The sequence below is a fragment of the Helianthus annuus genome, chromosome 14 (assembly GCF_002127325.2).
Source record: "Helianthus annuus cultivar XRQ/B chromosome 14, HanXRQr2.0-SUNRISE, whole genome shotgun sequence".
Lineage (NCBI taxonomy): Eukaryota > Viridiplantae > Streptophyta > Magnoliopsida > Asterales > Asteraceae > Helianthus > Helianthus annuus.
Genome location: NC_035446.2, coordinates 18,979,768 through 19,051,856, shown reverse-complemented (window position 1 = coordinate 19,051,856; position 72,089 = coordinate 18,979,768). Strand labels below are relative to the sequence as shown.

The following is a 72,089-nucleotide window of genomic DNA, read 5'->3' as shown; positions in this document are numbered from 1 at the left end:
GATGCAATCTTTTACTTTATATAGACAGTAAAGTAACTTCAAGACACCACGAAAAAATGATAGGAAGAATTCACCTTCAACATAAGAAACTAGTTATTAAAGTCATTAATACAAAACCAAATAAAAAGTGCTGAAAGATTAAAAATCAAAAGTAATACATAAAAGACTTGTCTCCACTAATTGATGTAAGAGGCTTAACCAAACATGGCTTTTGATTGGTAAGAACCCTTACAATCAATCTTGGATCCCGAGACTACTACACACTCTAAAGATGGATGATGGTGGTGGGTATTGGTGTTGTAGTGGTGGTGGAGTGGTGGCAAAGTGGGAGAGTAGTGGTTTGCCAAGGGATGCCTTTGAAGTGAACCAAGCACCCCTATCTATATCCTGCACAGAGCTCTGGCCACGGCCCCGTGTCCAGCGGGCACGCCCCCGTGGCCAGCCTTTTCTCTTCCTTCATTAAATGCAATTGTCAGCATTGGGCCCCACACGGCCCCGTGTCTCCTGGGCACGGCCCCGTGGTCAACTTCGTATCTGTACTATCAAGATTTGGAAAGATTCTGCGTACTTTTTCGTTGACCACGCCCAATGCCGAGCTGGGCACGCCCCCATGGTGGGCGTGGAAGCTTCTATAGGTTTGTCTTTTGTGCAGATCCCTGACCATGCCTACGTGTTCAGTTGGGCACGGCCCCGTGGTCAGTCATCTGTTTCTTTGTTTTTACTTTGGGGATGCTGCCGAGGGGTCGGGTATGTCATGTTTATTCCTTTTCTTTGTATTTATGTTGGTTTTGGCTGCTTATTTTCTCCTTTTGTTCGTTTAAGCTCTTTTGGTCCTGTAAATTCAAAACGAAGACAAAAACATGTTTTTTCCAACATTAGTACTAAAAAAGGGTTAGTTTATGCCTCATTTGATGTAATTTATATAGTACATTTTGCACGCATCAATATCAGGATATATTATTCTTATATTTTTTTAGAGAATAATATATTTTGAGCTTTTACTTGTTTTTGATAGAAAAAGCTCAATGCCTGACAGGATGTAGATCCCTTCTATTTTTATGTTAAGGGAGATATATTCCTTGATGATGAATCAAAAGGAGATGGTGTTAGGTGTCACGACCCCCGACCCCATCTAGCCGGAATCGGTGCCGTGAGCAGTCCAGTGGTACCGGTGATTATTTTTTTAAAACATTGCAGCGGAAATTTCATCAGGACCGTGAGTTAGGAAAAATATCAGAGTTTAGAAACACCGGATTTTATTTAAAAAGATGGAATAAATTCCATGTTTTACAAAGGTAGCTTTTAATAAAAACAATATTTCTTAATTTGAAAATAAGCCACTTCTTGAAGTCCTTCAGTGTCGGATCCAATCCTTACTCCAATCTATTGTAATTACCTGAAACGCGTTTTAAAAAGATTTTGTCAGCGGGAAATACTGAGTGAATTATTCTAGTTACTGGAAAATGACGCATTTATTATAATTCACAGTGGTAAGATCTTTTACAATGTCTCTGATATCAACCAACTACCCACAGTACTTTACCACTCGATCCATTGGCCCATACGTCCAATGGTATCTGTGATTATGGTCATATCACCCAATGGCTGCCCCAATGGTGAAGATTATCAAGTAATGTGCACAATACCCCACATACCGGCTGTAATTTGGTGATTCACATAAACTTAATCACTGTAAGTTATAATTCTGAAAATAATTTGGGAGTATTGTAAAACAGTTAACAACTCACAAACTGTGAGAAAAGAGTTTATAAAAGAAGAATAACTCACTAATCATCATGCAGGATTGAGTTAACAAACTTCTTGATTCTACTTTTCCCGATAATTAAGTATGTACTTTATTATTCTGGATCTTCTGATGATTTAATAGTTTGTTTGATTGTAAGGGTGTAGTTGGGAGTGTTTTTGGTGGTTTAACAGAATAGAATACGTATTGGTGTAAAACCCAAATCAAACCTTAACGGTAGTCATGAGATTCGAACCTTAACGAATTTCACAAAAACCGGGTTAATGATCAATACAGCAGTTACGATAATTTCCCGAGATCAAATTCTCACAATGAATGACCAAGTGCAATACTTCAACTCATTTATCAAAATGACAAACGACAAAGTATAGTACTTCAACTCATTATCGAATTATCGACAACGACAAAGTACAATGCTTCAACTCATTTATCGGATTACCGACAAACGACAAAGCATAACCCAATGTGGGCGGCACTTAGGCATTCCTTGGATATATTGATCACTCGGAAAATGAATCGTAATAGCGATTGAGTGATTATTGGTTAGAACACCAACGTATAGAGAGAAGAAGAAGAGAAATGAGCAAAGAAAAATGAATCCTAAGCTTTTTATTTATAGCAAGCAAGCAGGCAGCTCAATTCCTTTTCTGTTCGATGTGGGATTCAAGTGACGTGCTTGCTAGCTAGCTTGACGTGCTAGCTAGCTAGCTTAGTTATTTTATTTCAGCTGCTTAACTCGTTTTTCTTGTATAACTTTTAAAATATAACGTTTTATAAAACGACGAATATGTCTTTAGAACGAGCATATTTTTATCTACGTTTTAACCTAAGTTTCATTAAAAACGGAGTAAGGAAAAAAAATAATATATTTTATTATTAATATTAAATGTTCTTATACGACCTCATATATATCTATTTTTAATAGACCTTACTTAGCTTAATTAATCTTGTTAGCTTAGTTAATATTGATTAACTGATTAATTAATCATACTAAACTTAATTAGGGTTTCCTTATTGCATAATTATCATACTAAATATTAATTTTTAGTGAGGGTTGTTACATCCTCCTCACCTTAATAAAAATCTCGTCCTCGAGATTTGAACTATGATATTTTCTTGGGGTTATGTTTTTCTTTTAATTAAGAGGAATAGTGTAGCGTGGAATGGAATCAAAAGATATTTTGAGGGGTATGAACATTTTAAAAATAAAAATGATTTATAGAAACAATTGGATTTAATATTCAAAATGAACTTACTTTAATTAATCGAGGGAGATTCCGATTCGATAAATATCTATTTGTGAATGGGAGTATGGAAAATGATTTGTTAATGATGATCCGAAAATCAGTATTGTTTACTTAAATGGTAATGGACAACAGGATTTAGTGTATTGTAATCTGAGTACATAATTGTACCAAGAATATGACAAATCAAACGAATGACTCATGAATAGGGTTTAACACAGGCTACAGCTCTATTCGGATGCTACAAGGTGTTTGTAATGATTTGAAAGAATTCAATAATGATGACCGAATAAATTCACCGTTTTCGAAATTGTGAGTTTCAAGGAAGCGAATCTAGATATTTCAAAAGATGAGATGTTCAAACGAATGAGATGAAATGGTATAGTTTTTCAAGGTGATTGGGTTCACGCCAAAAGATATATGATCTATAGATTCTTAAAATGAATGTGAAGAACTTTTTGGAATTAGTAAAATTCTTTGTCAGAAGAAAACTTACCTTGATTGGTTACCTAAGGAAGACTTAGAATTGACGGGTTCAAAAGGAAATAAAAGCATAAAAATGATTTGTCAAACAGTAAATTATGATATGAGAAATTCTATGTGTTGAGATGAGTGAATTGCAAAGATACACCAAAGGACAATAGAGTTAGTGTATTAGAGTTCCAAATTGTTTTAAATGGTGAAATAATGTGATAGTACCTACTATTAGTGACTATATTTTTCATGCTATGTCCTAGAGATGGAAATATAATAAAAATAAGTTGTTTTGACATGACTAACCATTATATTATATTTTGTAAAGCCAATGTAATATATATTATTTGTTTCGCATTTTTACTATATGTAAATGGTTACTAATTTCAAATAAATATTATTTTAGTATTTATTATACTATGTAAAATAACTTATATTTATTATGTAATATAGATTACAAAATACTATAGTGAAGTTATTATATTTACAAAATATTTTAGTATTATGATTTTGTAAAAGAATCACTATTATTTATAACTTTTAAATGAAAGTTGTGAATAAAAGGGGTAAAAGTATTTGTAAAATATTTTATATAACACTGGGTCAATTCTATGTGATTACTTATTTTTATTTTGAAACCATATAGCGTTGTAAAATGTAGTTACAAATGTTGTGGTGACGATTCTTTATGTATTACAATGTTCTTCTAACCCAATGTAGTCGCTGACTACTATATTATTCTTACATGGTTATTTTCTTGCTAGAGTGTTATAGTACATAGTTATCACAAAATATGTGATACATAATTATTTGTATAATTTTATTCGTCCCTCTAATTCTGGTATTGTTTTATAAAAATATGTCTTTTCTTTTTAGTACAAAGTAAAATATTTTTATATATAATTAAAATTTATTAAATAAGTATGATGACTTAATTAACTAGTCATTATCACGGCGGATATTGGTTAGTGCTGCCTTGTTTAAGCATAGGTGGCCAGTCCATGCCTAATTAAGGCTAGGCTATTCAATACATGCCCCTGATAATAACTTTAGTATCTGAAAATAATACTAACACTATTATTATTAATATATTATTACTAATAATAAAACTAATATTAATTACCAATAATAAATGCATAAGCTTAAATGAGAATGTACTTTAAACAAAATTTTATACGTAAAAATATAATTTCTTTACCTTAATGGGTTTAGTAAAAATTTTAATTACTATATTGTAAGTTTCTATATATAATCAATTAAGTTTATACAATGTTTTTGATTAATAATGATAAGGTAAGAAATATCACGAAAGGCTCGATTGGTTGTAAGGACTACGGAATTTAGGACATGAAATGGTGGATCATTATCTTAGCACATAATTGTGTTAAGATTGCTTTTATAAAATAAATTAATAAAGCGGATTCCATATAAATAAATAATTAAATCTTAGATTAGCGTAATCTTTAATTTTGTGAAAATGTCATCACAAAGTGATCGTGATCAAAGAGATGATTTGATGAATTCGAAGACTAAACAAGCATATTATGGTTTAAGAGAATTGAAGTGCTTGTTAGGACTATTTTGAATATGATGGTTTCAATCCATCATATGGGACTTTGAATTGAGTACGTATTGCGAGCAAGTTAACTGGGTTTGGATAAAACGAGTTTTAATAAGAAAGTTCAAACATGATCACAAAGAAACCATGTATCCCTTTCAAAAGAAAATCGAGTTTTTCAATAAATTCATTGATTCGATATTAAAGAGTCATTGCTTTGTAAAAACACGGTTTACAATGCAAAGATCAAGTATAGCGGAACGATATTTGAACTTTTGATAAAACAACAAATTGAAATGATGCCTTCCTAGGGTCTTATAACTCAAATGAACCACATGCGCAACAAATAGTGCATGTGTATCGTGTGGATTTACCAAGAAACGAAATGGATTGATATTTGCTATTATGAAAGAATTCTTTATGGTATGATGACCATACGAAAATCAACTTATTATAGGCAGAAGTTAGAATTGCAACGAAAGAAATATAAGAACTTCTTATCTGAAATTTCGTGTGATAACGATTTGTTAAATGACATTATCAGAGAATGTCGAATGAAGTGAAATGAAATCAGGGATTTGCAAAAATATATGACTTCTTTTATAGTGCTAATAATTATGACTCAGGTTAGACTATGCACCGATGTTTATGAAATATTGTTCCAACGTACCTCAGCGACATTTTGATCGTTTGTAAGATCATGTGGCAAAGTGCCGATTTTTGATTTAGGAGTTCTTTTACTGATGGAATTAGTGTAGGTATCATCGTGCCTAATTTATATTTTTCAAAGATCTTGCCTTTGGAAGTCGTGTGTGATAAACTTCGACATCTGTGGATGTATAATTTAAGTTTCATGTGTTTTCTTGTGCATTAACTTTACCAGCTTCTTACTGGCGTTAGTAGTTTATGGTAACGTATTGGAAATTCTTATATTTTTGATGGTGTCCCAACTTAATGGGTTTCCAGTATTATTTTGTTGCACAAGTTACGAGGTAGATGATCAAACAAAATAATGTTTGACATCGAAATTAAAGATATATATACCAGAGATTCCTGATAAAGAAATCTATATACATATGCTTGTGTTTTATTCTTAATTGACTTTTGAATTCCTTATAGATATACATATCTATATTATATATTTCATATGTTGTAATATACATACCTTTCATAGGGTTAAATGTATATAATAGATTCATATTCCCAAAAACCAGTTAGATATTTGGTCATGATACTATTTAGGGAAATCTTGTTACTGGTTTGACATACCATTTATCCCGTCTTATCCGGTTCGCGCCGGAGCGGTAATTTCAGTATATCCGGACAAGCTGGAGAGTCTGCTACTCTATACCCAGTTTTGCCGGAGAAAATTTCCTATTTCCCATAAATAGTATCTTTTTCAAAAAGTGCCTTTTTTTATTAGGGCTTTAATCCCGAATCAAGGAAATTTATATTTTCATAATATATTTTTATTCTTGACCAAGTAATACCAATAAACAAGAATAAATAGCAATTAAATGCTATTGCCTGCTAGTCGTTATTCTTATTGAATACCAATTATACTTATTTATACTCATATAAGTAATTTTATCTTGAAGCTTATATTAAGACAAAATTTTTAAGTTCGAGTCTAAATATCATTCAGAGTGCTATCAGATAATATTAAGTTTCTAACTTTCCGTTTAAGCTTAGGTATTATTATAACACCTATTTGCGTAAACAAGTGGCTTAGCTTATACTAAGGCATCTTTTCTTATGTGCAAGTCTAAATGCTATCAGATGTGCTACCAGTTAAGTTAATAGCAATCTCCTAACTCTTTTATTTAAGCTTAAGTATTGTTATCACAACACTTTATAGGCTTAAAGTAGTGGCTTAGCTCTGATACCACCTTCTGTCACGACCCCCGACCCCATCTAGCCGGAATCGGTGCCGTGAGCAGTCCAGTGGTACCGGTGATTATTTTTTTAAAACATTGCAGCGGAAATTTCATCAGGACCGTGAGTTAGGAAAAATATCAGAGTTTAGAAACACCGGATTTTATTTAAAAAGATGGAATAAATTCCATGTTTTACAAAGGTAGCTTTTAATAAAAAAAATATTTCTTAATTTGAAAATAAGCCACTTCTTGAAGTCCTTCAGTGTCGGATCCAATCCTTACTCCAATCTATTGTAATTACCTGAAACGCGTTTTAAAAAGATTTTGTCAGCGGGAAATACTGAGTGAATTATTCTAGTTACTGGAAAATGACGCATTTATTATAATTCACAGTGGTAAGATCTTTTACAATGTCTCTGATATCAACCAACTACCCACAGTACTTTACCACTCGATCCATTGGCCCATACGTCCAATGGTATCTGTGATTATGGTCATATCACCCAATGGCTGCCCCAATGGTGAAGATTATCAAGTAATGTGCACAATACCCCACATACCGGCTGTAATTTGGTGATTCACATAAACTTAATCACTGTAAGTTATAATTCTGAAAATAATTTGGGAGTATTGTAAAACAGTTAACAACTCACAAACTGTGAGAAAAGAGTTTATAAAAGAAGAATAACTCACTAATCATCATGCAGGATTGAGTTAACAAACTTCTTGATTCTACTTTTCCCGATAATTAAGTATGTACTTTATTATTCTGGATCTTCTGATGATTTAATAGTTTGTTTGATTGTAAGGGTGTAGTTGGGAGTGTTTTTGGTGGTTTAACAGAATAGAATACGTATTGGTGTAAAACCCAAATCAAACCTTAACGGTAGTCATGAGATTCGAACCTTAACGAATTTCACAAAAACCGGGTTAATGATCAATACAGCAGTTACGATAATTTCCCGAGATCAAATTCTCACAATGAATGACCAAGTGCAATACTTCAACTCATTTATCAAAATGACAAACGACAAAGTATAGTACTTCAACTCATTATCGAATTATCGACAACGACAAAGTACAATGCTTCAACTCATTTATCGGATTACCGACAAACGACAAAGCATAACCCAATGTGGGCGGCACTTAGGCATTCCTTGGATATATTGATCACTCGGAAAATGAATCGTAATAGCGATTGAGTGATTATTGGTTAGAACACCAACGTATAGAGAGAAGAAGAAGAGAAATGAGCAAAGAAAAATGAATCCTAAGCTTCTTATTTATAGCAAGCAAGCAGGCAGCTCAATTCCTTTTCTGTTCGATGTGGGATTCAAGTGACGTGCTTGCTAGCTAGCTTGACGTGCTAGCTAGCTAGCTTAGTTATTTTATTTCAGCTGCTTAACTCGTTTTTCTTGTATAACTTTTAAAATATAACGTTTTATAAAACGACGAATATGTCTTTAGAACGAGCATATTTTTATCTACGTTTTAACCTAAGTTTCATTAAAAACGGAGTAAGGAAAAAAAATAATATATTTTATTATTAATATTAAATGTTCTTATACGACCTCATATATATCTATTTTTAATAGACCTTACTTAGCTTAATTAATCTTGTTAGCTTAGTTAATATTGATTAACTGATTAATTAATCATACTAAACTTACTTAGGGTTTCCTTATTGCATAATTATCATACTAAATATTAATTTTTAGTGAGGGTTGTTACATTAGGGTTAGAGTCAATCCATTCAGAAACTCAAGTCTAAACCATTAATCAAAGATGATTGTTAACAAAGTTCAAAATCAAACCACTGATCTCATATTTCAAAATCTTTGGCTGCCCATGTTTCATTTTAAATCTAAAAGACTCAATTTCAAAATTTGCAGCCAAAGTAGATTGTGGTTATCATTTGGGATACTCAACCACTGCCAAGGCCTATAAAGTGTTTAACACAAGGACTAGGTGTGTGGAAGAGACTTTGAATGTAAAGTTCAATGAACTTTCTTCACTGAAAATCCCTGCAAACCCTGCTTAATTGTTTGATCTTGATAAATTTACATTTGAAAATGTGTCTGTCAAGACTAACCCTGCAGGCATTCAACAACATCATCCACAAGATTATGGATATGATGTTGTGATCCCATAATATAAAATCACATCCACCACCAGAGCGGCAGATGTTCAAAATAGATGTCAAAGCTCATCCACTGCTGCATCAACAGTTGTTGACCAAAGTAGCCCTTCAACCTCTATCACCACATCATCCCCAACCACTATTGATAAAAATCCATCAACAGTGGATAAAAACCAACTTTGTGCCACACCCATTCCTCCATTTCAAACAGATGTTGTATCATCAAAGTCACCAACAGATGTTAGCTCAGATGATTCATATCTGCAGCCTTCACCTTTAAATGCCATTGTTCCATACAAGGGAGATCTGATCTTTCTTAAATCTCATCCACCAGACCAAGTGATTGGCAATATTAATGAAGGGGTTCTCACAAGAAGTCAATCCTAAAACATTTGTCTTTTTGCTGGCTTTCTGTCACTCCATCAACTAGTCAAGTACCAAGAGGCATTGAAAGACAACAGTTGGGTAGAAGCTATGCAAGAAGAGCTCCAACAGTTTAAAAAACAAGAAGTATGGGAACTTGTACCACTGCCAAAGGATGTAAGTCCAATTGGCACAAAGTGGGTCTTCAAAAACAAAACTGATGAAAGGGGCATTGCTATCAAGAACAAAGCTAGGCTTGTGGTTCAAGGCTTTAAACAAGAAGAGGGCATTGATTATGATGAAACTTTTGCCCCTATAGCAAGACTTGAAGCTATCGGACTGTTCTTAGCCTTTGCTGTCAACCACAACATCAAGGTGTATCAAATGGATATCAAATGTGCATTCCTCTATGGTAAGATTCAAGAAGAGGTATATGTTTGTCAACCTCTTAGTTTTAAGGATCCATTTTATCCAAATCATGTCTACAAGCTAAACAAAGCTTTGTATGGCTTGAAATAAGCACCTAGAGCCTGGTATGAAACTCTTTCCACTTTTATCATCTCTATTGGTTTCACAAGAGGTAAAATTGATAAAACCTTGTTTTTAAAATGGAGAGGAAAAGATTTGATGATTGTCCAATTTTATGTGGATGACATCATTTTTGGAAGCACTTGCAATGCAATGTGTTAAGAGTTCAGACAACTCATGACAGCTGAGTTTGAGACGAGTGCAATGGGTGAACTACAATGCTTTCTTGGTCCCCAAGTCAAGCAATTGCAAAATGGCACTTTCATTCATCAAAGCAAATATGTAAAAGATCTTTTAAACAAATTTGAGATGAATGATTGTAAATCATGTAGTACACCCATGGCAACACAAAGCTGGTCATGTCTGATGAAAAAGATGATTTGGTTGATCAAACGTTATATAGAAGCATGATTGGGTCTTTAATGTACCTAACTGCATCTAGCTCAGACATCATGTTTGCAACATGTGTTTGTGCAAGATCCCAATCAGCACCTAGGAAGTCTAACCTAATTGCTGTGAAAAGGATATTCAGATACATAAAGGGTGCTCCCACACTTGGTATCTGGTACCCTGCTAATGGGAATGTTAAGCTTTCAGGTTTCTCAGATAGTGATTTTGTTGGATGCAACATAACCAGGAAGTCTACATCAAGTGGGTGTCAATTCCTAGGCAATTGCTTAGTGTCTTGGCAAAGCAAAAAGCAAGCAGCGATTTCCACATCCACTGCTGAAGCAGAATACATTGCTAATGCAAGCTGTACAGCCCAACTGTTGTGGCTTCAAAATCAACTGCTGGATTTTGGTATAACTACTTTAAAGATACCTCTCATGTTGGATAGTCAAGCAGCTGAAAATATCATCAAAAATCCAGTATCTCATTCAACCACCAAGCACATTGACATCAAACATCACTTTGTGAGGGATTGCTATGAAAAACGTTTGATTTCTCTGCATCATGTTCCAACAAATGATCAGCTGGCAGATGTGCTAACAAAAGCATTAGACACATCCACCTTTGAAAGCTTGAGCTCTAGAATTGGCATGCTTAACATGGACTAACAAGCAAAATCTTGTTTGTACATGAGCATTAAAATGTTTTCTAGAAAATCAAAAATCCATCCTTAAAAATAGTTAAAATGAAAATTTTCCATAAATCCATAAAAGTCTGTCCATATCCATTGTCTGTTTCAAACATCTGATTGTTGAAAATTCACCCACTGTTGAAAGACAACATCTGTTTCTCCAAATCACTGTTGTCCACTGTTGACCAAACATCAGTGTTTCAACCACTGCTGTCTATCCATTGATAGTTAAAATCAACCACTATTCTAATCGTTCACTGTTCTCAACCACTGCTATTGTCCATCGGTGGTTTCTAAACAATTGTCTTCCACTATTCCATCAGAGGTTGTCACATGGGCAGATGTTAACCGTCCGATCTTTGAAACCGCTGCCATGTCAGCATTCACTTTTTCCCCTTAATACCAAACAGAGTTTTCACTGCCGTATCGAATTCAAAAAAAAATTCAAAAGCGGTTTCCATCTTACATTCATCTTATTCTTGCCATTCGCGATTTTACACTCTGATCATGGCTCTCATAATCAAACACCCACACAACTATCTCTGTACTCTTGAAAAATCAAGCAAAAATACAGATTTCCATTCCATCATTGACGCCCTATCATCATCAAAGTACAAAACTTTGTTAACTTGCAATGCTCCCATCTATCAGGATACCCTACGAGATTTCTGGGCAAATGCAAAACTTGAAATTCAAGATAAAAAAGGCTTGGGCAATCTCATCAAAAGTAGGAGGAATCTTGGTCCCAATAACACCACAAACCATATTAGAAGTTTTTCAGATGAACAACCTAGCAGGTAAAACCTATTTCCCTAAGGATGAGTATCAAATTTATTTGATCGAAAGAGGGTATGTAGGACAATTGTCTAAAGCTACTAAATAAAAAGGAGAATTTCCACCTCCTATGAAATTCCTGTTTCATATCCTGTTCACATGTGTTTCATATAACACAACTGCTTTTAATGAAATTCCTCTGAAAATCCAATACTTGGGGTATGCTATCATGTCTAAAACTGATTTCAATTACTCCCAAGCAATTTTTAATGATATGGTTAATAATGTGAAAAATATTAAAGAAAAGAAGCCACAGTCCTTCTTGTTGTTCCCTAGATTCCTTAGCTATTAGTTACAACAAAAAATTCCAAAAGAAAATGTTAAAGTTTTGGAACAGGGAACACCTTTTCAAATAAACAGCTTCTCTGTTAAACTTTTACTCGCCTAATGGCCAAAGAGTCAAAAAGTTTAAAAACACAAGCAGGGGAGTGTGAGAAAATTTTGGATGAGTCCACATCTGCTCCTCAGACTTCAGCTGCTGAGCCCACTGCTCATGGTGACTACAGCAGCACAACCACTGCTGTGCAACCCCCACTAAAAACCATTAAAAAGACCAAAAAAAGCCCACCAAACCCACCAAAAAGGATCTTCTAGAAGATGAGATCCTAGAAGTTAATCCAGTGACAACACAAATGTCACCAAAAACCACTGTTGCTACTTCCTCACAACAGTTGTAAAGATCTCCACCCAAAGCCTCAACTCCTCATGCTTCCTCACAAAAGGATCATGTTGTATACACAGGGACACCTCAATATGAAGCATTACCCTCATTTGAGAGTATGCTTAACAGTCCTTCTCCCGTGGCAAATTCTCTTTCTACACCACTCTCCACATCTCAAATACCACCATCAATTAAACCTCTGTTTGATGCCATTAAGATTCAGATACAAAACAGCCCCTCTCACCAACCCATTTCTGAGAGTACAACTTCTACAATGGCTGTATCTGAACCACCTCAATTGGTTATCCCACAAACAGCTGAGGAGGCTACACCACAAGAATTTCATGAAATTCCTTTTGGTAGTTCAAGTGGAGCAGCTACTACAGGTGTTGGATCCACTGATCTACATCTAGGCAGTAGTTACATACTTAAGACTCCCTTGAAGGCAACCATTGATGATGCTATCAAGGTATCCATTGGTGTGTTCAAGCTAACCACTGGTGAGATTTCCAAGGTAACCACTGCAGAGGGAAGTCCCCAGTACCAAGAAAAAGGGGCATCAGTTGATGAAAATTTGGAGAATCCTCCTGTTTCAACAGTTAATACAACCACCACTGGTGGGAAATCAGGTGATCCCATTCATTTGGGAGATGGTTTAAAATATCAAGATTTGACGGAGAGGCTCACAAATATTGAAAACACTGTTGCTACAACGAATGATTCACTCAAGTTTTTAGTAGAAGCTTCCAAAAGTCAACCCACTCCACAACAATACTCCCAAGAGCTCTAGAATGTTGTTCAACCAATTCCATCTCATCAAAGGAAAATGTTTGCTGCTCAACACAAAGTCGAAATGGAATTTGTAAGAATCATGGTTGAGGCAAGATACAAGGATACTCAGGCTGATATCAGGGGCATCAAAGAAGCCCAGATAAAATTGATTAGCACTACCCCTGCACCTGTCTTTGAAAACGAAGAAGATGATGCCAAAAGGGGGGAGAAACACAACATGAAGAACTTTGGTAAAGCTACACCAAGACAAAAGCCAGCAGAGCCTGAAAAGAAGTCTTCTGCAACCTCTGCTGAAACATCTGTCAAAGAAAAGGAAAAGGGAATTGATGAAACCCTGAACATTCAAGCAGATGAAGAGATAGCAAACAAAAAGACTATTCAATATCAGAATGCAACAAAGGAAAGGATTTGGAAAAAGGAACAAAAGGAATTGAAAAATTGGGAGATAAAAACAAAGGATCTTGGCACTTCTGATAGAAGCAAATCCCATAAACACAACAAACCACCTCTTGCCACATATCCAAGATCACCTTCACCACCAAAACAAACATCTGACAAGCCTGAAGAGTAAACCACTGCTGGTATCAAAAAGCTATCCACTGCTACACCCAAACCAACACCACCACCACAAAAATAACCTACCAAAAAGAAGAAAACAAAACCATCTTCACCACTACCATCCTCCACTGCAACAAATGTTAACACTTCAACAGTTGTTAAGACAGCAGCGGTTGAGACACCAGTTGTTTCAACAGTTGTTAGTCAACCAACCACTTCCACCACTTTCCAATTTCCTTCTCAAGCAATTTTCATTCCCATTTCCAACTCGCCAACAAAAACTCCTTCTCCTAAATCTATTTATACGTGGAAAAGAAAGTTCCAAGTGAATGATGATGATATACCTGCACCTACTCCTTTATCATCTTCACCATTTATCCAAACAAACATTGAGACATTTAGTCCTCCACCATCACAAACATCAAATCCACTTGTTCAACCACAACCACTCACGGGTCAAGACCCTTCAAGAGACATACCATTGGAAGTAAGTTATCCTCTGGAATTGCATGCATTGAAAGATGAAATGAGGAAATTCTATACAGAGGAGGATCTATTCAAAAGGACCTTCCCATCTCTTCATGGCTTCAGAACTCCAAGAAAAATGGATGAATATCTGAAACATAAAGCCAAGCAAGCTGAATATATTGCTAAGCAAGAGAGTAAAGGGAAAGGTGACACCAACTTGTCAAGTCGAATGCAACATGGGTTATGTAAAGTCAGGAAACTGGAAGACTTTGCAAGAGACTTGAGCAAGGAGATGTCTAATCCGCCACCAAATGCTGATCTTCAAAGAAGCTGAGAAAAAATCTCTTAGAGCTTATCATGAGTGACAAACCATACCCAGCCATAGAACATCAGTTCAAAGATTAGCTTCTCACACCTCTAAAAGTAGAAACAAACAGAATTGAAAGGATGAAGAATGATCCTCAGATAAAGAAGACTGCACCAGACTGGAACAAGTTCAAGAAATCCAGTGCAGAACTTACTTTAGAATACAAGAGAAAAAGAGCTGAGCTAGTAGCTGCAAAGTATGGGTCTGCAGGGACCATTGCAAGATGGTCCAGGCAGTACATTGATCAAGTGTATAAGCTGGAAAAACTAAGAGAAACTGATCCAACAGCTCCAAAGAAGCCAGTGTATAAAGACTAAACCACTGATAAGCCACAGCAGCAAGCCCTCTCTCTTAAAACACTATTCACATCCTCTGACTTATCCACCCATGTCTTAAATAAAAGAAAAATACAGAAGCAGATGGATGAGGAAGATGAAAAGAGAGAAGCTGAAATCATGAAACAGACTATCAAGAATCAGGTCCTGTATGGCTTGGATAATGCCTCAGTAAAGCTTCAAGCTCAACTTGCTGAAACAGTTCAAAGGCTGACAAGCAGACCTCCATCTCCAAACTCATCACAAATAAAACCTCTCCCAAGAAACCCATTAGACTCAAAAATACTAAAGTGGCAGTCTGATAAAAAGACCCATGTATTGACTCTGCTCAAGTCCAATGGTAGAGTTGAACACATTTCAAGGGAGGATGCATTAGGTCTGGATGCGACTGATCTCCTAGATCTTTTGGAACTTCAACTTCACAGGGATGAGGATGAAGACTCCCTGAACTTTGAATTATAATTCAAAGGTGAAATCAGAGAAAAACTAATGAGAGAATAAAGATCAAGAAAAAGGAAGTGTTTTGGAATCATCTGTTCTAAGGGGAGATTGTTGGCCCATGTACTCAAACCTAGAAGAACAGATGATACTGAAAGCTAAAACTAGTTCTCAACAGTTGATCCACAATAAGCTTGCATGTTCTAAGTTCCCTCCAATGGTAGTGCTTCTATCAGCTGATCATCTTAAAGACTGTTCTCCTTAACACCTGCTCATCAAAGCACTGCTGGGTATAAAGACTGAGAAGACCTAACAAACTGTTGGTTGTCAAAGAACTGATGAAGACTAAGCACTGCTGATTTAAAGGCCTGATCAACCATTGAAGAAAGTACTAATCAGCAACATCAGTGCTTGGGCATCAACGGCGGATAGCAATATCGGTGTTTTACTTATCAGTTGTTTTTTGTAACAGTGTTTTAATTAGATCAATGTTTAGAGGTTGTTAGTCTGTTAGATGTCACTGTCTAGGTGATGTCAGCATTAGATACTCAGTGGTTAGGATTGTACTATAAATAGAACAGTACGTCTACTGTTTATTAGCTCTCTTTCACCATTCATCTTGTACAAACTAATTGTGAGCTCAGGCTGAGGGGGAGTTTAGTAGTGCATGCATGCATAGTTGAATCATTGTAATTCATATGATCATTTGACTAATAAAATCAGGTTTGCTGAAAGCTATTCTTCTTAGATTGTGTTATAAGGTTTATCTTCAATATTCCGCTGCAATTCATCTCTGTTTTACTTTTACATTATTCACTTAATTAAACAATACAATCAAACAAACTCATATCCTAACAGAGATAATAAAAAAACACCTTATAGTTGAAGATGAGAAAGAAAAGGAGGGTGATGATAAGGGAAATAAAAACGCTTAAGCTGAAGAAGATGATGTGGCTGAAGCAGCTGAACCCATTGATCTGCAAAAAGGTAGTGTATCGTTAGTCGGAGATAACACTCTCGCGAACGTGCAAAATAAAGATGGTATAACACAGTACACTTCTCCCTTTTCACCAATGACGTCGTCGTTTGTCACAGAGGTGGATAGAGTTGTTGAAGAGGTATGAAGTGAAAAGACACTAGAGACAAGATTCAACGTTTCAGGAATTGAAGCGGTGAACTTGTCAACAAGGTTGTCCGACGTTGTAACGGATGAAGAACGTAACGACGTAACGCAGCCTGATCAGCGAGGTAAAACACCAAGGCTGAAACGAACAATCATTTTTTCGGATGCACTGCGGTCACCGTACGTCGAGCGCGTTGTCTCGTTGAGAAACGAACGTGATGAGTCTGAAGACACACTGGCTCGATGTATATTTCGTGCCGTAGGAAACGTATAGCATGAATCTGAACTGGGCCTTTATATTGTGTTTATGTAGTGTATTATACGTTACAATTATTTTGAATCTATATTGAATTATACATTCGTGACGATGGTGTTTCGGTTTGTAGTGATATTTTGTTCAGCAACAGTGGTAACGTGTTGGCGATGAGGGGGCCTTTTGAATCCATGATTCCTAGTGTAACTGTACACGTGAATGTCATCAGTGCCTGGGCCGCAGTCTTGAACTATGAAGAAAAAAAAAGAGGAGGACGGGGACAACCCCAAAATTATTCTGCAACGCAGGAATGTTGGTAAGTTATTCTTTTACTTAATATAACACCACCCAGTATTATATGAACTCACTATATAACACCATGGTTTATTCTAAGTTCTGGAGATTAGTAACTGTAAAAATACCATATTATGTGAACATAGTGAATAACACCATAGCTTATTTGGGTTTTCTTGAATAACACCATAGCATATTGTATGTTTACATATGTTGTGTTTACCAAAATTTGGAGATAAGTAACTGAATAACACCGTATATTATTTTTTTTATTTACTTGAATAACACCACCCAATATTATGTGAACTCACTAGATAACACCATGGTTTATTCTAAGTTACCAAATTCTGGAATTAAGTAACTGTAAAAACACCATAATATGTGAACATAGTGAATAACACCATAGCTTATTTGGGTTTAGTTGTATAACACCATATCTTATTGTATGTTTACACATGTTTGTGTTTACTGAATAACACCATAGCTTATTTGTGTGTTCTTAAATAACACCATAGCTTATTGTATGATTACAAATTTTTGGGTTGTTTGACAGTAGACTGTTTGGTTGCTGAATAACACCATACCTTATTTTTGTTTACTTGAATAACACCACAGCTTGAAAAAGATTTCACTAAGTCTGATGATGACCGCGTAACAGAGTTTACAACAAACATGAACGTTGTCCTGGCTGGGACAGAAGCAAAAATGTTTAAAGGTTTCCAGATGGTGTTTATACCTATCTTGACCGGGGAACACTACTATCCCCCGTTTTTCAACTTGAAATCAAAAGAGATCTTTATTATTGACAACAAAGAAGGTGATGCAAGCTTAGAAAGATACCATGAAAATGTGGATAAGATGGTAAGTTTGGTGTAGATTGATATATGTGTGACTGTCGTAACCATATGGTGTAAAAAATATAATTCTTAACATTAAAAATGTGTAATTGCAGATAAGTACATTTTGTCGGTATCTAAGTCAAATACATCCAAAAATCGCTTCAAGACTGAGGAATACAGAACCAGTTCGACTGGTGTTCCCATGGCAAACACGTTACAATGGCATCGACTGTGGTATTTTCCTGATGCGGCATATGGAAACTTACAATGGTAAGCTTGTGTCATTTTTGTTTCTTAATAAAATAACTAAAATACATGTACTTAAACTATACACGAAATATGAACAATGCTAATGATTTGGTATTGAATAGGAACAAACGTGGGACATTGGATGTGTGGTTTCTCGCATGAGAGAGACATCAAAGGAGAAATCTTGCCTGATCAAGCGAAAGAAATCGAGGATCTGCGTAAGAAGTACTTGTCAAAAATGCTTCTAAGCGACGTGAACACGGCACGAGGCGATGTAGAGCGAGAAGTAAAAGAATACGTACGTTTAGACCAGGATCAGGGTGAGTATGGAAGTGAATGCAATCGGTCAGATTGGTGAAAGGTTGGGCAGTGCCGTGTAGTTGGACGGCAAAACAACATCAACTTTTCTGTTAGAAAACAAAACAATTTTGGCAATTTTAGATTATATGATGTGTTAGCATGTTAGCACTCTTGTTATGGGTTTTAAACAATGGTAACAACATTTGGTCGCTCGTTATGATCTTGGTATACATTGTCTATGTAAAGCCTGATTTTGTTTTGTAAACTGTTTGTCTTTTATATGTTTTATTTTGGTGTTTTCATTTAGTTAGACACCGTTTTCGTCTCAAAGAATCTGTAATGACCTTTGTGATCCATCCACGACCAGAGGGATTGTACGTAATAAGTGTTAACATGTTACTGATGTAATGAAGTAAAATACCAACTTATATACACAATAAAAACACTATGAGTAAAGAAATAACACCATTAAGCTTCAACATGCATAATAACATACCATGAACAGATCGAACACATATAAAACACTATGAGTAAAGAAATAACGTTGTGTGCAAATAAATAACACCATTAAACTTCCAACATACATAATAAAACACCCTGAACAAATATAACACCATTAATTAACAAAAAAAATAGATTTAAGTGAAACAAAAACACAAAATATAAAACATTGTCACGGTAATATAAAATTCGACCAGAACCAAACAAATAAAACCACGAGTTTCTACGAATCCGAAAAACCATTGAAAACCTAACAATGTATGAAACAAAAAGAAAATATGTTAAAAATAACCAAATGTTTAGTTATCTCTAAATAACTTCCTAGTCCTCTTCTCCATCCTCCTTGTATGATTCGTCCTCATCTTGTTCATCCAGAGCTTCTTCAACTTCTTCCCAGACATCTTCCTCCTCATCACCTTCATCAGCTTCTTCATCGTCCTCCTCGACACTAGCTTGTTCTTTAGTCCGGGTAGGGTTTTTGCAAGTACGTATGTTGTGCCCGTATCTAAAACAGTTTTGGCACTGACGCCTCTTTTTGCCCAACTGACTTATAGCAATTTCACGTTTGGACTTCATATGTTTAGGCTACCCATACCTTTGTATCTAATTCCAAAGGGAACACGAACGGTTACATTTGATGGTTGTGCATTACCGGTAATTTCAGCAAACCTTTCACGACGGCTCTTACGTGGGGCATTAACCACCGCCTCATCAGCTATTTTGAAATAGTTAAGAACATGATCCCTAAATGAGCAGAATGCATCAAAGTTGGCGACAAGCTTGTTAATAACCGACTCCTTAGAGTATGTCATTGACGTGACCGTGTCGTCCCGATCAGTCAAAAACCCAATTAAACCTAGGTAGCTAGGGTAGGTCGGGTATCGTATCCACGAAGAGCAAGTGGTCAGTATCGCACAACATGTATTAGTTAGATTATTTACAAAAATGTACAAAGTGATTATGAAGCTTGCTAATTTTATTTGGTTGTTTGATTTGAAAAGAAGTCGGCGTGAACCAACAATTTGATGTTATCTAAAACCGCGGTTTATTAACTAAGATTGTAAGACTAAACTACTAAATTGAAAATGAGAATTGGGAAAATGGATCACCCCCGGTTCGATAATTGTAAGACCCAGGGTTCCTACATGTTTTAACTTGATTCAATTGTATATAGTGATTAACGAATTTCTATCACGAAGCTTAGGTGCCAATTGCTATCAACGTCATAGACAACGGACCATAATGCACTTTATTACTTCGGACATGTAAATCCTAACCTAAGATAAGGCATGATTTCACATAACCATTTCGCAAAGTCAAATTTTATCATCACTCGACAATTTACGAATTCGAAACAAATCCAAGACAATTATCAAAGGTTTCAAATACTAAACAATTTATCACAAAATCAAATCAAAATACAAATGCATAAACCCTAAAAAATCTTACAACAATCTTCACCGGGGTGAAACCGAAGAGACTAGCCGCTCATGGTAAAATGGACGCGATCACCGGACGACGAGCGCGAACACCGAGCCATGACCTTTGCATCTTTGAGGAGCGGTGGAGGTTAGGGTTTGAAGGTGAAGGTGGAAGGATGAAGATGATGGTGGAATCGATTAGGGTTAGGGGTGACGGAGAATTGGTTCGGGTTTTAGGTTAGAGGTGAAGGTGGGTGTTAGGGATGATTAGAGATGGATTAGATGTTAAGAGATATGAAAAAGATGATATGGAATGGTCCAAGATCTGTGTTTTATCATCCCCAACTCGTAACCCCCGAAAATTGGTCAAACCTCACCTAAAAACCATCCCCAACTCATTTAACAACAAAATTTGCGACACCCATACAGGGAGGGCGTCGCCGACGGCCATTTAGGGCGTCCCCAACGGCCCCTTGAAGTCTTAGTTTCACCTGACGGCTTAATCTGCTGTTTACGAAGGTTTCTGGCTGATGGAACAAAGCAGAGGGCGTCACCGATTGGGCGTCGCCGACGGTGCCTCTAAATCCCGTTTTTGTTTTCTTCATAACTTCTTCGTTTTAGCTCCGTTTTATTCACCGTTTTCACCCACGTCTTTGTAATTCAGCCTTCTATCATGCCATCTTCCAATATCTTCATTTTTAATCCATTAACATCCCCTACAACACATCCAATCTTCATGGTTAACACCAACTTGTTTTCTGTTTTTCCATTTCTTGATCCCGGTTGACCAGATTCGCGTCCCGGTGCTCCGTTTAGCTCCCGATTAGCTCCTTAAAGTCTTTTAGACCTGTAAAACACAAATCCCATTAAAAGTAGGCTATTCAAGATTAAAAGCTACGTAAAAACATCAACTTAAGCACAAACGATCATCGGTTTTCGACCACATATCACATCCCCACACTTGTCGTTTGCTTGCCCTCAAGCAAATCTGTTTTTCACTTTCACGTGGGTCGAACGAAAAACACACGTCCCATTCCTGAGACTAAGGTTAAGGTCTAAAGTCATACCCGGTTCAAACTTTTTGCAATTAAGAAAATATCTAACTGTAAAGTGAATAATCACATATAAAATGGTTATCCAAGATTAACCCGCCCTTGAAACCAATAAATCATGCACATACCTCACAATGTTCTCTCCACTCGGTTTAAAATTGGCTAATAGTTAATGCATTAGCGCATTTGAAATAATCACTCAAACCGATTAGAACACGTACCCGCATAGGCTTACAACTCAATCATTCTCCACCACCGAACACGAATACTAAGCACAAGTCAAAAGGTCTTTAAAGGGTTGTAACGAGGCTAGGTTAAGGGTATGGAATAAGATGTTTTTAAAGTGGTTAAGGTGATGAAAATTCAGTTTTTATTGCAAAATGACTATTGTAAACACGACTAACTACCAACATCAAATTAGAAGGCAACAATTTTCTCCTTTTATTCCACAAACTAGAATGATATATTTTTGTTCTTTTCTCAATGATTTTCTATTCTTTTTCGCAACATTTTGTGAATTTTTGCTTTTTTTTACGAATATAAATCACAACTATACAAACATATAATCCTATAATCGAGTTTTCATCACTCGGGTTTAAAAAGAAAAGGTTTATGGCTATGGGCTAAATGGGTTGTCCAAAGAAAGGTTTAGGCTCAAAGTGGGCGATTAGGGGATTTGTTTGGGTAAGGATAGATAAATAGTTTTAAAGGAAAAGGTTCACCTAATGCCTTAATCATTCTCGTTCTTGTATTTGAACTATGGTCTCAAACGTATCAAAAGTCGCAAGTTCTATAATACGTGACTAATGGTCCACTCAAACAAAGACATATGTGTATATATGATGTATAAAAGTGGCTCAAGATCTCACATATAAGGGTATGGAATATGGTATACATAATTTGCAAGTTTCTTAGGAGAATTATTCCCAAATAACCACCTGCTAAATACCCGTCATGCTATTAACTCGAACTAGACCATGACAAAAGACCAAATAGGTCGTGTCATCCCTCGTTAACTTAGTTACTTGTGCTTTTTAGATTGCTTCAAACAAGGACATTTTGAACAATTTTCGAATTTTTCCCCCATCCCCACACTTGAGGTCAACATTGTCCTCAATGTGTAGTGTTTAAATGAACATGTCAAAAATCAAAAAACTTTTACTCCACCATCCCAACACTTGAGGAAAACGTTGTCCTCAATGTGTAAGAATAGAGCTTTTAAAACGCACAAGGGATGTAAAACGGCTAACCTTCCCCAAAATTTCACCTCGGAAAATAAAATACAATTTACAATCCACTTATTTGCTAACTAAAAATCAAAGATAAAAAGAAACGTATGCACCTGATTTTTCGCTCGTTCCTTGTGTGCTCTTCATCTTTCAACAAAGTGGTCGTCTCACGAACATGATGTACCTACAAATCTCAACCTTATGTAGCAGTATGCTTCTCACAACCATCAAAATTTGTTAGTGACCTAGTTCTACCGCTTTTATGAAAATATTACCAAACTATACGTTATTTCACTTCGATTTATGTGGAAAATAATGTACAATAACAGCAAACCTAACTCACTTTTGTAGGAATCATGGTTGCATTTAGCGTATGCAACAAGCCCTTTTAAACCTCCCGATAGCTCGGGAGGACGAGTAGGTCTCGTGAGGGTTATATAGGGAACACACCCACAACGTTCATTTAACTAAGAAAACAAAATAAAACGAATAATCGTAGAAACTCTACAACAATCATACCTTATTTGACTCTCATGGTGGTCGAAGTGCACGTTTGCCTACCGAGTTTCCAACATACGCTCGGTAGTTGGCATGCCGAATCCACTCTCTTTTTCTTCTATTCGGCATGCGTACTGTACAACTTCGGGGTCGCTTCTTACCACACTGGCCAATCTCTTGCAACGCCACCCTTCGAAGCCTTATACCTGAACCCGCATCCCCATCTTTGTTGGTTGGAGTGATAAGTACGGGAGAAGGATGGATATGAATGTGGGCTTCTTTCGGATATGACTCGTCTTGCGGAGTCATGTCTTCCGCTCGGTTCAGACATTCAACTTCTTACTCCGAAAGATCTATGACCTCTTCCACCACATCACAATCAACCATGGTACCATTAGCCAAAACATCTCGCTCGTGTTTTATTTGGGCTATTTCCTCCGCTAATTGACCCACTTGCATCACCAATACTTCATGGGCTTTATCTCTCACTTCATTCCCTTTCTTCATATCTTTGATATCCTCGTGATATCCTTTCACCATGTTTATGAGAGCATCAAGCTTGGAATGCACTGAATCTTGAGGTTCCTCAGATGCCGGCTGAGGGTATTCATTATAATAATCATCATACTCCTCCCGATAACTTGAGAAATGTGGCAAGTCGGGTTCGTAGTAGTATTCTTGATTATGTGGTGGTGGTGGTGGTGGATTACCGTATGGATAATATGAGGATGGACCATTGAAATCTTCATAATCCGCCCTCCCATATCCGTACAATCCGCTGAGGTAGTCTTCCCGATCCTTGTATGCTTGAACCTTCTCGTAGAAAACAGAGCATCCTCTAATAGATGTTCTCCGCTTCCGCAACCCTTACATGGATCATCATCTACCTAATTCATATTGAAAGATGGTGCCTGCAAAACATGTACCTGCACAAACAAGCTCGACCACCCAAAGTAAAATCACAAAAATACAAGAAAGAAAACTAACACTAATATCGAACAAGCAATGAAATACTAAGCGCACTAGCTCCTCGGCAACGGCACCAGTTTGACGTGACCGTCACGTCCCGATCAGTCAAAAACCCAATTAAACCTAGGGTAAGTTGGGTATCGTATCCACAAAGAGCATGTGGTCAGTATCGCACGACATGTTCGATTAGTTAGACTATTTATAAAAATGTACAAAGTGATTATGAAGCTTGCTAATTTTGTTTGGTTGTTTGATTTGAAAAGAAGTCGGCGTGAACCAATAATTTGATGTTATCTAAAACCACGGTTTATTAACTAAGATTGCAAGACTAAACTACTAAATTGAAAACGAGAATTGGGAAAACGGATCACACCCGGTTTGATAATTGTATGACCTAGGGTTCCTACATGTTTTAACTTGATTCAATTGTATATAGTGATTAACAAATTTCTATCATGAAGCTTAGGTGCCAATTGCTATCAACCTCATAGACAACGGATCGTAATGCACTTTATTACTTCGGATATGTAAATCCTAACCTAAGATAAGGCTTGATTGCACATAACCATTTCACAAAGTCAAATTTTATCATCACTCGACAATTTACGAATTCGAAACAAATGCAAGACAATTATCAAAGGTTTCAAATACTAAACAAATTATCATAAAATCAAATCGAAATACAATGCATAAACCCTAGAAAATCTTACAACAATCTACACTGGGGTGAAACCAAACAGACTAGCCGCTCATGGTTTAATGGACGCGATCACCGGGCGACGAGCGCGAACACCTAGCCATAACCTTTGAGTCTTTGAGGAGTGGTGGAGGTTAGGGTTTGAAGGTGAAGGTGGAAGGATGAAGATGATGGTGGAATCGATTAGGGTTAGGGGTGATTGAGAATTGGTTCGAGTTTTAGGTTAAAGGTGAAGGTGGGTGTTAGGGATGATTAGAGATGGATTAGATGTTAAGAGATATGAAAAATATGATAGGGAATGGTCCAAGATGTGTGTTTTATCGTCCCCAACTCGTAACCCCCGAAAACTAGTCAAAACCTCACCTAAAAACCATCCCCAACTCATTAAACAACAAAATTCACGACACACATATACAGGGGGGTGTCGCCGACGGCCATTTAGGGCATCCCCGACGGCCCCTGGAAGTCTTAGTTTCACCGACGGCTTAATCTGCTATTTACGAAGGTTTCTGGCCGACGGAACAAACCAGAGGGCGTCGCCGACGACCCTTTTGGTCATCGCTGACAGTGCCTCTAAATCCCGTTTTTTGTTTTCTTCATAACTTCTTCGTTTTAGCTCCGTTTTATTCACTGTTTTCGCCCACGTCTTCGTAATTCAGCCCTCTATCATGCCATCTTCCAATATCTTCATTTTTAATCCATTAACATCCCCTACAACACATCCAATCTTCATGGTTAACACTAACTTATTTTCTATTTTTCCATTTCTTGATCCTGGTTGACCCGATTCGCGTCCCGGTGCTCCGTTTAGCTCCCTATTCGCTCCTTAAACTCTTTTAGACCTGTAAAACACAAATCCCATTAAAAGTAGGTTGTTCAAGATTAAAAGCTACGTAAAAATATCAACTTAAGAACAAACGATCACCCGTTTTCGACCACGTATCAGTGATCTCACGTACAAAGTGGTTAACTTCATTATAACGGTCTTCACTCTCGTTGATACCTAGAATAGCACCAGGGGCACTATTGGGAATAACCTCTTGAGTCCAACGTCGTAAGATATAGTGTTGTGTAAACTCCCTAACATCAAGCATCCAAAGCACATAAAAGATGTGTGAGCACAACAACCCAAACTGTTCGAATCTTTTGCATGTACAGTACACAGTTATGTTGTCCTCCCGCATCATAACCTATAAAACACCATTAAAAAATCAGAATTTTGTTACATACATGACAACATACACACACCAAAAACTATACCATAACACCATATGTAACCGTAAATTGACTAGTCCAATGTCGTAAGATATAGCATTGTGGAAACTCCCTTACAAACATGGCCATCCGGACGGATGACCCTTCGATCGGGTGGTCATTCGACTAAGGAGGGTGTGTTTGTAAAATGTTTGAACTTTTGAAGTTTTCGTTGTAGTATAGGTTTAGTCATTCGATCGGATGGCTATTCGATTGAAGGCTTAATAGTTTGTAAATAATTGGCCACATGGTCGAATGGTTATTCGATCGGATGGTCATCTGATTGGATGGCAGTTTGACTGAGTGACATAAGTCATCCGTCCAATCCGATCGGACGACAATCCGTTCAGCGACCTGATCATTTTGAAACTTGTAAAATTCTTTAAGTTAGAAAGTTTTGCGGTTTATCCGAGACGGTATGAAAACGTGTTGATCAAAAGGAACCACACCAAGTCTAAGTCGTCCGGTCGGATGGGAATCACCCCGTCTGATCAGTAATTGTTTTTGACGGAATTTCATGTTCAACCCGTTAAGTCAGTTGTCTCCTCGATAACAATATGTTCTCATACCGGCACTTCACTAAGGAATGAGTAGAAGGCCTGAATGAGCTCCGATTCTATCGGTTTTGAGTAAAGAGTTAAGAAAGTTTGAAGAAAGTTCGAATCTAGTTGAAAATGTTTAGATTTAGGTGAAATCAGTGTTTAAACATTGTAGAAATCCTTTAGATCTGAGTTGTTCTTGGTGGAATGAGGTCACACTTTGGCGTTCATGAGAACCCATGATGACATCATCCTAGAACAGCCCAAATCCACCGATTTTATGGTGAAAAGTTGAGATTTGTTGGTGAAATTGATGGGAAAGTGTGTGTAGATCAAGGAAGTACAAGATTTGAGATGAAAACTCACAAGAATCGAGAGAAAAAAGGCCAAAAGCTTGCTGGTCGAACGAGAGCTGTCACATCACATGACCAGTGATGTGACAGGTGCTATTTATAGGTGAAGGGGGGAGAGGTGGTGTAGGTTGGTGGGTCAGATGGCCTTTCGATCAGATGGTCATCCGGTTGGATGACCATTCGATCGAATGGTCATTCGATCGGATGGCTTGCTTGGGTTAGTTTTCCGAGTTTTCGTTCCGTTCATTAAGTGTTGCGACAGTTTGTTTACACATATCCATACATATATATATTTATTATACTTAACCATAAATAGTTCGTATATAAGTATCCACATTTTCAAGGTTGCATTGCGATAATCGATGTAACACCTTGAAAATTTGTGTCCAATAAAGTATAAACACGTGTCATAAGCCCTGAACGTGAGAAAGAATACTTTGGAGGGACTAAAGTTGACAAACGGGGAAACTATGTGAATATAAGGGTCTAAAGTGTCAACAATGGATAAATATATTCTAAAATAGCCCTACATAATGTTTATACCTACCAACGAATAAATCATGGATCATACGAAGCGAAACATAAAGGAAAGTGAGGAATTACAAACTACAGGGGCTAAAAGTGTCAACATGTGCAAAGTATACCTCTGAGTGACCTTTTGGCAGACCCGAAGCTTTGTAATGATAAAATATACTCACTAGAATATGTGGTTAAAATTTCATAAAGTTTCGTTATCGTATGAGAAAGTTATGATCAAATTCGTGTTCGAGGGGTTAAAAGCGTCAACATTGAATTCTATGGCCTTATGAGTGGTTACAAGGTTAGTCAAGGACTTAACCAAGTTAGTAAAAGTCCCAAGGCCCTTAAAAATCAAGTTACAAGGCTGGAAATGCAATTTAATGACATAAAACCACGTTACAAAGGACCAGGGACTGAAATTGCAAAGTTTGGAAACTTGTTGACTGATCAGACAGGTCAGGCGGCCCGCATTAGAACCCCCTGAAACCTCAGGCGGGCCGCATCAGACTGCCAGTTACAGAAAACGTGGACAGCTGCCATTTCAGGCCTGTTAACCGACTTTGAGAGCTTGTTTTATATACCAGGGGCTGCCCCAATGGTATTTCATGCATAGGGGGCACCTGTAATGATCTTGTATCATGTGTAGACTTGTTTGGCACCATCCTATGAGATCAAAATTGTTATATAAGAAGCTTGAAGTTTTGAACATCACTTGTATTCATTTACAACTTTGCACAAGTTCACTCCTGGAGCTCTCTGGACAGCAAGCACTCTTCCTTAGGCTCTCTAATCTCAATTAGGACTCTTGTAAGTGTCCTTAACCCTTCCTAATTCGTTTTAGCTTAGTTAATTAGCTAAAAGTCAAACCATCGTAATTAAGGTTTGACTTCGTGATTAATTAAAATGTGCTCTGTCAAATCACGAATTAAAAGTACCTTTAAGTAGGTAATTATGTGGGTAACAAACCCTTAAAAGGGGTATTTCCAGATTCCCACTCTAACTATGTTAATTGTCAAGTCAAAGCTTGTTATAAAAAGTCAACAGAAAGGTTATTTGCGAATTAATACATAATTATCAATGTAGGTTGCATGCAACCTGTTTGATCATTAAAATAACTTCGTAATTAATGTAAGAACATGTTCCAACATGTTCAACTCGACAATTTTCAGTTTAGGCTCGGTTTGGAACCGAAAGTCGCAAAGTTTGACTTCTGCTTTGACTTTCAGTTCTGACCCGTTTAAGCCAAGATTAGGATTGCCTTAGAGCTTCTTTTGAACCTATTTACATGTTAGTATAACCCTCTGAGATTATACAACTTGGTTCATTAGATATCCTATTCACATGCATGTTTCCGTTAATCGCTTATATGTTGACCAATATGCCCATTTGACCCTAAAACGTGATTTTTGAAAATGTAAAAGGGTAGGCAACTTAGCTACTGATTTATAAACTTGCACCCAAAATTTGAAGTCAGTTTGAGGTCTAGATTAAGAGTTATGCTCAATAGCGTAATTAAGAGCTTCTTTACTAATTAAATGGCGTAAATTATGTATAGCCTATCAAAACCCAAATTTTTATACCAAACTTTTTACCCACTGTTATAAAATAATATTTTGGGATTTTTGGAGATTTTTATTTATTTTTAGGCTGAGCATAACATAGTGTTCTAAGATTAATTCGGTTTATGCCGGTTTTGCCCTTTTTAGCCATAAAATGAGTTTTACAAATCCTTTTGACCTCAAACCAATTTCTACTGATTTGTTATGATAAATAAATTATTTTGAGCCTTCTGGAATATTAAAAATATCAGCTTTTTACAGAAAACCCGGAAATGGCTCTTTTTAGGCATTTTTAACGCATAAGTGTGCACTAGAACCTTATTAAGCTTAAGGGTTTGAACCTACTGATGTAATTAGTGAATTTTTATATTTTAAACAGTAGGCAAATGTTTTGAACTCAGAATTCCAGAATTGACCTTTTAGGCACATGTGAAATTACCAAAATGCCCCTACGGTGCATAGTAAGGTTAAAGATAATAAATTTCACATAAATTTGATACCCTACTGTTATAACTTAGTAAATTAAGTATAGTTACTAATTTAATCAGACCTGTAACTCAGGTTATCATTTTAAACCTTTTACACCTTATAAAATGACCAAAACGCCCTTATGAGGCATAGTTTTGGTTTAAAATCATTTGGGGCATAATGGAAGGTATCATTCTGATATCACAACATATTTTTAGCATATTGACTTCAGAAACTTGTATTTGACTCTTATGGTTACTCGTTGCGCATTATACGCGTTCGGATCGGCTTACGTGACTAGTTTGGCCATTTTAGCCGAAACGGGTCAAAGCATATCTTTTTGGTCTCAAAATCCAGAATGTGATTATGTTACCCATATAAAACAAGTGTGCAAGCTTGTTGGGACAAAACCACATTCTAAAACGGTCTTCGCCTTATTGTGCGTTTAAAACCGTAATCTTTATATAAAACTAACCGGTCTATGCTTAAGACCCATTAGGATTCTAATAGGTTATTAAAACCTTAATTTCCAGATCTAGGAGCCCAGTAAAAGCTACGTGCACTCGTTATATTTGGTTTATATTTTGCTCAGGTAAATACGTTTAACTTATTTTCCCTATACGGGCTTGGGGTACGGTATATAAAATACCGCTTGGTCGGGGAATTGACCTTAACCGGTCTTGGTTATCTGCAGTCAAATTAACCCGTTTAAAAATGCTGTTTTGTTTGTTTAACGCCTTTGGGGGCTTAATGACCATGTCCCGGATATCCTTGGCATCATTCAAAGAATGGCCACAACCTTAGCACTCGGGTGTAGGCGTACACCCGTAGTGTTGTACAACATGTATAATCGTCGGTACGAGAGAAGTCTCGCGGCGGAATTATATTAAGTGGTGTGTCTATTAATCTTTAACCCGGCATGACCCGGGCTACCGATCGCAGAACGAACATGTAATTCTTTTACAAGATTATTAAGCAAATAATTATCCCAAGTTATAAAAAGTTTTATGCCACGAGCATTTAAATCAATTTTAAACATTTTCAAAATGAGTCAGTTAAATTGTATTTACCAGTGTAAACTGACGTATTTTCCAAAAAGACTAAGTGCAGGTACTACGCGTAATAGGCTGGTCACTCCTTAAGCATCCATAGAAGTCTCGCAAGCTTAGGATGCATGAAGTCTGTTGAAATGAAGTTTCCTTTTTATTTGATTCTGCCTGTGGATTCTATTTCGACATTTTGTGATACTCGAATATTACAATAATTTAAGTTGAAATGAATCTATCTTTGCTTCCGCTGTGCATTATAATTTGTGTTGTTTGACTATGATGATATCAACTACGTCACGATAATCCCCCACCGGGCCCACTGGTGACACGTGGAAATTAGGGGTGTGACAGGTTGGTATCAGAGCCAACACTGAGTGAATTAAACACTAGCCTTTTGTGTTTAGTCTCAGTGCACGAATTGCACATTCTTCGAGTTCCGAGTCTAGACAAAGAACATAGGACAAACTCTGTTTTGTTTTATTTTTTGGGTCTTATTATTATATGTTGTTGTTGTTATCTAAAACTTGTATGCATGTCAACATGCCACCAAGATTTCTTCGCGGTCGAGGCAAAGGACCAGTCACGGGTCACGATCACGAAGTCGGGCCTTCGCACCGGCGTACCCCATCCATTACCATGAGCACTAGTCCACAAGAGCCGTGGAGGCTCTATGTCGAACCCGGGAGGCGGTCAGTCTCCCTCAGCTCTTCACCTTCTTACCAGCACTCCTTTGGGCCCCAATCGGAAATGAGCCCAACGAGCAACCACCCTCTTTCATACCTTTGCAGAGATCCAACTCTCACCACTCCTTTGGTGACCCAACCCCAGTCTTCCAAAGCCGGTTCAACCCGGCCAACATTCTTCAAGAACCTATGGGTTTTAACCCACTCGGACCGGAAGACCACTTCTCTGGGGAAAATGACATGGACGAGGATACTAATCCCATGGAGCCTGCTACAGGAACGCCGAACCACCCCATCGAAATCTCGGATGGGTCGTCTTTCCACGGATCACCATACCGCGGTCCGGACAGTTACCAGGAGAGGTTCAAGCAGTGGGACTGGTACTTCACGCCCTTTGAGCACTCGTCCCCATATCAGCAACAGCAGCAGCAAGATCCTTCTAAGGATCAACGATTTGTGGCAGTTACACCGCCACCACCACCACCAGTGGAACAGTAGCCGCCTCCGGAGCCACCGAGGTGGAGGAGGTCAAACGCACGGATGTCCGTGCGAGGGGGTGTCCGCATCAGCACACTCCAACCATCAAGTGGCAACCATTATCCGCCACTTCAGGAGGAAGAGGAAGAACCACAAATGGGGGGTCCATCAAACCCCATACCATAGGTCAACTCAGTGCCTGTGGCGCCTCCGTTGGGTTTTGAAAACCCAATCCCTGCTTATGCCGGTTCTGCGGCATACAACCCATTTGAAATGCCGGGCCACAACAGCTTTAACTATGCCAACGTGGACCCATATCAGGAGGCTTGGGATTACAACGCTCGACACCCTGAAGGGCCCTATGGTGGTCCTTGGACTACCGGGTACCCTCCATATGTGTACCAGCAGCCACCACCTCCTCAACCATTGTACCAACCGCCGCAGCAGCAGCTTATCCCGCCAGAGCGCCAGCAGGAGGTCCTTGAGAGACTGGACCGTTGTGAACGGGAAATCCAGACTGAGCGCAGACACAACAGAGGTTTCTTCAAAGGACTATCAGATTTGATCAAAGGAAAGTCCAAAAGGAGGGACCATTGAAGATCTTGGTATTTTAGTTGTAATCAGTCCCTGCGTGGACTTGTTGTTTCTGTATTCAGCTCCTGCGCGAGCTTGTCTTTTTGTATTCTGCCCCTGCATGGGTATGTCTTTCAGTTGACCCCTGCGTGGGTTTGTTGTTTGTTTGTTGTTTAATTGTTTGTTGTATTTTGCCCCTGCGTGGGCATGTTGTTTGTAGAAGTTCCGTTTAGGGCAAGTATTGTACTGTTGAATCTTTATTAATGAAATGTTGCATTTAAATTTTCATGATTATTGTTATAAATAAGTATATGAATAAACTTAAAATAAAAAGGTAAAAATGAAAATAACATTTCCTAAATTAAAGAAGACCTACCATTAATATAAAATGGCAAAATCTAAAAAGGGACAAGACCTAGCCACATGTCATTTTAAGACAAGACCTAGCCACATGTCATTTTAAGACAAGGCCAAGATGGTATCTCCATAATTAGATTCAGGTCCGTAAATAATGTCTCAACTTAGGATTGATCTGCGTTATAAAGAGAATCTAAGGGGTAACACCTAGCCACATGTCGTCGCAGACATGGCCAAGATGGTAGGACCTGTCTAGAAGATTCCAAATTCTGTTAACGTCTGTAAATATGTTAACATACTGGGCAAATTGTGACACTGTAAAAGTCACATAAGCCATTATTGAAAATTAGGTTAATTTAAAATTCCCTGTAAGTAAATATCCATTCCTTGGGAATGAAGTGCCTACGGGTAATAATTAATGTCCTAGGGACTAAGAGACAGTTAGAGTCTGCAACTCACTGTCTAAAGGGGTAATGAACTGTGCTTCAAACCCTAATACCTCGATTATGTAAAAATCCTGGTTATAAATTTAAAACTTGTTTGCATAACTAGGCCTTTAGGTGCCAACATTAAAGTTATAGTATAGGATCATAATACAGGTCCTGCATAAATAATTAATTAACAAATTAACCAGTAATGACTATTTTAAAGCCATGGTTAATAAAATATAAAATGTTGTATTAGCCTCTGAATAAAACCTTGCCTATTATTGTCTATATGTAGCAATTGAAGCTACATGGCAGGTTCGGACGAAGTGAACAGTCGTCCGGTAGAGAATCGCGATAATGCAAAAATACAGTTAACTGGCGCAGAGCTAAAAGCGCTTGTGGATGATGCGGTTACTAAGGCATTAGAAAGACAGTACAGTGAGTACAGTGGGACCCATAGTAGGACCTTGTCTACACCGCATATCAGATCCAAGACTCATTCGGAGTCTCACAGCAAGCCACCATCTGTCCAACCCAAGTCTAAAAAGGAAGAATCTAAGAAGGATGATGATAGACATTCTTCGAATGAAAATGATAATCATTCCAAGAAGATCGTGCTTTATGATGCCCCACGTGCCAAGGGTTGCACGTATAAATACTTTGTGTCTTGTAAACCCCAGGATTTTACTGGGGAGAAGGGGGCAGTGGACTGTATGACTTGGCTTGATGAGATGGAGACAGTAGGGGATATAAGTGGCTGTGCTGAAAGAGATATTGTGAAGTTTGTGTCACAATCCTTCAAGGGTGATGCCCTATCATGGTGGAAGTCGCTGATTCAAGCCACCGGGAAGATACCTCTATACAACATGTCTTAGGAACAATTTGTTGCCTTGATCAAGGAGAATTACTGTCCCCAACACGAGGTTGAAAGGATAGAATCTGATTTTCTGTCCTTAGTCATGAAGAACCTGGACTGCCAGGCGTACCTCACAACCTTCTATACCTTGTCAAGGCTAGTTCCCTATCTTGTAACACCTGAACCGAAGAGGGTAGCCCGTTTCATTGGGGGTCTGGCACCAGAAATTAAAGCAAGCGTCAAGGCCTCTCGGCCCACTACGTTTCGATCAGTAGATGACATATCTCTGTCCCTTACACTAGACGCAGTTAGACAGAGATCCCTGAGAGTTGCAGATGCTGAGACACGAAAACGCGAAGATGATGGTTCGCGACGCTCAGATAAGAAGCGTAAGGGCAATGACGACCACAAGAAAGGGTCGGGATCCAAGAAGGGAGATCAACAGTCGGGTGAGAAACCCAGGTGCAAAGTTTGCAAGAAGCACCATTTCGGGAAATGCAGGCAGGAGTCTAGATCCCAATCTCAGCAGAAACTATGTGGGATTTGCAAGTCCCCGGATCATAAAGCATTAGATTGCAAGAAACTTAAGGATGCCACCTGCTACAATTGTAATGAGAAGGGACATATTAGACCCAACTGCCCGAAACTTGCCAAGAAAGCAGAAGAGGGAAAGAAGACTAATGCAAGGGTCTTCCGCATGGATGCGAAGGAAGCTATTCAGGATGATAATGTCATAACAGGTACTTTTCTCATTAATGATGTCTACGCAAGAGTATTGTTTGACTCTGGGGCAGATAGATCCTTTGTAGATAATAAGTTCTGTGAACTGTTGAAATTACCTGTTAAAATTTTAAGTATGAAATATGAAGTGGAATTAGCTGACGGAACAATAGAAACAGTTTCGACTGTATTAGATGGATGTGTCCTATCCATTAGGAACCACTCTTTTCCTTTGTCCTTGTTACCCTTTAAGCTAGCAGGCTTTGATGTAGTAATAGGAATGGATTGGTTATCGCGTAACCAAGCCAAGATAGTGTGCAATAAAAAGCAGGTAGTGATCAAGACCCCATCTGGTGAGCCACTCACTATTCAGGGAGATACTCAACATGGATTGCCAGAGCAAGTGGCCATGCTTAAGGCATCCGGATGCATGAGTAAGGGTTGTGTCATTTATATGGCACAAGTAACCATTGACGAGAAGAAGCCCAGGATCGAAGACATACCAGTCATTTCTGATTATCCCGAGGTTTTTCCGGAGGAACTACCTGGTTTGCCACCAGATAGGCAGGTGGAATTCAAGATTGACATCATCCCCGGAGCTGCACCAGTAGCCAGAGCACCATATAGATTAGCGCCAACGGAGATGAAGGAATTAAGGACACAGCTAGATGATTTACTAGCTAAAGGTTTTATTAGACCTAGTTCATCTCCATGGGGAGCGCCAATTCTGTTTATTAAAAAGAAGGATGGATCAATGCGTCTATGCATTGATTACCGTGAACTAAACAAGGTTACTATCAAGAACAGATATCCTTTGCCTAGAATCGATGATCTATTCGACCGCTGCAGTGAGCAAGTTACTTTTCCAAGATAGATCTCAGGTCAGGCTATCATCAATTGAAAGTCAAGGAGGAGGACGTATATAAGACCGCGTTTAGGACTCGTTATGGTCATTACGAGTTCCTAGTGATGCCTTTTGGGCTCACTAACGCACCTGCCGCATTCATGGATCTCATGAATCACGTATGCAAGCCTTATCTGGATAAATTTGTCATCGTCTTCATCGATGACATCCCCATCTATTAAAAGAACCAAGCTGACCATGAGAAGCATCTTCGGTGCATTCTTAAGCTGCTCCATCAAGAAAAGCTCTATGCCAAGTTTTCAAAATGTGAATTTTGGCTTCGCGAAGTCCAGTTCCTTGGACATGTTGTGAGCGAACGTGAAATTCAAGTGGATCCCGCAAAGATAGAAGCTATTATGAACTGGCAAGAGCCAAAGACACCTTCAGAGATTCGTAGCTTCCTAGGTTTGGCTGGATACTATAGGCGTTTTATTGAAAACTTCTCAAGGATTGCTGCACCCTTAACTTCGTTAACGCGTAAGAACATTAAGTTTAATTGGGGGCCTAAGCAGCAAGAATCTTTTGATATCTTGAAGTAGAAGTTGAGTAACGCACCAGTGTTGACTCTACCTGAAGGCATTGAAGAATTTGTGGTGTATTGTGATGCATCACACACCGGAATGGGTTGTGTGTTAATGCAAAAGGGCAAGGTCATAGCCTATGCTTCGCGTCAATTAAAGGTGCACGAAAAGAATTACACCACCCATGACTTAGAGTTGGGTGCCGTTGTATTTGCACTTAAGCTTTGGAGGCATTATCTGTATGGGACGAAGTGTGTGATCTATTCCGACCACAAGAGCCTTCAACACCTGTTCAATCAGAAGGATTTGAACATGAGGCAGCGACGATGGATGGAAACCTTGAACGATTATGATTGTGAAATAAGATACCATCCAGGCAAGGCCAATGTAGTCGCAGATGCTTTGAGCAGGAAGGAAAGAGTGAAGCCGATAAGGATCAATGCCAAGAGCATTGAAATTAAGATCAGTTTGAATGAAAGGTTGTTAGCTGCACAAAAGGAAGCTGTGTTGGAAGCTAACTATCCTGAGGAGAAATTAGGAGTAACTGAAGAACAGTTGTCCTACGATAAAGACGGAATGTTGAGATTAAATGGACGAATATGGGTTCCTGTATATGGAGGACTTCGGGATGTTATTCTCAAGGAAGCCCACAGTTCCAAGTATTTCGTCCATCCTGGAGCTGATAAGATGTACCAGGATTTAAAGGCAAATTATTGGTGGATAGGCTTGAAAAAGTCTATAGCTGCTTATGTAGCTAAATGCTTGACGTGTGCTAAAGTCAAAGCTGAACATCAGAAGCCGTCAGGTTTGCTGCAACAGCCTGAAATTCCCAATTGGAAATGGGAAATGGTAACGATGGACTTCATCACCAAATTGCCTAAGACGCCGAAGGGAAATGATACTATATGGGTCATAGTTGATAGACTGACTAAGTCAGCACATTTCCTGCCCATTAGAGAGACCTTCAGCTCTGACATGCTAGCCCAACTGTACGTGGATAAGATTGTGGCCTTGCATGGCGTACCAGTATCTATTATCTCAGATCGGGATACTAGATACACATCTCATTTCTGGAATTCTAACAGTCTCTGGGCACTCAATTGAATTTCAGTACGGCTTACCATCCTCAGACGGATGGGCAAAGTGAGCGTACTATTCAAACATTGGAAGACATGCTGCGTGCATGTGTAATTGATCTGGGAGGTAGTTGGGACAAGCATTTACCGTTGCTCGAGTTCTCCTACAATAATAGCTACCATACTAGCATTAAGGCTGCGCCTTTTGAGGCACTATATGGTAGAAAATGCAGAACGCCCATTTGCTGGGCAGAAGTAGGAGATACGTAATTATCAGGTCCTGACTTAGTCTTCGAGACAACGGACAAGATTGTCCAAATTCGCGACCGCCTGAAAGCTGCTCGGGACAGGCAGAAAAGCTATGCGGATGAAAGGAGAAAACCTCTCAAGTTTGAGGTTGGCGATAAAGTTTTGCTCAAAGTATCACCTTGGAAAGGGGTGATGCGATTTGGCAAGAAAGGTAAGTTAAGCCCAAGGTATATAGGACCATTTGAAATCATCGAATGTGTAGGATCAGTGGCTTACAAGTTAAACTTACCTGAGGAGCTCGATGGTATTCATAATGTATTTCACGTCTGCAATCTGAAGAAATGTCTGGCCGATGAGTCGCTAGTCATACCACACACAGATGTGCATATAGACGAGAGCTTAAAATTTGTGGAAAAACCTGTGTCGATTGAGGATCGACAGGTAAAGAATCTTCGGAGAAAGCTTGTGCCTATTGTCAAGGTGAAGTGGGACGCCCGCAGAGGTCCTGAATACACGTGGGAGCTAGAATCCTCAATGAAAGAGAAATACCCTCATCTGTTCCCTTAAATCTCGAGGAAGAGATTTCTTTTAAGGGGGTGAGGATGTAACACCTAGAAAATTTGTGTCCAATAAAGTATAAACACGTGTCATAAGCCCTGAACGTGAGAAAGAATACTTTGGAGGGACTAAAGTTGACAAACGGGGAAACTATGTGAATATAAGGGTCCAAAGTGTCAACAATGGATAAATATATTCTAAAATAGCCCTACATAATGTTTATACCTTCCAACGAATAAATCATGGATCATACGAAGCGAAACATAAAGGAAAGTGAGGAATTACAAACTACAGGGGCTAAAAGTGTCAACATGTGCAAAGTATACCTCTGAGTGACCTTTTGGCAGACCTGAAGCTTTGTAATGATAAAATATACTCACTAGAATATGTGGTTAAAATTTCATAAAGTTTCGTTATCGTATGAGAAAGTTATGATCAAATTCGTGTTCGAGGGGTTAAAAGCATCAACATTGAATTCTATGGCCTTATGAGTGGTTACAAGGTTAGTCAAGGACTTAACCAAGTTAGTAAAAGTCCCAAGGCCCTTAAAAATCAAGTTAGAAGGCTGGAAATGCAATTTAAGGATTTAAAACCACGTTACAAAGGACCAGGGACTGAAATTGCAAAGTTTGGAAACTTGTTGACTGATCAGACAGGTCAGGCAGCCCGCATTAGAACCCCCTGAAACCTCAGGCGGGCCGCATCAGACAGCCAGTTACAGAAAACGTGGACAGCTGCCATTTCAGGCCTGTTAACCGACTTTGAGAGCTTGTTTTATATACCAGGGGCTGCCCCAATGGTATTTCATGCATAGGGGGCACCTGTAATGATCTTGTATCATGTGTAGACTTGTTTGGCACCATCCTATGAGATCAAAATTGTTATATAAGAAGCTTGAAGTTGTGAACATCACTTGCATTCATTTATAACTTTGCACAAGTTCACTCCTGGAGCTCTCTGGACAGCAAGCACTCTTCCTTAGGCTCTCTAATCTCAATTAGGACTCTTGTAAGTGTCCTTAACCCTTCCTAATTCGTTTTAGCTTAGTTAATTAGCTAAAAGTCAAACCATCGTAATTAAGGTTTGACTTCGTGATTAATTAAAATGTGCTCTGTCAAATCACGAATTAAAAGTACCTTTAAGTAGGTAATTATGTGGGTAACAAACCCTTAAAAGGGTATTTCCAGATTCCCACTCTAACTATGTTAATTGTCGAGTCAAAGCTTGTTATAAAAAGTCAACAGAAAGGTTATCTGCGAATTAATACATAATTAGCAATGTAGGTTGCATGCAACCTGTTTGATCATTAAAATAACTTGGTAATTAATGTAAGAACATGTTCCAACATGTTCAACTCGACAATTTTCAGTTTAGGCTCGGTTTGGAACCGAAAGTCGCAAAGTTTGACTTCTGCTTTGACTTTCAGTTCTGACTCGTTTAAGCCAAGATTAGGATTGCCTTAGAGCTTCTTTTGAACCTATTTACATGTTAGTATAACCCTCTGATATTATACAACTTGGTTCATTAGATATCCTATTCACATGCATGTTTCCGTTAATCGCTTATATGTTGACCAATATGCCCATTTGACCCTAAAACGTGATTTTTGAAAATGTAAAAGGGTAGGCAACTTAGCTACTGATTTATAAACTTGCACCCAAAATTTGAAGTCAGTTTGAGGTCTAGATTAAGAGTTATGCTCAATAGCGTAATTAAGAGCTTCTTTACTAATTAAATGGCGTAAATTATGTATAGCCTATCAAAACCCAAATTTTTATACCAAACTCTTTACCCACTGTTATAAAATAATATTTTGGGATTTTTGGAGATTTTTATTTATTTTTAAGCTGAGCATAACATAGTGTTCTAAGATTAATTCGGTTTATGCCGGTTTTGCCCTTTTTAGCCATAAAATGAGTTTTACAAATCCTTTTGACCTCAAACCAATTTCTACTGATTTGTTATGATAAATAAATTATTTTGAGCCTTCTGGAATATTAAAAATATCAACTTTTTACAGAAAACCCGGAAATGGCTCCAAATCGCCTTTTTAGGCATTTTTAACGTATAAGTGTGCACTAGAACCTTATTAAGCTTAAGGGTTTGAACCTACTGATGTAATTAGTGAATTTTTATACTTTAAACAGTAGGAATATGTTTTGAACTCAGAATTCCAGAATTGACCTTTTAGGCACATGTGAAATTACCAAAATGCCCCTACGGTGCATAGTAAGGTTAAAGATAATAAATTTCACATAAATTTGATACCCTACTGTTATAACTTAGTAAATTAAGTATAGTTACTAATTTAATCAGACCTGTAACTCAGGTTATCATTTTAAACCTTTTACACCTTATAAAATGACCAAAACGCCCTTATGAGGCATAGTTTTGGTTTAAAATCATTTGGGGCATAATGGAAGGTATCATTCTGATATCACAACATATTTTTAGCATATTGACTTCAGAAACTTGTATTTGACTCTTATGGTTACTCGTTGCGCATTATACGCGTTCGGATCGGCTTTTGTGACTAGTTTGGCCATTTTAGCCGAAACGGGTCAAACCATATCTTTTTGGTCTCAAAATCCAGAATGTGATTATGTTACCCATATAAAACAAGTGTGCAAGCTTGTTGGGACAAAACCACATTCTAAAACGGTCTTCGCCTTATTGTGCGTTTAAAACCGTAATCTTTATATAAAACTAACCGGTCTAAGCTTAAGACCCGTTAGGATTCTAATAGGTTATTAAAACCTTAATTTCCAGATCTAGGAGCCCAGTAAAAGCTACGTGCACTCGTTATATTTGGTTTATACTTTGCTCAGGTAAATACGTTTAACTTATTTTCCCTATACGGGCTTGGGGTACGGTATATAAAATACCGCTTGGTCGGGGAATTGACCTTAACCGGTCTTGGTTATGTGCAGTCAAATTAACCCGTTTAAAAATGCTGTTTTGTTTGTTTAACGCCTTTGGGGGCTTAATGACCATGTCCCGGATATCCTTGGCATCATTCAAAGAATGGCCACGACCTTAGCACTCGGGTGTAGGCGTACACCCGTAGTGTTGTACAACATGTATAATCGTCGGTACGAGAGAAGTCTCGCGGCGGAATTATATTAAGTGGTGCGTCTATTAATCTTTAACCCGGCATGACCCGGGCTACCGAACGCAGAACGAACATGTAATTCTTTTACAAGATTATTAAGCAAATAATTATCCCAAGTTATAAAAAGTTTTATGCCACGAGCATTTAAATCAATTTTAAACATTTTCAAAATGAGTCAGTTAAATTGTATTTACTAGTGTAAACTGACGTATTTTCCAAAAAGACTAAGTGCAGGTGCTACGCGTAATAGGCTGGTCACTCCTTAAGCATCCATAGAAGTCTCGCAAGCTTAGGATGCATGAAATCTGTTGAAATGAAGTTTCCTTTTTATTTGATTCTGCCTGTGGATTCTATTTCCACATTTTGTGATACTCGAATATTACAATAATTTAAGTTGAAATGAATCTATCTTTGCTTCTGCTGTGCATTATAATTTGTGTTGTTTGACTATGATGATATCAACTACGTCACGATAATCCCCCACCAGGCCCACTGGTGACACGTGGAAATTAGGGGTGTGACAATCGATTTGCGTGTGATCACGGGTGCGTGTTCGAGTCTTGCTTTGCGTTGCGTTACGTCGCATCACAGCTATCGAGGAGAGTAGTGTAAGTCCTCACTTGACGTCATCGTGAGCGTTAGTGTATGCGCTGTGTTGATAAAGTATGCGTAATATGCGAAAAGATTGTGAAATAACTTTGTAAGCGATATAGTTATATTATGATCCGAATCTCTGGTGCTAGGTATAACGAGTAGTAACAACGCACGAACGTTCGGGTTGTTACAGTCTCCACTACTTTAGTAAATTTCGTCCCGAAATTAATCCACAAGGAGGGTTGCGAGGATTGATGCCAGTGAGGAAGCGATAAGAAGCATCAAGATAGGCGAGCGATCGATCGAAAATTGACGAGTGAAAGCATTGTGGAGACTAGACGAGAGCGGCGAGTAAGGCGATTCGTATAAGGATGGTAACTCACGAATAGGCGATCCAAAAGCGTTTTCATTTCTCGAAAAGTTTGATTAATTTGATGCGAAAAGGTTTGAAAACATTGGTTTTATGAAAATTTCCTCACAGTGCAGTGTTGAACTGTATCAATGTTCACACCAGTGCTTATAAGAGAAGTTTTGTTAAGTTATTAAAAGATTTCAAGGTAACAAAACTCGTCTTACGACATTTTCTCATCACGCGGCGTTAACTTGAGTCGATTGTTACACCATCGTCATGAGAAAATCTTGTTTTGTCAAAGGTTTTGATTAAAATTTAGGAATTTCTCCCTTTGTTTCGTAAAAGTTTTGTAAGAAAAAGTTTTGTTGACACAAAAGGTTTTAATAATACCACAAATTTCAGTTTAAAGTTGGGCCCCACATGGCACCTTTCCACGAAAGTTTGACAATATGGATAAAACACTTATATATAGGAAGTACCAACGGTGTATCCACCATGCTTTAGCCATATGGACTCCGTCCCGTGAAGCAGTGTCACATGTGTCAACATTGTTCTGATAGATTTTCGTTCCCTCGGTCCAAACGAGGAATGGTTGGACCAAGTTTAGAAGAAGGGTGGGATGAACTGAGTGATGAAGCCATTTACGAACTCAGTTCAGCGATACGAGCGAGTGCGATAATCGGTAAGCAGTAAGCGATGAGCGATGAACGAAAACGAAAACAATAAGTGAAGACGGGGGCGATGAGCGTTAAAGCGAAAAGCGACGAGCGATAAGCGATAAACGTCAAACAATACGCGATAAGCGATAGAGTGGTAAGCGTCTAAAGCGTTGAAGCGTTAAGCGTAGAGTGATAACGAGTGTGAGATAGATTCCAGCGATGGTGCGATTTTGAACGTGTTGACTTACGAAAAGTCTAGCGATCACACGCTTGAGTTGCAATGAGATTGTTACGCCTTGCGATGTAGTTTAGTGTGTCGAAAATAGTTTCAATAGTATACTTGGTCTAATATCTTTCAACGTCGCATGGCACTTTCTTCACAAGAAATTGGTTGGCATGGCGAAGCACTTATATATAGGAATTACCAGCGGCGTATCCACCATGCTTCAACCACACTCCTCTGTCCCGTGAATAGGTGTCACACTGTGTTGACATGGTTAAGACGCTTATGTATAGGAAGTACCAGTGGCGTATCCACCACGCTTAACCATGCTTTTAACGTTATGGCATCATTGAAACTTACTACGATCTCCGTGCACTGACCACAGTAATCCCGTGTGCACCCGTGGTTATTTTGATCCTTGCACGTTTATCGTACCTTATTACAAGAACGCATAGTGGGGGTAAAACACATCATATAGTATATAGTGCTAGTATATAGTTTGTGCGCGAGTGCGAGGGGAAGAGAGAAACAGAATCAACATTGCATCGAGTAGTAGCATAAGTTCCACACATGAATATTTAACAATCGAAAATCGTATTATTACAACATCGTTAAGAGCATAGTCGATGTTGCGATAGAAGACTTTTGCGGAGACTGCGATTGTTGCTGGCGTTCCTCAAGTTCGTGGCCTTGTGCGATAGTGCTGGGTAAGATAACCCAGAGAGTTGCAATTTGCGCAATAGCGACAGTTAGCTTCTGCCGGGTGATGATACGTACACATGTGACATAGGGAATGTGTTCCAGTGTAGGCGCGCTTCGAGTGAACTGGGACTGCTCGGAGAGGTTCAGGATTCGGAGTTTCTTGGTGTGAGTTTGTTGCTGCATATTCAAAACTCGGGTTCTTTCGCTTGCGGCTGGGCTCGTCGGTGTCTTATGGTGGCATGTCGTTGTCAGATGAGTCAGTAGAATAGTCGGTAGCATCGGTGGATTCATCAGACGACTCGGTAGTGCCATCAGATGAGACGGTGATAACTTGGCTAACCTTCTTGGTGGGATTCTTGGAGAAAAATCCTTCTATGACTCGTTTGTCGTTCATTTCTGCAGCCAAATGATAGGTTTCTTCGATGGTAGCAGGTCTCACAGCCTCGACAAAATCACCCACACACTCAATTAAGCCGCGAATGTACTTCTTGATGGTTTTTCCTGAAGTGTCGACTTGACTTGGACAAATACTGCTAAGCTGTTTGAACCTTGCTGTGTAGCCGGCATTGTCACCTTCGACTTGTGTGATTTTCCAAAACTCGTCTTCTAGCTTCTGGACTTCGTGGGGAGGGCAGTATTCTTTCTTCATGAGCTCCTTCAACTCATCCCAGGAAACGGTGTAAACTGCGTGGATCCCACGTTTGTTACGTTCGGCTGTCCACCAGTCGAGTGCTCGCGATTGAAATACTCCGGTAGCGCATGTAGTACGAAAAGGATCAGGGCACCCACTCTGAAGAAGGTTAACCTCGATAGAGTCGAACCACTGGAGTAGCTAAGATACACCTCCTTCACCAGTGAAGACCATCGGGTCAAAGGCTTTGAAGTGTTTGTAGAGGAAGGCAGATTGCGGCGCTTCCGTCTTAGAGTCTTCCGAGGTTCGAGAGTTGCTGAGAGAGTGAACTTGAGTGACAATTTGAGGAATGACCATGGCCACTTCCTTAGCCACAAGCGAGGCAATCCTCTTATCGGCGCTTTGTCTAGCTGTTCGTCTCGAGGTAGAATCGTTTGAAGACATCTAGACAAAGAGAGATTTGGAGTGAGATTCGATCATGATGATTTTCAAGTTTTTCGATGCGATTGAGCACGTTCAAAACTTGTTGCAGGTAGTATAGTAATACGTATTCACATAGGAGACACGAGATTCCTAAGTTCTCACACAAGTGATTTGTTTGTATATATATAAATAGGTGTAGTTTATACTTATACACATACATGTCGGTGTAGAATACGCGAGGGTGCGTTGAAGAGAGATAGAGTGTCACGACCCCCGACCCACCCTGGACGGAATCGGGAGCCGCGAGCAGTCCAGTGGTACCCGTGGTATCTGATTTATGCGGCAGCGGAAGTCTTTTATTACAAGATCTTTTCACCGTAAAAATGCTCGTTTAATATATTATACAAAGTTTTAGGGATAAATTCCCATAATTTACAATAAGTTGATTTCACCCAGAAATCATTATTTTCCAAAACAAGTTTTATTTATTTATTCACACTGAGCCACTTCTCTGAGCTTGTAGTGCTTTACTGCACTTTTCCTGGATCACACAGATCACCTGAAACATGTTTGAAAAAGGTTTTGTCAGCGGGGAAATACTGAGTGAATCATTCTGTTTTCTAAAACGACCCGTTAGTTATAAATTACAGTATTAAGGGGAATTACAATGTTTCTGATATCAAACCAACTACCCACAGTATTTGTCACTCGACCAACCATTGGCTAGCCCATTTGTCCAATGGTGTCTGTGACTGTGGTCAGATCACCCCTTGGCCAACCGTTTGTCCAAGTGTGACGGGAAATAAATAATGTATACAAAACCCCACATACCGGCTGTAATATGGTGATTACATAGACTTAATCCCTGTAATTATAACCTTTGAAACTAACTTGGAGTTTTGTAATACTTACTCACAAACTGTGAGAAAACAGTTTAAAAAGAAGAATGACTCACATTGCAGATTAACGAGCAAGATATAAGCCTACTGATTAGCCTTGATTAAACCTAATTTAACACAATGCACACACAGGCAGGTTAGTAACTAATACAGCAGTTACGTCAATTCACGAGATTAAACCCTCACAACGATTAATCAGTGCAATACTCGATAATTCAATCGGATTCACAACGAATAACAGAGCATAGTCCGAATTCGAACAGCACTCTCATATTCAAGTCGAAATCACGACAAATAATCAAAGTACAAGCTCAATTGAGCAGCACCTGGACTATCGTTGGATAGTTATAATCGATCGGACGTTGAATCGTAATAGCGATCGAGTTATTACCCTGATTGCGGCAGCACCTCGTGATTCGTGTGTGTTTTGTATTAAACAGTGTATAACTCAACGTATCTTTCTAATTTTTACGTCGAATGAACAGCAAACTGCAAGTCCCAAGGCCCTCTACATATACCCGAAATGTGCACCTCCCGCGTGTCGCGGAAGAGTACGCGACATCTGTCGCGTGTCGCGGGGCACACCCCTATGGCCTAGGGTAGCCTTGTTGTGGGTATAGGCCTGCTGAGTCGCTGTTTTGAGATTTCAGAATTTAGACAACGTATTTCGAAGATAATTATCATTTAGGGTTTATCCCCCTTGAGTTTTAGGGGCCCTGATCCTGGTTCCGATTGTTATGAAAATTTTAGGGTTAGTGCAGAATTACTTGGGTGTCTTAATTAGGGTTTCCTTATTGACTAATTATTGTCCTAATTATTGATTTTAGTGGCAGTTGTTACATCCTCCCCACCTTGAGAAAAATCTCGTCCTCGAGATTTACTGAAAGATGAGGGTACTTTCGCTTCATTTCTGATTCCAGTTCCCAAGTGTACTCTGGTCCTCTCTTGGATTCCCGTTTGACTTTTACTAGCACTAGTCGTTTGTGCTTGAGAAACTTGATCTTCCGGTCTTCTATTTGTAGGGGTTTCTCTATGAATTTCAGCTTTTCATTTACCTCTATATCTTGAAGAGGTACTACTAGGGATTCGTCTGATAAACATTTCTTGAGATTGGATACATGAAATACATCATGTACTCCAGCTAACTCTTCTGGTAGTTGTAAACGATAAGCTACTGGTCCGATTCGTTGGATCACTGGGAATGGTCCAACATATCTTGGACTCAGTTTTCCTTTCTTACCAAATCGTACGACTCCTTTCCAAGGAGATACTTTCAATAGTACTTTGTCTCCTATCTGGAATTCGAGTGGCTTGCGACGATTATCTGCATAGCTTTTCTTGCGATTTCTGGCTGTTTTCAATCTCTCCTTGATTTGAGTTATCTTGTTTGTAGTTTCTTGTACAATTTCAGGACCTGATAATTGACTTTCTCCGATTTCTGCCCAACATACTGGAGTTCTGCACTTACGTCCGTACAATGCTTCGAATGGTGCAGCTTCGATGCTTGAATGATAACTATTGTTATAGGAGAATTCAATTAATGGCAAATGGCTATCCCAATTACCACCAAAGTCAATTACACATGCTCAGAGTATGTCTTCTAGAGTTTGTATTGTCCTTTCACTCTGTCCGTCTGTTTGTGGATGATAAGCAGTACTTAGATTTAGTCGAGTTCCCATTGCTTTCTGAAAACTTGTCCAGAAATGAGATGTAAAACGACTATCTCTATCCGATACAATGGAGAGCGGGACTCCATGTAGGGATACTACTTCGTCCACGTACAGTTGTGCTAACCTTTCCATGCTAAAGGTTTCTTTCATTGGTAGGAAATGAGCTGACTTGGTTAATCGGTCTACGATTACCCAAATCGCATCATTACCTCTTTTGGTTTTGGGTAACTTTGTAACAAAATCCATTGTTATGAGTTCCCATTTCCATACAGGCATTTCTAACTGTTGTAGTAGTCCTGAAGGTTTCTGGTGTTCAGCTTTAACTTGTGAACAAGTTAAACACTTGGATACGTATTTGGCTATATCCTTTTTCATTCGTATCCACCAGAAATTATTTCTTAAATCTTGGTACATCTTATTATTTCCTGGGTGCATGGTATACCTAGATTTATGAGCTTCTTCTAAAATCTTATTTCTTAACTTTCCTTGCTTAGGTACCCAAATTCGTTTCTTATGGAATTTCCAAATTCCATCATTTCCTTGTTCTAGTTCTTTTAGGTAACCTTTCATTCCTTCAGCATCATCTTTGATTGCTGTTTTCCGAACTTCTTTGATTTGTGCCATTAAATCTACTTGTAGATTTAACCTCAGAGCACGGACTCGTTTCTGTTTCTCATGGTACTTACGACTTAAGGCATCTGCAACTACATTTGCCTTTCCTTCGTGATATTGGATATCACAGTCGTAATCACTTAGCATCTCCATCCATCTTCTTTGCCTCATGTTTAACTCTTTTTGCCCAAATATATATCTTAAATTCTTATGATCTGTATAAACAGTAAACTTACTTCCATACAGATAATGTCTCCATATCTTAAGGGCAAAAATTATGGCTCCTAGTTCTAGGTCATGAGTCGTATAATTTTCTTCGTGCTTTTTCAATTGTCTAGAAGCATACGCAATTACCTTCTTGTGTTGCATTAACACACATCCATAGCCTAATTTTGAAGCATCACAATATACTTCAAAGTCTTTTGTTCCTTCGGGTAAAGCTAAGATTGGTGCATTCGTCAATCTATGCTTTAAAATCTTAAAGGCTTCTTCTTGTCTAGGTCCCCATTCAAACTTAGCAGCTTTACAGGTTAACTTAGTTAATGGTACGGCTATCTTAGAAAAATCTTTGATAAATCGTCTATAGTATCCAGCTAAGCCTAGAAAACTTCTTATCTCCATAGCTGTTTGTGGGACTTTCCACTTTGTAATTGCTTCTATCTTAGCAGGATCTACATGGATACCTTCATGATTTACCACATGACCTAAGAATTGTACTTCTTGCAGCCAAAATTCACACTTCGAGAATTTGGCATAAAGCCTTTCTTTTCTTAACAAAGTTAAGAGAACGTGTAAGTGTTCACAATGTTCTTTTTGGCTTTTGGAGTAAATAAGTATATCGTCGATGAAAACGATCACAAATTTATCCAAGTATGGTTTACAGATTCGATTCATCATGTCCATGAATGCTGCTGGGGCATTCGTTAATCCAAAGGGCATGACTGTAAACTCATAATGACCATACCTAGTTCTGAAGGCAGTTTTAGGTATGTCTTCTTCTTGTACCTTCAACTGATGATATCCAGATCTTAAATCTATCTTAGAGAAATACCTAGCTCCTTGCAATTGATCAAAAAGATCATCAATCCTAGGTAGTGGGTATCGATTCTTAATCGTAACCTTATTCAATTCTCTATAATCGATACACATTCTCATCGATCCATCTTTCTTTTTCACAAACAATACTGGTGCACCCCAAGGGGATGAACTCGGTTGTATGAATCCTTTGCTTAATAATTCATCTAATTGCTTTTTCAATTCTAGCATTTCGGTAGGTGCTAATCTATATGGTGCTTTGGCTATTGGTGCAGTACCTGGAATTAAATGAATTCTAAATTCTACTTCTCTATCAGGTGGTAATCCAGGTAATTCTTCTGGAAAAACGTCTGGGTATTCTGAGACTATTGGAATATCCTGAAGTTCCTTATCTTTAGTGTTAATGTTTACTGAAATCATATACACCATTTCCTGCTTTCTCGAATAGCTTGCCAATTTCATTACTGAGATAAATTTCAGTGGCTTTCGAGGTTTATTTCCAGTAATTACAATTACCTCTCCTGAAGGGGTTTGAATTTCTACTGCATTTTTGTCACATAGGATTCGTGCATGGTTGGCTATTAACCAATCCATTCCTAATACTACATCGAACCCGGCTAAATTCATTGGTAACAGATTTGCAGAAAACTTATGGCCTAATAGTTCTATTTTTCCTTCTTGCCAGACTTTATTTATTTTCACAGAATTTCCTTCTGCGGTTTCAACTGTGAAAATTTGCCTAAGAGTGGTTAAAGGTAACTTAAGAGCTTGACAAAATGAAGTATTAATAAAACTTTGGTTCGCACCAGAGTCAAATAATACTTTTTCAAATACGTCATGTACTAGGAACGTACCAGCTATCACATCTGGAATGAGTTCGGCCTCTTGAGTGGTCAGCTGGAATGCGCGTACATTCTTCTTGGTTGCTCCTTCAGCTGGTTTAGCTTTGTTGTCTACTGGTTTAGCTAGCTTAGGACATTCGGATTGAAAATGTCCTCTTTATCTGCAGTTATAACAAATTCTTGTTTTCTTCCTGCAGTCTTCTTCACGATGTCCTTTTGCCTTGCAAAAATTGCAAACTATATTGCATTGTCCATAATGCTTCTTTTTGCAATCTCTGCAGAAAGGAGGTGATGAGGATTGCCCTGTTCCTCTTTTCTTGATATTACCCATACGAAACCCTTGGGTAATCTTCTGAGCTATTTCCTTTTTCCGGTCTTCTTCTCTTGTGCGCACCAATTCATCCGTTAGGGTGTTAGCTAATTCTACCGCATCGTCAATGGTACGAGGTCTCGCAGCTTTAACGATGTTTCGGATTTCACTAATTAACCCCCAGATGTAACGGGAAATGAGTACCGGTTCTGGCGAAGCCAGGGTTGGCACCATCCTTGCGTATTCAAAGAATGTCGAAGTATATCCTCGACAGTCTACACCTAACATACGATGACTCAGGAACTTGTTTGCCATTTGTTCCTTCTCGTATTCGGGACAGAATTTTCTTTCGACAAGACTCTTAAATTCTTCCCAATTCATTGCATAGGCTATCCTTCTCCCTTTTGCCTGGAGGACCGTGTTCCACCATTCTAGTGCTCCTTCTTTGAACAGATTTGATGCATACATTACTTGATCCTCTTCGGCACATTTGCTTATTGCAATTACTGCCTCGGTTTTCTCTAACCAACGCAGTGTTGCAGTTGCCCCTTCATTACCTGCAAATTCTGCAGGTTTGCAAGCAAGAAATTCTTTGTAAGTGCAACCAGGTGTTGCAGCTTTTATTCTCTTAGGGAGTGGGGCCTGTTGCGGATCATGATCGTCATGATTGCCGCCTCCATTTATGCTGTTACTGCCGTTATCTTCTGGAATACGTTTACTAGGAATTAATTGTGGTTCGGCAGGTTTCTGAACAGCAGCCACAATTTCTGGAATAGCATTGGCTATCCCTTGGGCGATAAAGTGCTCAATATCTTGTCGGGTTATATATTGATCTTCCGGTTCTTGCTCAGATTGATTTACTTCATTAATTGGTTCATTATTAGCGTTTTCCATGTGCTAATTAGTAGGAATTTATTAGTGTCTAACTTATTAATAACAATTTAGCACAGATGAATACATAAATTACTACAACATACAAACATAACCAAAATTGTCGATTTCTCGACTTTCATTTTGTTATGGTATATTGTATATGCCTCCGTACACACCATATCTTACAAGGTTTTATTGCCCATTTTACAGAATCAGTTTTACTATATTAGTTATAATACAGACAAACTTCTTCCAGCCCTTCCTATCTTTTGGTCCACTGGCAGTTTTAGTAACGACGCTCCCTCTCGTCGTACTTCCAAGAGATCTGCTCCCCCATTTCCCGGATCCTATTCCCGGTGCCTATCAGTTCTTCACCAAACTGACGTAACTCACCTAAATTTTCATAGCTCATTGGCGGATTAGGGATAGGTTCTGGATCAAACTGTGGGAGAAAACTATAGGGACTATTAACTATATTTTGGAATTGCCAGTCATTAGTCCACCATTCCTCCATTTGGCCTAATGGTCTGGTGTGAACTAGTGGGTCTGGAATAGCTGGTCCTAGGTTTAGTGGGAATTGGGCTGTAGCAGGATAAGAGAAAAGATTATCGTTGATAGGCTCTAGAACATCACAATTATCCAGTAGGCGGTCTATTTCGTCCGGAAACGTGATTTCCTCAGACTGTTTAGAGCTTTCGCCAATTTCTATTCCCTTTTGCTTAAGATCTATTCCTATTTCCTTTTCTGGTGGTTTCGAACTTTCTCCAGTTTCTATTTCCTTTCCCTTGTTCATGCTCACAGGATTTTCTATTTTAGGAAGTCTCCTAGTAGTTGGTTTCCTACGGCGTACTTTCCTCCACCCTACGTATCTTCTCTTCTTTTTAGGTTTGGCTTTTTCCAGCGGTGGAGCTTTGAATTCCACAGATTCTTCTATGTCAGCAATGTAACCAGTAAAGTCGTAAGAGACTTCGATAGGTACTAGGGATGAGCATATGCCACCGAATACCGATCCCATACCGATCCCGTACCGATCCCGTACCGATCCCGTACCGATCCCGATCCCGATCGGTATCCACTTTTTGGCGTTTTCGGTATCGGTACGGTACGGTATCGGTATTATACCGATACCGACCCTCAAAATACGGTATAATACCGATACCGTACCGTACCGATACCTAACCGACATGTTTCGGTATCGGTATCGGTACCTAGTTTGGGTGAAATTCGGGATCGGTATTAAGCGGTATCGGTATCGGTTCAGTATCGGATACCGATATGCTCATCCCTAATAGGCACTGGATATAAGTTGAGATTCTGGAATGCTTCCGATATCTCATTCATGCTGCATAGTATATATGCAAAATACAAGAATGCAATGTTAAAACTTTGGAACAAAGTTTAACAAACAAACACTGAAGTTTTATTGCATACTAATTTATACAAAGGACAATAGAAATAAACACACTAGGACTTTATTTATTTACTGGATTGTGATTTCTCTTACTAGACCCAACTTATCGGATATTTAGAGGTTGGCATTTTCTGCTACAGTAGCTAGTATATAGAGATTTGCCTATTTCTTGTCTATTTTATCTTCCCAAGGTGTACTATTACCCAACTCTTGGACTTCTGGGTTAAACCTAACTCTCTTGGTTCGGGGTTTCTTTTTCTCCTGACTCTTTTTAAGTATCGAATCCCTTTTCTCTGGGGAAAGAGGATTCTCATAGTTTGCCTTGCGGACAAAGATTCCTTCTTCTAGGTTTACTGGGTTTTTAGAAGAAGATGCAATATCTAATTTGTGGTAGATAGCAGACAGCTTTTGTTTGCCCATACTGTAACTAACAAATAATCAGTTAGTACAACAAATAATCACAGAATGATAACTAGTAGGATTAAGTATTTTGTCAAATACTTAATTCCGTAATAGGCTTAAATCAGTGGCTCGATCAGTGGCTCAATAGTTATTAATTATTAGCTCTGATACCACCTTCTGTCATGACCCGCGACCCACCCTGGACGGAATCGGGAGTCGCGAGCAGTCCAGTGGTACCCGTGGTATCTGATTTATGCGGCAGCGGAAGTCTTTTATTACAGGATCTTTTCACCGTAAAAATGCTCGTTTAATATATTATACAAAGTTTTAGGGATAAATTCCCATAATTTACAATAAGTTGATTTCACCCAGAAATCATTATTTTCCAAAACATGTTTTATTTATTTATTCACATTGAGCCACTTCTCTGAGCTTGTAGTGCTTTACTGCACTTTTCCTGGATCACACAGATCACCTGAAACATGTTTGAAAAAGGTTTTGTCAGCGGGGAAATACTGAGTGAATCATTCTGTTTTCTAAAACGACCCGTTAGTTATAAATTGTTGGTGCATTACATCTGCTGATTACGTCTTGTATCGAGTCATTAGTCTTAAATGTTAGATCTGGGCACAACATACGAGAAATAGTGAGATTGTATTAGTTTTAGGGTTATGGATCGCTCATAGGTACATGGTGATCTTGGGCCGCTTATGTGTCAAGCATGTGGATCGCTCATTAGTCATTTAGATAGTTGGACCGCTTTTATGACATGTACCTGGATCGCTTATTGGGCCTGTCCAATAAGCGGTTCCAGATCTCTATAAATACCCTTAGAGCGATCTCATTTGTAACGGTTCCTGATTTTCGTACCGAGGTGCTGCCGGATCGAAAACAGATTGTACTCATCGTCAAATTAATAGAAAAAGAGTTTAAAGTGATATACAAGCTATTCCTACGTCATTTACTTGTTTTCCGCACCTGTACTTGACGAAAACAGCTCTGAACGACTCGTTCGGGTCATCAAACGATCCTACAAGTGGTATCAGAGCTTCAGGAAGAGGAGTTCTACAGGAAATAGCTGAAAATTGTCGAAAATTCTATCTTCTACTCATTCTTTTTCAGTTTCAGATATTTTTCACAGTCGAAATTTGCTCAAAATCCCTGAGATTGTGCGCGATGGTATAAAGACAAACCCTTGAAAGTTTGGGATTGTAATTCAAAGAAATAGTGGGTCAAACTGTTGTCCGAAGTTGGATCGCTTTTCTGAAACTACTCTGGATCGCCTTTTGGATCTAGCTTGAACCGCTTATCTGTACGTGTTTAGGACCGCTCATTCGTTCGTTCTGACTTGAATCGCTTATCTGAACCGCTCGAACAACACTTGTGAACCGCTCGAACAACACTTGTGAACCGCTCGAACAACACTTGTGAACGGCTCGAACAACAACACTTGAACCGCTCGAACATAATTAGTTTGGACCGCTCATTAGGTTGAATTTTGATTGGATCGCTTTTGTGATTGTTGTTGAACCGCTTTTCCGTCAGCTGCATTGAATTTTGTGTTAAGTCAACATGAGTTCTGAATTCTTCAACGCGTTTGCTACACCGAGCACTCCAGCCGCGATTGCTCAAGCCATGAATCTTGAAAATGAGACGGGAACCACCCAGAAACCCCCTAAACTGATGAGTATTGAAGAATACTACAGGTGGAAGGATCGTTTTGAAAACTGGGTTCAAGCAAATCATCTTAGATCATGGGAATGTATCTTGAAGAAGTATGTGTTACCAAGAACAGAGGTGAATGTTATCAAGCAGATATCTGAATTTACAGATCAAGAACGTGCAATGTACAGAGCAGAAAAAATGATGATCAGTTTGTTACAGCAGGCGATTAAAGAAGATATATTCATTCTGTTAGAACATGACAAAACTGCTAAGTCAATATGGGAAGCTCTTAAAATCAAATTCGAGGGAAGTACGAGTATGGTTAAAAGCAAAAAGGCATTGCTTAAGAAAGAGTTTGATCTTTTTAGCAGTCTACCAGGAGAGGATACTAAGACGCTGATTGAAAGATATTGTCACTTAGTGAGATCATTAACAATGATTGGTGTTGATAAAAAACCTGAAGAGTATGTGGATAAATTGGCTGACGCGTTACCTCAGAAAGAGTGGGGAACGTATTTGATGATATTGAAAAACACGGGTGTTTATGACGGACTGACAATTGGGCAATTTATTGAAAAATTAGAGGCTCAGAATCTTGAACAGCAAAAGATCGCTAGAATGAACAGTTCTAGTGGTCAACAGGATATTAAAATGTACTATAAAGGTAGTGTTCCAGTTTCTGAAGCTGAAAGAAGTCCAAAGATTCAAACCGCTTTCAGTGCTGGAGATTCATCAGACAAAGTTGATCAGGGTTCAAACAGGAGCAGCAGCGGGTTTTCATCATTTCCAAGTGTGAATCCAAAAGAGACTAACACAAGCTTTCAGTCTCAGAGTACAAAAACTGGAAACGGATACGTGATTCAGTGCAACATAGCTCTCAACCTTCCAGAAGGTCAAAGCTTCTCTGAAGACACTGCAAAAGACCACATGGCACTTCTAGGTTCTGTTCTGTTATCTTATGAAGGTCTGGTTGCTGGTCGGATCGGAAATCCTATGCTCACCAAAGAGGATTACGATCAAATAGACGCCGAGGAAATGGAACTTATGGATATCAAATGGTGTCTTGCGAGTGTTCTTCGTCGGGCTGAGAAATTCAAAACCATTACCGGGAGAAATGACTTTCTTGATGCACATGTTTCTACTTTAGGTTTTGATAAATCTAAAGTTACTTGTTTTCGATGCAGGGAGAAGGGCCATTTCAAGCGGGAGTGCAAAGGAAGAGAAGCTAGCGGAGCACAGAATCCATTCGGGAAAGATGACTACTACCGCAAAGCTATCTATCAGCAAGTCGGGCAATCCCAGGAACCTCAGACAGCTCATGGAAGAAAGATTGAAGATCCCAAAAGAGCATGTTTGGTAGATTTCAGCTGGAGTGATTACATATCATCGGAAGCCACAGCAGCACGCATTATCGATCAAGATGATGAGAAACTACCAGAAGGTTTCAGTTGGGATATGTTTGTGGATGAGAAGGGTGAATACAAAGCTTTCATTGCCAAGATTATCCGAGAGCCAGATTTGTTTACTACTTGGATGAAATCGATTGGTGTGAATGTGCCAAGTGAGAATGAAAAGTCTGTATTATCTGCTGAAAATTCAGAAAGTACTGATGAACTTTCAGAAAGATCTGGAGAAATTTCAGACGGTTCAGATGAGAGTTTATCGAGTTCTGATGAGAGTGTACAGAATGAAATTGTTTCAGAAAAACCAGTTGTATTTGATAAAACACCTTCTGATTCTGGTGTTTCTGATGATGATTCTGAAAAATCTGTTCAGTTTGATCAGTCACCTGATCACAGCAGCAGTGATGATGAGGAAAAACATATAAATGTTGCTAAGTCTCATCTTTCTCCTGATAGTTTTCATTTATATTTTGCAGAACGGATGGAGAAACTAAAGGAAAAACGAGCTGCTCAAGAACAACAAACTAAATCTGAAGGTGATTTTCAAAGTACTGAGAATGTTGTTGAGAAGATTACTGAGGTTGTAAAAGAAGAAGAAAAGGTGATTGAAGTAGAAAAGGTGGTTGAAGTTATTAAAACAATCGAAGTTGAGAAGATTGTTGAAGTTGTCAAGCCGTGCGAGAAGTGCTTGGAAGCTTGCAAGGATTGTGAAGTCAAAAACGACATCATTGCTGAGTACGAGAAGAAAGGAGCAGTTATTGTTCAACCTTAATTATGTGAAAGAATCGTACGATATATTGAACAAAACAGTAACTGGTCTCCAAACAACAAATTCAGAAAGAGAACAGGCACTGACAATGATGAATGCAACTTTAATGTCGAAGCAAAAAGCTATAAATTTCTACATTGAAGAGAGTGCCAAATGGAAGCAAGAGTTGGAAACGGAAAAGATAGAGAATGAGAGAATTAGGAGGTTATTGTTAAGCTACACTACTTCTGATTATCTCATTGATCGTGTTTATCCAACTGTTGCAGGTTTGGAAGCCTTTCAAGACGAGAAGCTAAAGAAGAAGAAAGACTGTGGTAAGAAATCGACTGTAAGCTATAACAAGTGTCCACCTCCAATTTGGGATGGGTATTCACCTAGAAAACCAAATGAGGAACAACTTGCAAAAGCAGTCAATATACAGCTTAAAACCGACACAACTGACGTCTTACCAGAAAACATTGATGTGACGTTTACCTCATCCGATACTGATCATGAGTCTGAATTAATCAAAAAGGTGGTCGATCAGGTGTTGGACACTGATGAGGAGACATAGTCAAAGTCAGAGTCTGGAGGGTCAAAGTCGTCAGTTAACAGTCAAAATTCGTCGGTCAAACGGTGTTACAGTAAAGAATTTTTGTTATCAAAAGCAAATTTGGATGATGAAACATTCGAAGTTGTTTATACTTTGAATGGTTCTGACAAATTATATTACAACAAAGAGTTTCCGATAATGAACATCAAAACGGAACTAATCAACAAAATTTTTAAACTAGTAGAGATTAATATTCCTGAATTAAAAGTTTTGAACAATTTTGAAAAACCTAAAAAATATACTTCTAGAGTTCAACAGCGTTTAAACAAGAAAAAGAGTTATCATTCTGATCCTGGTGTTCAAAAGAAACCTAACCAAAATCGTAGCTACAAAAAGAAAGGTTTAGGTTTTATTCCACCAGAAAATGATAAAAATATGAAAAATTCTAAAACGAAATCTGAATTTGTGTCAGGTGGAAGCTCAGACAAGGAACAGAAGAAATCGTTCTGGAAACAGTCCAACAAAGAGTTTCTTGCTGAGAAAAAGAAAAATGGAGATGAGATTTGTTATCAAAGAGAGACTCGAACCTGTTACAGATGCAATGAAGTCGGTCACATTGCATGGAACTGTACAAGAATGCCAAAGTAAAACAGGGAGTTTCTCAGAAGATGAAAGAGAAAGTTGTTGATGTTGAACCACCGACTGAAAAATTGAGAATTTTTGAGAATTCAAAATTCGAGGATGGTGAATTTTCACAAAAGAACAAGTATGAGAAGAAAGGAAAAGACAACCAGGTGTGGGTTGCGAAGAAAGATGAAGTGAATGTTGGCGATGAATCTGGTTCCACAAAGCCAGAAGAGCCACAGGTTGAGAAAAAGATCTCAGTGAATGATGAGGAGTTTCCATCATTGAAGTTTGAGGAAGTAAAGAAGAAAGTGGGAAAAACTGAGATTTCGAATCAGTTTTACAAAGAAAAGAATGATTTTGATGTCGAGAAAACATTCAACGGGAATGTTAAAAAGATATTTGGGAAAATGTTGAGTGGAAGAGCAAAGGGGGTCAAAGATTTTTACGCCACGAAAAAGGCTACATACAACCCGACTGCTCAGGAGTTGAAATCCATCAAGTGTGAGAAGACTTGGATGGATGTTTGTTTTCCATGATAGTCAAAGGACTACGCCGGAGATCCCAAGTTTATATCGTGGATCATGAATCGGCATTTTTCTAGTATTTGAGATGTTTGAATGTTTGTGATTAATGTTTGGATGATTTTACAGGTGAAAGGACTACGCCGGAGCTTCCAGGTGGTTAATTGCGAAGCAGGAATCGGCATTCTGATTGATAAAATGGTGATGTAGACGTAATATTCCTACACATGGTAGTTTTTGGGTATCTAAAAGTGGTAATCTTAATCCCACAAGTGGTATTTGTGGTTAAGTCTTGAGATGTTTGTATACTTTGAAGTGTTTACATTTACAAGTGGTACAGAAGGTTCTTAAAGGTAAATGGTAAATCAGGGACATTAAATTGTACTTGATTTACTATTCATGGCAAAAGATAGACAAGATGATGAACCACATCCCCGTTTTTAAAATTGATTAACCTACAAGTGGTTGTTATCAACACAAATTCATTTTCCGGAAAAATCATTTTGATTAAAACAAACTTAAGTGTTTTGAAATCTAAATGAGAAAATGGTTTGTGATAGGGGGAGTTCAGATTGTTTATGCCTAGTGAATGGCGATTTGATGTGATTCAGTGTCAGTTGTCAAGTTTCTGTACAGTTTGTTGTTGCATTTTATGTTTTTAGTAGGTCATATATTTAGAAGTTTTCAAATTTTCTTTAAAATGTGTTTGCATTTTAGGGGGAGTAGGGAAATTTCAGAAAATCCAAAAACATTTGAAAATTTGAAAAAGCCAAAAACATGATAAAATTCAAAAATGAGTTTTGTTGCGAAAAAGAGGAAATGATAGTACATCAGTGGACTATCACGGCACGCTAAAGAATTGTGAAGTTAAAAGTGTTAAACAATCTTACTGCGGGTGTGTCAGTAGATTTTCGCACATTTAGTAAATTGATACGAGATATAAATCTAAATCTAAACTTACTTAATTTGTGGGTAACTATTCTTGGATATATGGGTAACCCCCGAAATCTTGTTTGAAAGGTCCCGTATTCTGAGATACTAGGTCTTTATACTCAGTGATATCTGGGGTATTATCCCGGGACTTCTGCTGTATGGAAGTACTGACCTAGTCCCCGGATAATACTTTCTGCAAATGCTTTGAAACATAAGCGCCGCCCTCAGCATGCTGATGAAACAATAAAATTGATAGTCGCTGCTGTTGTAATACAAAAAGATCCTCTAAAGGGGACCCACCTAAAGTCGAGCCGTCATCTCTCTGCTGAACGGAAGTTCTGACCTGAGCTCTCACGGTTTCGCATCTAACCCCTTACAGATATCAGCTGTGGCATACTCACCTGTAAGACTGAATATTTGGGATCTGGATACGAGAGTATATTCAAGTGGAGTGATACACAATTAAGTTTAAGTCTCTAAAACATTAATATCGTATCTCGAATCGATTGAAATTTGTGTTGAGAATTTAAGTGGACAAACATACTGACAATCTAGGTAAATTGTTTAAAACTTAGAATGAAATCAAGCTTAACGGTGTTGGTGATCTGTTTCATAAACTGATATGATCCTCTTGCACGAACTCACAAAAATATTGTGTGTAAATAGTTTATTTCTGCATTTTATTTTCTCATATTGAAAATCCAAAAAGATTTTGTGTATGTTTTAGCATAAATTTTTGAAAAAGTCAAAAAGATTTTCGACAACTGATGTTGGAAAACTGATTTTCAAAATTCCGAGTGCTAAACATGATGAACAGTATTTGAGGGGGAGTGTTTGTGTAAATCTAACAGTTTTCGTTAATTCTAACCTTCTTCAAGTGGTTCATCATAGATTGGTGAAAGAGAGTCATGTGTTGGTGCACAGGTTGTTGATATGTGATGAATCTAGAAAATTTATTTCTGGGTTAAGATTGTGCAGGAATCAAGAGATCTGATCAAGAGAATTAAAGTGTTTTTTAAAGCTAGGTTATTTGATTCCGAAGGCCTGTGTAGATCAGACAACGATCCTGAAGATGTTGCTGAAGATCAAAGGAATGCCAGCAAATCGAGAGGGGGAGTCTGTAGATAGAGAAAGAAAAGCTCGAAGACTGATCAAGACTGAAGATGTGAAGATACAGCATGGTGTGACTCGATAGTCGACTCCATCAACATCTGAGGGGGAGTCTGTTGGTGCACTACATCTGCTGATTACGTCTTGTATCGAGTCATTAGTCTTAAATGTTAGATCTGGGCACAATATACGAGAAATAGTGAGATTGTATAGGTTTATAGGGTTTGGACCGCTCATAGGTACATGGTGATAGTGGGCCGCTTATGTGTCAAGGATGTGGACCGCTCATGTGTCAACATGTGGACCGCTTTTATGACATGTATATGGACCGCTTATTGGGCCTGTCCAATAACCGGTTCCAGTAGCCTATAAATACCCTTAGAGCGATCTCATTTGTAACGGTTCCTGATTTTCGTACCGAGGTGCTGCCGGATCGAAAACAGATTGTACTCATCGTCAAATTAATAGAAAAAGAGTTTAAAGTGATATACAAGCTATTCCTACGTCATTTACTTGTTTTCCGCACCTGTACTTGACGAAAACACCTCTGAACGACTCGTTCGGGTCATCAAACGATCCTACATAAATTACAGTATTAAGGGGAATTACAATGTTTCTGATATCAAACCAACTACCCACAGTATTTGTCACTCGACCAACCATTGGCTAGCCCATTTGTCCAATGGTGTCTGTGACTGTGGTCAGATCACCCCTTGGCCACCCGTTTGTCCAAGTGTGACGGGAAATAAGTAATGTATACAAAACCCCATATACCGGCTGTAATATGGTGATTACATAGACTTAATCCCTGTAATTATAACCTTTGAAACTAACTTGGAGTTTTGTAATACTTACTCACAAACTGTGAGAAAACAGTTTAAAAAGAAGAATGACTCACATTGCAGATTAACGAGCAAGATATAAGCCTACTGATTAGCCTTGATTAAACCTAATTTAACACAATGCACACATAGGCAGGTTAGTAACTAATACAGCAGTTACGTCAATTCACGAGATTAAACCCTCACAACGATTAATCAGTGCAATACTCGATAATTCAATCGGATTCACAACGAATAACAGAGCATAGTCCGAATTCGAACAGCACTCTAATATTCAAGTCGAAATCACGACAAATAATCAAAGTACAAGCTCAATTGAGCAGCACCTGGACTATCGTTGGATAGTTATAATCGATCGGACGTTGAATCGTAATAGCGATCGAGTTATTACCCTGATTGCGGCAGCACCTCGTGATTCGTGTGTGTTTTGTATTAAACAGTGTATAACTCAACGTATCTTTCTAATTTTTACGTCGAATGAACAGCAAACTGCAAGTCCCAAGGCCCTCTATATATACCCGAAATGTGCACCTCCTGCGTGTCGCGGAAGAGTACGCGACATCTGTCACGTGTCGCGGGGCACACCCCTATGGCCTAGGGTAGCCTTGTTGTGGGTATAGGCCTGCTGAGTCGCTGTTTTGAGATTTCAGAATTTAGACAACGTATTTCGAAGATAATTATCATTTAGGGTTTATCCCCCTTGAGTTTTAGGGGCCCTGATCCTGATTCCGATTGTTATGAAAATTTTAGGGTTAGTGCAGAATTACTTGGGTGTCTTAATTAGGGTTTCCTTATTGACTAATTATTGTCCTAACTATTGATTTTAGTTGCAGTTGTTACAGAGAGCGAGGGCGAGAAATTAGACTTTAGTTTTGTTGCGAACATTCGGTTTTTGTTTTAGATTGCGATGGCTATGCGAGTTGTGTGTTTATAAATCGGGGGGCGAAAATCGATAAATCGAGAAATCGTTAAAGCGTAAAATTTAAATCTGTAGCACATAAGCGTAAATAAGTTCGGTAAAGCGTAAAACCGGCGAATCGTAGGCTAGAAAAAGTAGACAGAGTGCCTTGGGTGTTTAGGCGTCGACTACCCAAAGTAACTCAGCTATCCTCAACAATTTCGTGCACGCGTTTTATCTTGTAGACTATGGTGTTGTTTGTTTTTTCTGAAAAGCTCTTCTAGTCCTCTTATGTCTGTGCCGTGCAGACCACGCGCAGACATTTGGGTCTGCAGAGTGTTTGTTTTCTCGAAGACATTTCATTAAAAAACATCTGCGCCTCCTCTTTTTGATACAGATGTGGGATAACCCCTTCTAACCTCTTCTTCCATGTTCTTCTTGCCCTAGTATCATAAACACAAAACATGGACATTTTTCATCCAAAACAATAGCACATCTCCTCCACCACTGCCGCCGTCACCCTCCTCCCTAGCCCCACCTCCGTCACCCTCATCCCCAGCGCCGCCGTCACCCTCCTCCCCCAGCCCCATCGTCACCGGAGGATGATGATCGGTTCAGAGATATTTTTTTGAAAGGCTAATTGTATTAGAGATATATAGCTGTCATTTGCCTCTTCTTTGTTAGCCACCTCTTCCTGTTGTCGTTTATTTCTGTCTGAAATTTTTGGGGTTCTAGCTTCAAAGTTTCATTCTTCATTCAATTGGTAAGGTTGTATAAAGTAACTTTTTGAAGAAATCAGAGATCTGGTGAAGTAATTTGCGCCAAAAAATGAATGAAAATGTTGCTATTCAATGCTGTATGACTTTTCATTCAACCATCTTTTTTTTTTAAATTGAGTTTTTTGATATGGGTTTTGAAGGAATTGAAAAGGGTTTTGGTGAATTTTTCTATTTTCGTCTGTAGGTGATGAACATTTGTCATTACTTTATATTCTGAAAAATGTTGTTTGTTTGATTGATTGTGCTCATGATGGTTGATTGTGTGGTATAGAAGGTATTCATTTGAATATTTTATTATATTGTAATTTTTCGTTACCCAACTATTTTGATAAATCAGTTTAATTTCAGTTTATTTCGATAGGTTGCAGAAGTTAAAAAACAAACAGTCTTCTTCGTGCAGACTGCAGAGGTTTGGTCCACCTCTTCTGCTACAGATGTCTGCAGATGTGGTCCGCAGACTGCAGACATTTTACCTCTGAAAAAACAAACAACACCTATGCTTCCACTGGGATGCAGCTCATGGCATTCGTCCTCCTAGTCATCACGCGACTCGAGTCATTGATATAGTCGAGTCTTTGGTGAGAGATTTTGAAAACCATTTTAGGGAGTGGAACAGGTTATTAAGATATAGGTTTCACCCCTGACTCAACAACTTCGCTCCTAGCCGTGGTTGTGCTCGTTGAATAAATTCGGGAGTTCCACTAAATTTCGAAATGGAGATTTCCGTTGAGATATGGATGTCACTCCTAGCTCAACGAAAGGTTCTCGTGCTAGAATAATGCGCTGAGTAAGCGATCTTATCAAGAGTTCTTGGTTTTCACACCTAATCTTGACTTGACCACTCGGTTGTGTTATGCGAGTATTTTCGAAAACGTGTGTATTGTGTCAACTTTAGGAAAGGCTAGTAGTGTTACAACCTTAGGAAAGGCTTCTTTGTGTGAAGCTGTAGTACGCAGTGTTCACACAAAGTTGTAGTTTTAGCAGTTTGATCGAGAGTAACAAAAGTAGGCTTGTACTAACCCCTACTGGGTTCACATGAAGCCTGGTCTGTTGGTACTTAGACTATAGACTAGGTCAACCTGACTCGTATCCCGGACTAGGTCGAGTCATAAGATTTCACCTAATTACTTATAGTTATGGCTCTGATACCAATCTGTCTCACCCCAACTGATGGCGGAATCATCGGGGCGCGCACTAGGCGAATCAGATTGCTCAAGAGAATCCATAATAACTAAATTGCGACAATATTTAATGCGTTCATTCTCCCATACTAATAAACAAATACAATCACATAAGCTGTCACGAATTTCATGTTCTCTCAAACAATACAAATCCAACAAGATTTTAGCTATGTTTCTAGACTTCCTAGCTTGATTTTATGTAGACTGCGACTAAACCTGCAACATACGTTAAAATAACTTCAATACAAAAGTATTGGCGAGTATACAAGTTTTGATAGTGTAGCATAGTAGATAAAAAGTGCTGCGAATTACCACATACATAAACGAGATACACAACATATATAAAAGACAGATACTACCAGCTAAATCACTCGAGCTGCGATATGCGATTGCTATTCATCCTAACTAGACCCCGTCGGGTGCTATAGTACTATACTAGTTAAGGTGGGACGTCGCAAGTAAAAGTCCTAGCACATATGTAACTAGCATCACGTGTCAATATGTAAGTCTGTCATTCGCAAGTGATAAATACTTTAAGCAGTTGATTTGTTTTGATAAGTGTGATTTTGATATAAATGTATGTTACACCCAAAAGTGCGGTAAAAAGGGTTCGAGTATACTCACAGTTCGTGTTTAACAAGTAAACACAATCTTGGGTTGAAGGGAGCGCGTAGGAGATTATCCTGATCACATATTGATAGCGTAAGCGTTGAATAGCGTTAACAGTGCGTCGGGTGAGATGAACGATCAGAGGGTGGTCCGATCGGATGGCCATCCGGACGGATGACCCTTCGATCGGGTGGTCATTCGACTGAGGAAGGTGTTTTTGTAAAATGTTTGAACTTTTGAAGTTTTCGTTGTAGTATAGGTTTAGTCATTCGATCGGATGGTCATCCGGACGGATGGCCATTCGATCAGATGGCTATTCGATTGAAGGCTTAATAGTTTGTAAATAATTGATCACATGGTCGAATGGTCATTCGATTGGATGGTCATCCGATCGGATGGTCGTTCGACTGAGTGACCTGTTTGTTTGAACTTTTGCGAAATTGTTTAAGTGTTGAAAGCCATAAGTCATCCGTCCGGATTGTCGTTCGATCGGATGGCAATCCGATCGAACGGAAATCCGTTCAGCGACCTGATCGTTTTGAAACTTGTTAAATTCTTTAAGTTAGAAAGTTTTGCGGTTTATCCGAGACGGTATGACAACGTGTTTATCAACAGGAACCACACCAAGTCTAAGTCGTCCGATCGGATGCGAATCACCCCGTCTGATCAGTAACTGTTCTTGACAGAATTTCATGTTCAACCCGTTAAGTCGGTTGTCTCCTTGATAGCAATCTGTTCTCAGACCAACACTTCACTAGGAATGAGTAGAAGGCCTGAATGATCTCCGATTCTATCGGTTTTCAGTAAAAAGTTATGAAAGTTTGAAGAAAGTTTGAATCTAGTTGAAATGTTTAGATTTAGGTGAAATCAGTGTTTAAACATTGTAGAAATCCTTAGATCTGAGTTGTTCTTGGTGGAATGAGGTCACACTTTGGCGTTCATGAGAATCCATGATGACATCATCCTAGAACAGCCCAAATCCACCGATTTCATGGTGAAAAAGTTGAGATTTGTTGGTGAAATTGATGGGAACCAAATCCACCAATTTCATGGTGATAAAGTTGAGATTTGTTGGTGAAATTGATGGGAAAGTGTGTGTAGATCAAGGAAGTACAAGATTTGAGATGAAAACTCACAAGAATCGCGAAGAATCGAGAGAAAATAGGCCAAAAGCTTGCTGGTCGGACGAAAGCTGTCACATCACATGAACAGTAATGTGACAGGTGCTATTTATAGGTGAAGGGGGGAGAGGCGGTGTAGGTTGGTCAGTCGGATGGCCTTTCGATCGGATGGTCATCCGATCGGATGGTCATTGTAACATCCATCAAAAACAAATATCTAAATCCGACCCGTTTTAGGATTCGGATCCTAACCTCGAAATTCGAAAGCTTGGTGAAACAAAAAATCGTTGAACAATCGTTATCCGTAATTTAATACGTTATAGAAATGGTTAATTATTTTATTTGTTTATTTAATTAAATTAATTAATAATAAAAGTCTTGTTTGTTTTATATAAAAAATAAAAAGATAATAATAATAACCTAGTTAGTTGTTAGGTTATACAAGTTAACTAAGTTATATATCTAATCTTTTCTCATTTTGTGCCTTATAGAAACCCTACAACAAAAGAATGCAGCCAACATCTCTCCCTTTCCCTCGTTCACATCCACAGCCGCACCCACAACCCTAGGCCAGCACCCCTATCTCCCTTCCTCAACTCCGGCATTTAGAGTGAACGCCAGCAACGGCTCCGGTACCCCCTTTCTTCTCCGACACGACACCCGCCCACACCCTCAACTTCTCCGGTCGGTTTCCGGCAAGCACGATCAACCACACACCCACACTCTCCTGTTTCCCTTCTTTAAATGAACACCCAGCCACCTCTATGGCGGCGGCACTCGGCAACGGAATCGAAGAGAGAGAAAGCGAGATAGGAGAGAGAGAATTAGCGGCGGCGACAGCCGTACCGGTCACCGGCAACGACAACTGTGCTGGAAACGGCGATGGTAAAGGTGATTTCTTCTTCTCAGGTCAGTTTAGGCCCAGTTTCTGCTCGGTTCACTCATTTGGCTCGAGTAATATCCCGCTCTGTTCAGGTATGTGGTTCGATTCAAGACGGGTTTTGTTCAAATTTGGGGTTCTGTTTTCCGTTTTGGCGCGGTGGATTTTGGTTCGGCCTACAATGGCAGCAAGGGTGGAGCCGGTGTGAGTCCAGGTCTTGTTCGGGTCCTGATTCGTGTCACGGTTCAGTTTTCTATTCGGGTCAAACCCGGTCAAGGACAGTAAAACGCAGTCAACGGTTCAGTCCAGGTCTTGTTCAGTCCGGTCAACGTTTAGTCAACATCTCAGACGGTTCACACTTCGGGTCGGTTTTCAGCTTAGTTCAACTCGGGTTCGCGTTGGAAGTCTCGAGTTCACGTTACGGTCAGTTCTAGTTCGGGTGTTTGTTTAGTATAAATTTCGATTCGAGTCCCATTGGTTTTTATCGTTTCAGGTGGCTTGTTTCGGTTCACTTAAGTTTTGGTGTTCGGGTCAGCATGGTCAAACTCGGTCAAACAGTAAACACGAGACTCGGTAAATGACACATATATTAATTTTATTATTTCATATTTAAATATTGTTTTAATCACGGAACCGAACTCTATGTACCATGTAACAATATATATATATATATAGTGTAAGGTTCATTGGGGAACACTAAAAAAGTGGGGAACAGTGGGGAACCGACTCAAACGAACTCCGATTGGACTCATTCCAGCGGAGTTGGAACCGGCTCGTCGAACCCTAACTAGGATCTCTTAACCCTAAGCCCTAAATCATAACCCCTAAACCCTAAATATATTAGGGTTTGGGTTTTAGGGTTTAGCTTTAGGGTTTAGCCTTAGGGTTTAGCTTTAGGGTTTAGCTTTAGGGTTTAGCTTTATGATTTAGCTTTAGGTTTACCCTTTAGGGTTTAGCTTTTAGGGTTTATAGTTTAGATTTTACGGTTTAGCATAGATTTTAGCCTTATTTTTTAGCTTTAGGGTTTAGAGTTTAGGAGTTAGGATTTAGGGTTTAGGGTTAAAAGATCTTAGTTAGGGTTCGACGAGCCGGTTCCAACGCCGCTGGAATGAGTCCAATCGGAGTTCGTTTGAGTCAGTTCCCTGTTGTTCCTATTGTTTCCTTGATTGTTTGTTGAATTTTCAGCATATTAATCGACACTTGGAGTTGTCGGGATCGTCCAAAAACAGAGGAAACTCTGCCCGTTTTTCGTAAGAATCCGCAAAACAAAACATGTAAACAAAACGTGTTTATATATATACTAAAGTTTGTTATAAAATCTGTTTTCTTTTTGAAACATGTTTATATAGACCAAAATTTATTTTCTTAAACCAATTTTTAGAATTAGTAAGTATAATTCAAATCCAAAAGTTTCATTGATTAACTCCTTTCTTTAAATAAAACCTTTAATATAGAATTAACATAATTACTTAACAAATTAATAATAATAGTCTTGTTTGTTTTATATAAAAAATAAAAAAAAATAATAATAATAAACTAGTTAGTTGTTTGGTTATACAAGTTAACTAAGTTATATATCTAATCTTTTCTCATTTTGTGCCTTATAGAAACCCTAGAACAAAAGAATGCAGCCAACATCTCTCGCTTTCCCTCGTTCACATCCACAGCCGCACCCACAACCCTAGGCCAGCACCCCTATCTCCCTTCCTCAACTCCGGCATTTAGATTGAACGCCAGCAACGGCTCCGGTACCCCCTTTCTTATCTGACACGACACCCGCCCACACCCTCAACTTCTCCGGTCGGTTTCCGGCAAGCACGATCAACCACACACCCACACTCTCCTGTTTCCCTTCTCTTAATGAACGGCCAGCCACCTCTATGGCGGCGGCACTCGGCAACGGAATCGAAGAGAGAGAAAGCGAGATGGGAGAGAGAGAGAATTGGCGGCGGCGACAGCCGTACCGGTCACCGGCAACGACAACTGCGCTGGAAACGGCGATAGTAAAGGTGATTTCTTCTTCTCAGGTCAGTTTAGGCCTAGTTTCTGCTCGGTTCACTCATTTGGCTCGAGTAATATCCCGCTCTGTTCAGGTATGTGGTTCGATTCGAGATAAGTTTTGTTCAAATTTGGGGTTCTGTTTTCCGTTTTAGCGCGGTGGATTTTGGTTCGGCCTATAATGGCAGCAAGGGTGGAGCCGGTGTGAGTCCAGGTCTTGTTCGGGTCCTGATTCGTGTCATGGTTCAGTTTTCTATTTGGGTCAAACCCGGTCAAGGTCAGTAAAACGCAGTCAACGGTTCAGTCCGGGTCTTGTTCGGTCCGGTCAACGTTTAGTCAACATCTCAGACGGTTCAAGCTTCGGGTCGGTTTTCAGCTTAGTTCAACTCGGGTTCGCGTTGGCAGTCTCGAGTTCACGTTACGGTCAGTTCTAGTTCGGGTGTTTGTTTAGTATAAATTTCGATTCGAGTCCCGTTGGTTTTTATCGTTTCAGGTGGCTTGTTTCGGTTCACTTCAATTTTGGTGTTCGGGTCAGCATGGTCAAACTCGGTCAAACAGTAAACACGAGACTCGGTAAATGACACATATATTAGTTTTATTATTTCATATTTAAATATTGTTTTAATCACGGAACCGAACTCTATGTACCTTGTAACAATATATATATATATATATATATATATATATATATATATATATATATATATATATATATATATATATATATATATATATATATATATATATATATATATATATATATATATATATATATAGTGTAAGGTTCATTGGGGAACACTAAAAAAGTGGGGAACAGTGGGGAACCGACTCAAACGAACTCCAATTGGACTCATTCCAGCGGCGTTGGAACCGGCTCGTCGAACCCTAAGTAGGATCTCTTAACCCTAAGCCCTAAATCATAACTCCTAAACCCTAAATATATTAGGGTTTGGGTTTTAGGGTTTAGCTTTAGGGTTTAGCCTTAGGGTTTAGCTTTAGGGTTTAGCTTTTGGGTTTAGGTTTAGCTTTAGGTTTAGCTTTATGATTTAGCTTTAGGTTTACCCTTTAGGGTTTAGCTTTTAGGGTTTATAGTTTTGATTTTACGGTTTAGCTTAGATTTTAGCCTTATTTTTTAGCTTTAGGGTTTAGAGTTTAGGAGTTAGGATTTAGGGTTTAGGGTTAAAAGATCTTAGTTAGGGTTCGACGAGCCGGTTCCAACGCCGCAGGAATGAGTCCAATCGGAGTTCGTTTGAGTCGGTTCCCTGTTGTTCCTATTGTTTCGTTGATTGTTTGTTGAATTTTCAGCATATAAATCGACACTTGGAGTTGTCGGGATCGTCCAAAAACAGTGGAAATTCTGCCCGTTTTTCGTAAGAATCCGCAAAACAAAACATGTAAACAAGACGTGTTTATATATAAACTAAAGTTTGTTATACAATCTGTTTTCTTTTGGAAACCTGTTTATATAGACCAAAATTTATTTTCTTAAACCAATTTTTAGAATTAGTAAGTATAATTCAAATCCAAAAGTTTTATTGATTAACTCCTTTCTTTAAATAAAACCTTTAATATAGAATTAACATAATTACTTAACAAATTATTATAATTCTTTTATAGCACTAATGTTAATTTTTATGATAAAATAAAATATTTAAATATTTAATCTATAAACAATAAATATTAGGATTTCTTATTTTTTACCTATAAATAATAACGAGTTCGTGATATTTTAAATATCTAGGTCAGACACTCTCGTTCGTTCTCTTGAATTGTTCCAATCTTTACTCGTGCGTTATTTCACTAGGAGTCGCAATCGCAACCACTCATAAACTCAAGACTTCGGTGTTCCTTCCTCCTAATCTCTTACGCTCGTCAACACTTGGATAATCGGAAGACTTAGCAATTTTGTGAGTATACTCGAATTCCCCTCTTTACGTTTACCACTTTTTGGGGTGTAACATGTTTACTTACCACAACTTACACATGAACATTTTAGGTAAATGCACAAACATTCCTATAACATGCTTGTATATGTGATTACTTGATACTTTAAACTTGGGTTAATTACATCTTGTGTTAGACTTATCATTAACTTCGTACGAGCCTATTCGTGACATATATAGCGCTATAGGATTAACGCACCGCCCGTAGACTTGTGGTTATGTCATGAGCATATTGCGTTTCATCATTGGTTATGTTAGACACATGCCGAATTTAAGGTTTATCTTGTATCACATGCTTGCTATGAGGAATTGTTTAATCATCTTTTTATGCTATGTACGTATCAAACTTGTATACTCGCCTTTGCTTTGCATTGAACTTTATTTTAAACATGTTACAGGTTGAGGATGAGGATTGCTATGAAATGAAGTAGCGATGATTCTTAGATACACACATATACGTGCTAGGTTTAATATATTGTATCAAATTCTGTTATTCTTATGTTTTGAACATGTTGTATTTGAAATTTATGTAATGTATGACAATTTGAAGTTATGGAATGAAACGGGTTTATTTAAATATTGTCACAAATAGTGTTATGAAGTCTCTTGCAATCTCATTTTCGTCTCATCTCGACGTTTCCGCCATCGATTGGGGTGTGACAGTCATCTGGTCGGATGACCATTCGATCGAATGGTCATTTGATCGGATGGCTTGCTTGGGTTAGTTTTTCTACTTTTCGTTCCATTCGTTAAGCGCAGCGATAGTTTGTTTACACATATCCATACATATATATATATTTATTATACTTAGCTATAAATAGGTCGTATATAAGTGTTATGGGTCATTTTCTGAACATATATCCTGACTAATATTTTGCTTTTGGTTGTTTACTTGTGATCAGGATACCGGATCAGGATATTGGTAACATCCTGGTACGATATCATGGTATTGACTGAATTAATCAAGTGCAGATTAGAAGGTACAAGTCTCCAACGTTCGAGAAGACTTCTTCCCCCAAGACTCGGGCAGATCAGTTGGAATAGAGACGTTGATCCCGAAAGACCAAGACTGCAACGTTAACTTGAGGAATATTCGAAGCATACCGGTTTAATAGGAAAGTTAGTTGATTTTGTTTAACTATAAATAGCATGATCAGATCAGATTAAGGCACTCACTTTTCATTCGCACACTTTACTCTCTAGTTACTAGCAATCACTACACACCAACACTTGTAATCAAATCACATTGTAACACCTAGTTGATCCGCATCATATCCTGCACTGTATCCTGACATTTGAAGTAATAGAAGAACAAGGCAGCTGCGATTGTCAGCTCCTGAGGTTTTATGCCGGCGATCTAGATTGATCAAGGGCTTTCCTCGTATATCTCATGTCACCGTTTTCTTTTTTGTTCATTGTTTGATCTTGGATACAACTTTATATCCTGAGCTGTATCCTGAAACTGTTTTTTTTTTTC

The 72,089-nt window shown here is 38.6% G+C and overlaps 1 protein-coding gene across 1 annotated transcript; it reads right to left on the bottom strand.

Moving 5' to 3' along the window:
• Positions 1 to 23,581: 23,581 nt before the first annotated feature.
• Positions 23,582 to 62,691, bottom strand: LOC110906477 (transcription factor jun-D-like). Its single transcript, XM_022151603.1, has 3 exons — positions 62,596 to 62,691; positions 62,521 to 62,544; positions 23,582 to 24,055 (listed from the first exon to the last, which is right to left on the bottom strand). Exons 1-3 carry the CDS (start codon positions 62,689 to 62,691, stop codon positions 23,582 to 23,584), a joined length of 594 nt encoding a protein of 197 aa, XP_022007295.1.
• Positions 62,692 to 72,089: the final 9,398 nt, after the last annotated feature.

Excerpts from the sequence above, each read along its gene's own strand:
- LOC110906477 (XM_022151603.1), bottom strand. The coding sequence starts at position 62,691 with ATGGGGCTGGGGGAGGAGGGTGACGGCGGCGCTGGGGATGAGGGTGAC. Across the intron at positions 62,545-62,595 it reads GCGGCAGTGGTGGAGGAGAT|GGCAAGAAGAACATGGAAGA; the intron begins GTGCTATTGTTT and ends TTATGATACTAG. Across the intron at positions 24,056-62,520 it reads AGAAGAACATGGAAGAAGAG|GTTCAAGCATACAAGGATCG; the intron begins GTTAGAAGGGGT and ends TTCTACGAGAAG.